This window comes from Hevea brasiliensis, chromosome 6 (genome assembly GCF_030052815.1).
Source record: "Hevea brasiliensis isolate MT/VB/25A 57/8 chromosome 6, ASM3005281v1, whole genome shotgun sequence".
In the NCBI taxonomy this organism is placed as follows: Eukaryota; Viridiplantae; Streptophyta; class Magnoliopsida; order Malpighiales; family Euphorbiaceae; genus Hevea; species Hevea brasiliensis.
Window position 1 is genome coordinate 106,837,642 of NC_079498.1, and position 72,089 is coordinate 106,909,730.

The window sequence follows — 72,089 nt, forward strand, 5'->3', positions numbered from 1 at the left end:
AATTACACAGTAATTATTTTTCTAATCTTCTCGCCTTTCATGATTATAAAAATACTTTGACCAATTCTCATGATTCCACCATAAATAAAATAACTATAACCCAAAAAATCCAACTTAATAAAATTAAGTTCCTTTTGAATTTAAGTACATACCTCACTCCATCTAACAATTTCACATTATCACCATGCAGCTTGATATTCACTTTACCAACATATTCGACTTCTATCTTATTTGCATTGGCTAGATTCACTTCAATCACATCAAACTACTCTTTCTTTGAGCATATATGGGATGGACAAGTAGAATCTATTAATCACTCATATCTTTTGCATTTTCCTTATCATAATCTATATTTAAACATTCATTGTCAACATTATCATCAATTGTTATTCAACAGTTATTTCTTTTTCTTTCTCATGACTCTTCTTAAACTATTTAAATTTTACAAGATATTCTTTCATTTTCATACAATTGTATTAAATGTGACCATTCTCATGATAGTAGTAATATTCTCTATCTTCAAAGTCTACTCGTGGTCTCGAGTTCGATCTCTATTTCTTCTCTAATTATTTCCACGTTGATTGCTTCTGCCACAACTAGAATAAGCGACAAAAGCTCCACTTTTATTGCTACAACCTGTCTTCTTGAACTTCTCATCATCCAATATAACTACGGTAACATCCTTCATCTTTAAAATCTCCTTCATAATTGTTAGGGCCGTCACCAAACTTTTGTAAGGTTGTGAGAGAGTTTAAAATCTCCTTCCTAATTGTTAGGGCCGTCACCAAACTTTTATAAGGTTGTGAGAGATGGGTTAAAAATAAGAGAATTTTATCTTCATCATCTATTTTGACACCAACACTAGTAAATTAGGTAATTAATTTATTGAAAACATTATGGTACAAGCGATTTTTTAGTGAATTTGACATGTAGCTCTCCAATTTCTTCCACAGAAAAATTGACAAAGTTTTTAAGACATTGTACTTTACATCAGAAGGCTAACATCAATTTAATCGTACTTACTGCCATTTGTTGAAGTTCTCCAAATCATCATCTTTCATGATCATTTGTTGTTTCGTTCGAAATTTTGACTAACATCATTGCACAAGCATATTTACAGTGCTTTGTCATAGATTAAAATTATTTTTTCTATTAAAAGGCTTCACCACAAATTTTTTACTTGCCATCTTTGATATCACGCACAATAGCTATGATACCATTTATTGTAAAAAATCACCCACACAAAATTAAAAAATCACCAACCTTTTTATACTTTTTTTTTTTTTGCCACCTACGATGTTTATATAACTTAAAATAAAAATAATATAATCAAAATATGCAAATAAAATCAACTTAAAATGACTTGTATTGAGTGATTGCAGGTTCATTCACATAGGTGAATTAAGGTCAACATCATTTGGTAGTTGGTTCCACGAGGATCACGCCAAGGGTATTGTCGTGATTCTTGCTATATTTTCTCTTTATGCGTAATTGTGAGAAATACTTGATTTGATGGTTTAATTAGTGTTTACTTTTAAATTAATTAGTCTTTGTTTCTTTTGGAGATTCTTAATTAGATGTTATCCTTGTAAGGAACCAATCTTCTATTCATTTTGAATTTTTTATGCAAAAAAATTGTAACAATATAAAGTTTTGTACTTCAAATTTAAATTTTGTATCTATTTCTTTACTAGCAAAGAAAATAAAAATAATAACTACTTGATTAAAAGGTTTAAGAAGCTATTCTCTAGTTGATTATCCTAAGTTTAATTCTTGTAGTTGATGCTTAGAATATTTATATTGTTGAAGTTGGAGTTTGATTCTTTAGGTTAGCACTAAGAATAGAAGTGAATGCAGCATTTTGATCTACCTGAAGATGCAGATTAGTTGATAAGCAAAGAACAGAAAATTGGATTTTTGATACTCATTCCAGAGACTTATTTTGGGCCAGAAGGCTAAATCCATCATTCCCTAATCTACAAGAATGGACTATTTAGATTTATTTGGATAGCTTGGCCCTCATTGATGATGAAGGCTTGATAGCAGAAGCAAAAAGACTAAAATTCTCACTCTTTCATATTAGCACAAGATTATCATGCAGAGCTATGCTTATTGCACCCTATCGCATATACAATCCTATGTTAAATGTGCCACTAAGTGCACCCCTGAGTGGTACGCCTCTACATGTTACCCCTAGTTCTGAGCTAGGTGCTAACAATTCATATGGTAAGACCCCTGTGCCACATCAGTTTCTAAAGTTAAGATCCCTGTTCTTTCTGTCAATCTCCTTCTCTATCTGTCTCATCTCCGCTGATAACTCATAAAATGATTCAATTATTTCAGTATTGTCAGACCAAATCGATGGTTGCTATCGTTCATCAAGGTATTCCTCGTTCAGTGAGTGCGTCGATAAGGTATCTACTACAGCCATAAATTTTGTTGCTTGTAACGGACTAGGCAATGCTGACAGGAAATACTTTTGTGGATCAGCTACAAAACTTGCATATTCAGTGTCATTTTCTTCTGGGATTAATCTTCTCATTAGAGGTGGTCTGTTAGGCACATGTTCCCCATAAGGATACTGCCCAAAATTGAGGGCAGCATGTTGTGCAGATGCAAGCCAAATGATGGTGGTGAGGATTGAAACAAGATTATCAACATTTTTTAATGTGGGCCACCATTCTGCATGGTTGAAATCAGCATGGCCCACATTGATGGACTCAGCATACCAAGGTTGCAGCTCTTTGTCATTACAAATTAGACTTGAATTTGGGTAATACCGGTTCACATAGCTGCGGACCCAGTTCTCCATTGCAGACCAGATTAGAAGCCCATCTTGAGCATATGGATAGTCCTCGATTAGGAGCTTCAGGCCATGTGGTTGCATTGGGTCAGGTACAGCCATACCCCTGCAAGATTATATGGACCATTATTAGATTCCCTCATGATTTTCATACACCAAAATGACAAAGACATAAATTTCATACTGTAATTCTTTTGTCATTTTATTGCTTATAATTAATTTCTTCTTGCTTCTATTTTCTTTCTTTTGTTGACCGAAAAAATCCTGAAAAATTCAAGATTTTTTTATCTATTACTGGTCAAGATGGTAATGAGTAGGGTATCCATGAAAATCAATCCATCCGAACTCGATTTCAATTAATATTATCAAAATTTGAACCCGTCCCAAATTCGATTAAAATTTATTCTCAACTATCTAAATTCGATAATTATTGTCTGAAAAAAAAATCTGAACTCATTTAATTTTATATATTTTAATTAATATTTTTTCATAAAAAATTATTTTAATTAATAATTTATATTTTAAAATTTTAATAATTTCATAAAATATTTAAATTTCATTTTATATAAAATAAAAAAATATAAAAATGTATAAATATTATTATAAAAATATATATTTCATATTTAATTAAGTATTTATATAAACGGGTTCGGGTAACGGATACCCAACATGTAAAATCTAAACTCGATCCGAGCACATCATGGACATTATTTTTCAAACTTGAACCCATCTTAAAACCTATTATATAATACCCAAATCCATCCTATTAGAATTCTATCGGATCGAGTACCCATAAAAATTTGACTCATTGTCATTCTTAGTCAACACATTGATGTCGTGCTGCTTATTAAGAGTATAAACAAATCAAACAATTTGTGAGTTGTTTGGGCCTCAGTGATTCAGTTTATTTGCTGGCTCATGAGTTGATTTATGAGCAAACTTATAAGTAAACTCATTTATAAGTTTGTGAAAAAAGATTTGTAAGTTTATGATAAGGCTCATTTATAGACTTGTTTATAAATTTATAACGAAAACTTATTAAATGGACTTAGTGAAGTGGCTTAATGTAAAAGAAAATTAATTAAATATTATATATGCTCTTAAAATTTGAAAATTTATCAAATATTTTCTGCCATTACTCATGAAATATAAAATATAAAATAAGTTGATAATTTCTTGCATACTTCTCTCAAGCAAATTGCTGGAAAAGTCAAAGGTCAAATTTCTTTCGTCAAATCAATTGCGTAGAATTTGAGCCAATTGGTCTTTAATTTGTCTATGAGAAATTGCATGAAAATAATGGAGTGTTGGATGAGAATTTTGTTTTATTATCTTTGGTTTGATAGTCAATGAATGACAAGTGAAGGTGTGAGACACGTTCATGGTAGTCTGATCATAAGAATTTAAGAGCACTATAAAATGTTTTTATAATAATTATTATAAATTTTGGGTACCACATTTTAAATAAATCAAATTTAAATTTTTTAGTATTAATAATTTTAGAAGTTAAATTATTAATATAAATATATTTTTATATAAATTATTAATTAAAATATATAAAATTAAATGCATTCGAATGATATTTAAGTAATAATAATTAAATTTAAAATAATTAAAGATAATTATATAATAATTTTAAATTCGGAGTTTAAATTTTAAAATTATTAATTAAATTTAAATTCATACAAAATATTTGTTTTTCGAATGACCTTTCAATCCCTAAACTTGCCCAATATTTCTTTGCCACAAGGCTTGACTTGTAACAAATTTTTTTTTTGTTTGCTTTTATAGTATTATATAATTTTGAATTTTAACTATTAATAGCTAAATTTACTATAAATAATTTTTAAATCTAAAATTTGAAATAATTCACAAAATCTCTCTCCTTTATTAATTAATGAAAAATTGATTACACAAGTAAATTATAAAATTTATAATTTGTTACAATTTATTTAGTCACCATAAACAAAAAAAGTATGTACTTTATTTTTTATAATTCTTTTATTGTAAAAAATCTCTCACACAAAATTAAAAAAATATAAAATTTAATGTAATTCGACGTAAACTTATTCTACTAATAAATTCACTATAAAAAAATAATTACACAGTAATTATTTTTCTAGTATTCTCGCATTTCATGATTATAAAAACACTTAGACCAATTCTCATAATCCCACCATAAATAAAATAAGTATAATCCAAAAAATCCAACATACTCAATAAAATTAAGTTCCTTTTGAATTTAAGAACATACCTCACTCTATCTAACAATTTCACACTATCACCATGCAGCTTGATATTCACTTTACCAACATATTCGACTTTTATCTTATTTGCATTGGCTAAATTCATTTTCTCTCCTTTATTTTCTTCAATTACATCAAACTACTATTTCTTTGAGCATATATTGGATGGACAAGTAGAATCTATTAATTACTCGTATCTTTTGCCTTTTCCTTATTATAATATATATTTAAACATTCATTGTCAACATTATTATCAATTGTTATTCAACAGTTATTTCTTTTTCTTTCCCATGACTCTTCTTAAACTGTTTAAATTTTACAAGATCTTCCTTCATTTTCATGCAATTGTATTGAATGTGACCATTCTCATGATAGTAGTAACATTCTCTATCTTCAAAGTCTACTTGTGGTTTCGAGTTCGATCTACTATTTCTTCTCTAATTATTTCCACGTGGATTGCTTCTGCCACAACTAAAATAAGCGATAAAAGCTCCACTTTTATTGCTATTACTTATTTTCTTAAACTTCTCATCATCCAATATAACTGTAATAACATCATTCATCTTTAAAATCTCCTTCATAATTGTTAGGGCCGTAACCAAAATTTTATAAGGTTGTGAGAGAGTTTAAAATCTCCTTCCTAATTGTTAGGACCGTCACCAAACTTTTATAAGGTTATGAGAGAGAAGTTAGAAATAAAAGGATTTTATCTTTATCATCTATTTTGACACCAACACTAGTAAATTAAGTAATTAATTTATTGAAAATGTTATGGTACAAGCGATTTTTTAGTGAATTTGACATGTAGCTCTTCAATTTCTTCCACAGAAAAATTGACGAAGTTTTCAATACATTGTACTTCACATCAGAGGGATAACATCAATTTAATCGTATTTACTGTCATTTGTTGAAATTCTCCAAATCATCATATTTCATGATCATCTGTTGTTTCGTTCGAAATTTTGACTAACATCATTGCACAAGTATATTAACAGTGCTTTGTTACAGACTAAAATTAATTTTTTTATCAAAAGGCTTCACTGCAAATTTTCTACTTGCCGTCCTTGATATCACGCATATCAGCTATGATACCATTTATTGTAAAAAAAATCACCCACACAGCTATGATACCATTTATTGGACACAAGGCCAACTTGAACACTTTACGAGTTTCCCAAACCTTACCAAATTTGGTTTTACCGAATTCAGCAACTAAATTTTTTTTAATTTATTAATCTTCTTAAATTAATTATATTACTACTCTGCTCAATTACTATAAATCTTAGGCTATTGGATTCCAACCTTTTTATACTTATTTTTTTTTATGCTACCTACGATGTTTATATAACTTAAAATAAAAATAATATAATCAAAATATGCAAATATAATCAACTTAAAATGACTTGTATTGAGTGATTGCAGGTTCATTCACATAGGTGAATTAAGGTCAACATCATTTGGTAGTTGGTTCCACGAGGATTACGCCAAGGGTATTGTCGTGATTCTTGCTATATTTTCTCTTTATCCTTAGTTGTGAGAAATAATTGATTTGATGGTTTAATTAGTGTTTACTTGAAAATTAATTAGTCTTTGTTTTTTTTTGGAGATTCTTAATTAGATGTTATCCTTGTAAGGAACCAATCTTCTATTCATTTTGAATTTTCTATGCAAAAAAATTGTAACAATATAAAGTTTTGTACTTCAAATTTAAATTTTGTATCTATTTCTTTACGCTTCTTAAACCTTTTAATCAAGTAGTTATTATTTTTAAAAAAACCAAGTAGTTATTATTTTTAAAATAAAAATAATAACTACTTGGTTAAAAGGTTTAAGAAGCTATTCTCTAGTTGATTATCCTAAGTTTAATTCTTGTAGTTGATGCTTAGAATATTTATATTGTTGAAGTTGGAGTTTGATTCTCTAGGTTAGCACTCATAATAGAAGTGAATGTAGTATTTTGATCTACCTGAAGATGCAGATTAGTTGATAAGTAAATAACAGAAAATTGGATTTATGATACTCATTTCAGAGACTTATTTTAGGCCAGAAGGCTAAATCCATCATTCCCTAATCTATAAGAATGGACTATTTAGATTTATTTGGATAGCTTGGCCTTCATTGATGATGAAGGCTTGATAGCAGAAGCAAAAAGATTAAAATTATCACTCTTTCATATTAGCACAAGATTATCATATAGAGCTATGCTTATTGCACCTTATTGCATATATAATCCTATGTTAAATGTGCCACTAAGTGCACCCCAAAGTGGTATGCCTCTACATGTTACCCTTAATTCTGAGCTAGGTGCTAGCAATTCATATGGTAAGACCCCTGCGCCACATCAATTTCTAAAGTTAGGATCCCTATTCTTTATGTCAATCTCCTCTATCGGTCTCATCTCCACTGAGAACTCATAAAATGATTCAATTATTTCAGCATCGTCATACCAAATCGATGATTGCTATCGTTTACCAAGGTATTCCTCGTTCGGTGAGTGCATCGATAAGGTATCTACCACAGCCATAAATTTTGTTGCTTGTAACGGACTAGGCAATGCTGACAGGAAATACTTTTGTGGATCAGCTACAAAACTTGTATATTCAGTGTCATTTTCTTCTGGGATTAATCTTCTCATTAGAGGTGGTCTTGTTAGGCACATAGTCCCCATAAGGACACTGCCCAAAATTGAGGGCAGCATGTTGCGCAGATGCAAGCCAAATGATGGTGGCGAGGATTGAAACAAGATTATCAACATTATTTAATGTGGGCCACCATTCTGCATGTTTGAAATCAGCATGGCCCACATTGATGGACTCAGCATACCAAGCTTGCAGCTCTTTGTCATTGCAAATTAGACTTGAATTTGGGTAATACCGGTTCACATAGCTGCGGACCCAGTTCTCCATTGCAGACCAGATTAGAAGCCCATCTTGAGCATATGGATAGTCCTCGATTAGGAGTTTCAGGCTATGGGGTTGCGTTGGGTCAGGTACAGCCATACCCCTGCAAGATAATATGGACCATTATTAGATTCCCTCATGATTTTCGTACACCAAAATGACGAAGACATAAATTTCATACTGTAATTCTTTTGTCATTTTGTTGCTTAATTAATTTCTTCTTGCTTCTATTTTCTTTCTTTTGTTGACCGGAAAAATCCTGGAAAATTCAAGATTTTTTGATCTATTATTAGCTAAGATCATAATGGGTAGTGTATCTGTAAAAATCACTCTATTTGAATTTGATTTCAATTAATATTATTAAAATTTGAACCTTTCTCAAATTCGATTAAAATTTATTCTCAACTATCCAAACTCGATTATTATTATCTAAATAAAAAATCTAAACTCATTTAATTTTATATATTTTAATTAATATTTTTTATAAAAAATTATTTTAATTAATAATTTATATTTTAAAATTTTAATCATTTCATTAAATATTTAAATTTCATTTTATATAAAATAAAAAATATAAAAATATATAAATATTATTATAAAAATATGTATTTTATATTTAATTAAATATTTATATAAACGAGTTCGGGTAACGAATACCTAACATGTAAAATTTAAACTCGATCTGAACACATTATGAACATTATTTTTCAAACTTGAACCCATTTCAAAACCAATTATATAATACCAAAATCTATCTTATTAGGATTCTATCCGATCGAGTAACCATAAAAATCTGACCCATTGTCATTCTTTGTCAACACATTGATGTCGTGCTGCTTATTAAGAATATAAACAAATCAAACAATTTGTGAGTTGTTTGAGCCTCAGTGATTCAGTTTATTTACTGGCTCATGAGTTGATTTATGAATAAACTCGTAAGTAGATTCATTTATAACTTTGTGAAAAAAGATTTGTAAATTTATGATAAGGCTCATTTATAGGCTCGTTTATAAATTTATAATGAAAACTTATTAAATGGACTTAGTGAAGTGGTTTAATGTAAAAGAAAATTAATTAAATATTATATATGCTCTTAAATTTTAAAATTTATCAAATATTTTCTGCCATTACGCATGAAATATAAAATATAAAATAAGTTGATAATTTCTTGCATACTTCTCTCAAGCAAATTGCTGGAAAAGTGAAAGTTCAAATTTCTTTCGTCAAATCAATTGCGTAGAATTTGAGCCAATTGGTCTTTAATTTGTCTATGAGAAATTGCAGGAAAATAATGGAGTGTTGGATGAGAATTTTGTTTTATTATCTTTGGTTTGATAGTCAATGAATGACAAGTGAAGGTGTGAGACACGTTCATGGTGTCTGATCATAAGAATTTAAGAGCACTATAAAATGTTTTTATAATAATTATTATAAATTTTGGGTACTATATTTTAAATAAATCAAATTTAAATTTTTTAATATTAATAATTTTAAAAGTTAAATTATTAATATAAATATATAAATTAAATACATTCAAATAATATTTAAGTAATAAAAATTAAATTTAAAATAATTAAAGATAATTATATAATAATTTTAAATTCAGAGTTTAAATTTTAAAATTATTAATTGAATTTAAATTCATATAAAATATTTGTTTTTCGAATGACTATTTCAATCCCTAAACTTGCCCAATATTTCTTTAAAAAAATTGCCACAAGGCTTGACTTTTAACAATTTTTTTTTTGTTTGCTTTTATATTATTATATAATTTTGAATTTTAACTATTAATAGCTAAATTTACTATAAATAATTTTTAAATCTAAAATTTGAAATATTTCACAAAATCTCTCTCCTTTATTAATTAATGAAAAATTGATTACATAAGTAAATTATAAAATTTATAATTTGTTACAATTTATTTAGTCACCATGAATAAAAAAATTATGAACTTTATTTTTTATAATTCTTTTATTGTAAAAAATTTCTCACACAATTTAAAAAATATAAAATTTAATATAACTCATAGAAATTTATTCTACTAATAAATTAACTATAAAAAAAAATTACGCACTAATTTTTTTTTTCAACTACAAAATACTTAATTCCCTCATAATTTTTTAGCTAGTTGACTTAGGGCCTGTTTGAATTAACTGTTGAATATAACTGATAGCTGTTAGTTGATAGCTGTTACTGTTAGCTGATAGCTGATAACTGATAGCTGATGATAGCTGTTTTATATTAAGTGTTTGGTAAAATTATATTTAGTTGTTGCTGTTAATATGTGAAATGACTAATAAGGGTATATATCATATAATTTATTTTATTATTTAAATAAATATAAAATTATAAATTTATTATATTATATTATTTATTTTATTATTAAATTAAATATATAATTATTAAATTAATATATTATATTATTTAAATAAATATATAATTATTAATCTTTTATATTATATCATTTATTTTATTATTGAAATAAGAAAATAATTATTTTTTAAGATAATTAAATAATTTTAAAAATATAGGTAAAATAATAAAATAATTATTATGATTAATAGAAAAATTTATAATTAATTTTAAGTTTTTTGATATAAATAAATATTTTATATTTTATGTTATTAATAAAAAATATTTAAACAAAGTTGAAATACATTAATTAAAATATTAAAATTATAAATAAAAAAATAAAAATATTAATAATATTAATTTTCAAGTTAAATAAAAAAGGATAATATGGTCAAAATAAAAAATAAAATCAGATCAGCTATCAGCTGATAAGAAACAGCTCTAAAAATAGAACTGATACAAACTGCAACTGATGGGTATCATATCAGTTGCCCATCAGCTATCAGCTCTATTTTTTTAAGCTTGCCAAACACCACAGTTTACCTGTTTGAATGTCTATCAGCTATGAGCTGAACCCAACAGGTAAACCAAACACCCCCTTACTCTCTCTGTATTTTAGCCGCTCAAAAATCGCCCTTCTCTAAGCCACGAATGCGAGTCTGACACGAGTCCAACTTGGACACGTCACAAGTTTCCCAAACCTTATCAAATTCGGTTTTGTCCACTGAAAAAAAAAAATCGGTTTTACCCAATTCGGCAACAATTTTTTTTTTAATTTATTAATCTTTCTAAATTAATTTTATTACTACACTTCTAATTTAACTTTAAATCCTAGTTGCACTTTAATTTGGATTCCAATAATTTCTACCTCAAAGTCAAATGAAATTTGTTTTTACAAATTTTGCAAATGTTAATTTTTTAATAGGTGCTTATTTGCACTCTTAATTAATTATTGATAATACCATTGTTTCAACTTTATTCTTTCAATCAATATGCTTTTTTTCAAATTGTAAAGATTCTTTACATCAATGTTCTTGCATTTCATGATTACGAAAACACTTTGATCAATTCTCATGATTCCACCATAAATAAATTACCTATAACTCAAAGAATATAACTTACTCAATAAAATTAATTTTTTTTTTTGAATTTAAGAACATACCTCACTCCATGTGAAAATTTCACATTATCACCATGCAACTTGATATTCACTTTACAAACATATCTGATTACTATCTTATTTGCATTGGCTATATTCACTTTGTCTTCTTTATTTTCTTCAATCATATGAAACTATTCTTTCTTTGAGCATATATGGGATGAATAAGTAGAATCTATTAATCACTCATATCTTTTGCCTTTTCCTTATCATAATCCATATTCAAACATTTATTGTCAACATTATCATAAATTGTTATTCAACAGTTATTTCTTTTTATTTCCCATAACTCTTCTTAAACTGTTTAAATTTTGCAAGATCTTCCTTCATTTTCATACAATTGTATTGAATGTAGTCATTCTCATGACAGTAGTAACATTTTCGATCTTCAAAGTTTACCCGTGGTCTCGAGTTCGATCTATTATTTTTTCTCTAATTGTTTCCATGTGATTGCTTTTGCCACAACTAGAATAAGCAACAAAAGCTCAATTTTTATTGCTACTAACTATTTTCTGGAACTTGTCATCATCAAAGATAATTGCGATAACCTCTCCACCTTTAAAATCTCCTTCTTAATAGTTAGGGCAGTCACCAAACTTTTATAAGGTTGTGAGAGAGTTTAAAATCTCCTTCCCAATAGTTAGGGTTGTCATTAAACTTTTATAAGGTTGTGAGAAAGAGGTTAGAAATGAGAGGGTTTTATCTTCATTATCTATTTTCACACAAATATTAGTAAATTGGGCAATTAATTTATTGAAAATATTATGGTACAAGTGATTTTTGAGTGATTTTGACATATAGCTCTCCAATTTATTCCACAGAAAAATTGACGAAGTTTTCAAGACATTGTACTTCACAGCAGAGGGCTAACATCAATTTAATCGTACTTACTACCATTTGTTAAAATTTTTCCAAATAATCATATTTCATGATCATCCGTTGTTTCGTTTGAAACTTTGACTAACATCGTTGCACAAGTACATATACAGTGCTTTGTCACAAACTAAAATTAATTTTTTTTATCAAAAGGCTTCACCTCAAATTTTGTACTTACCTTATTTGATATCACGCATGGTAGCTATGATACCATTTATTGTAAAAAATTATCCACACAAAATTTAATATGATTTTGATATAAATCCACTCTATCAATAAATTCACTATAAAAAAATTTAATTATACACACTAATTATTTTTTTCACTTTCAAAAGGTCACTAACAATTCCCTCAAAATTTTTTGGTGGCCAACTGACTTCTTTTCTCTCTATTATAGCCACTCAAAATTCACCCTTCTCTAACCCACAAATGCAAGCCTATTTATGGGCTATTGGACACAAGGCCAACTTGAACACTTCACAAGTTTCCCAAACCTTACCAAATTTGGTTTTACCGAATTCAGCAACCAAATTCCTTTTTTTTTTTTTTTTTTTTTAATTTATTAATCTTCTTAAATTAATTATATTACTACTCTTCTAATTTAAATACAAATCTTATGCTATTGGATTCCAACCTCTTTGTACTTTTTTTTTTATGCTACCTACGATGTTTGTATAACTTAAAATAAAAATAATATATTTAAAATATGCAAATATAATTAACTTAAAATGAGTTGTATTGAGTGATTGCAGGTTCATTCACATAGATGAATTAAGGTCAACATCATTTGGTAGTTGGCTCCACGAGGATTACGCCAAGGGCATTGTCGTGATTCTTGCTACATTTTCTCTTTATGCTTAATTGTGAGAAATACTTGATTTGATGGCTTAATTAGTGTTTACTTGAAAATTAATTAGTCTTTGTTTCTTTTGGAGATTCTTAATTAGATGTTATCCTTATAAGGAACCAATCTTCTATTCATTTTGAATTTTTTATGCAAAAAAATTGTAACAATATAATGTTTTGTACTTCAAATTTAAATTTTGTATCTATTTCTTTACTAGCAAAGAAAATAAAAATAATAATTATTTGATTAAAAGGTTTAAGAAGCTATTCTCTAGTTGATTATCCTAAGTTTAATTCTTGTATTGTTGAAGTTGGAGTTTGATTCTTTAGGTTAGCGCTCAGAACAGAAAATTGGATTTATGTTATCCATTTAAGAGACTTATTTTAGGCCAGAACTCTAAATCCATCGTTCCCTAATCTACAAGAATGGACTATTTAGATTTATTTGGATAGCTTGACCCTCATTGATGATGAAGGCTTGATAGCAGAAGCACAAAGATTAAAATTCTCTCTTTCATATTAGCATAAGATTATCATATAGAGCTATGCTTATTGCACCCTATTGCATATACAATCCTATGTTAAATGTGCCACTAAGTGCACCCTACAGTGACACAATATGCAGATACAATTATAGAAGAATGGTCTTATACCTAGAACTAACTGTAATTTTCAACCAATTCAAAGGCATATTTAACTACAGAGGCAACTGAATGCATGAAATTTAGGTGTCATTTTGACTCATATTGACACGCTATTTGGTACGCCTCTACATGTTACCCCTGGTTCTGAGCTAGGTGCTAGTAATTCATATGGTAAGACCCCTGCGCCACATCGGTTCCTAAAGTTAGGATCCCTATTCCTTCTGTCAATCTCCTTCTCTATCTGTCTTATCTTCGCTGAGAACTCATAAAATGATTCAACTATTTCAGCATCACCGGACCATATCGATGGTTGTTGTCGTTCACCAAGGTATTCTTCGTCCGGTGAGTGCGTCGACAAGGTGTCTACCACAGCCATATACTTTGTTGCTTGTAACAGACTAGGCAATGCTGACAGGAAATACTTTTGTGGATCAGCTACAAAACTTGCATATTCAGTGTCATTTTCTTCTGGGACTAATCTTCTCATTAGAGGTGGTCTGTTAGGCACATAGCCCCCATAAGGATACTGCCCAAAATTGAGGGCAGCATGTTGCGCAGATGCAAGCCAAATGATGGTGGTGAGGATTGAAACAAGATTATCAACATTGTTTAATGTGGGCCACCATTCTGCATGTTTGAAATCAGCATGGCCCACATTGATGGACTTGGCATACCAATCTTGCAGCTCTTTGTCATTACAAATTAGACTTGAATTTGGGTAATACCGGTTCACATAGCTGCGGACCCAGTTCTCTATTGCAGACCAGATTAGAAGCCCATCTTGAGCATATGGATAGTCCTCGATCAGAAGCTTCAGGCCATGAGGTTGTGTTGGGTCAGGTACAGCCATACCCCTGCAAGATAATATGGACCATTATTAGATTCCCTCAAGATTTTCATACACCAAAATGATAAAGACATAAATTTCACACTGTAATTCTTTTGTTTTCTCGTCCCCTGTTTCCCATTTTAACAAAATTTTCAAAACATGGCTTGATAATATTTTTTCCAGTTCAAGAAAACGGGGGTAGAAATCAGGCTACAAGCTACCTGCGAATGAGATCAGCAGGAAGGCCTTCCATGTCGAATCGCCAGTTTTTATATGCAGCAGCACTAATCTCCATGCAGTAGCGGCCAGGAGTGAAGCAGGATTCAATAACACCATCAGCATTGATTAAACTTTGGCGGGCTAAGGCATTGATCTCTAGGGTGTATCTCATATGTGGATCCAAAAGCTTAAATATGGGGTGCATTGCACTCATTTGCCTATGTGCTGCTAGTATAAATGGCTCCATGCTGGCATGTGTACGTAGCCTGTAGTCACCATAATATTTCAGTTGACTAATTATCTAAATCAAGAACTAAAAATTTGAGGCTTCAAAAACTGTAGCAACCAACTGAAACTTCATTCTTACCAGTGATTAACTAGCTGATGAACCCCGGCATCATTGGAGCAAACATGAGCCTTGGCAAGTTGCCATATCCAGTTTGTAGTCGCATCTACCGGAGGTGTAACTACTCGCTTTGACTGGGAATTTGGTCTGACTGATGGGAGACTAAGCTCCATAGCAATGGGCTTGAGTGTACCAAGAGGGGTCAAGAAGAATATGGTACGAGTTGCATATGCTTTTCTACCATCAAGGGCGTTAATGCGGTCCAAAAATGGGAGATAAACATCATGATAATCCAATACAAACAGTTTGTTTTCCTCGAGGGCCTGCAATAATAATCACAGAATATTCAGTTATGTTTGGGCTTAACTTGTAAATCATTTTCAGATTTTATAGTTTTTAACCTGGCATAAGAAAAAATATGATAATTACCTCTTGAACAGACATGCCATTCAGATGGCCAATAATGTGCTTTTCTTTAAGAGCAGATTCCTGTGGACCGTAGATTTCAGGATCAAGATTGCTTTTTGGTGGAAAAATCTTCAACCTCTCAATGTTGACAGGGTTAACCCCTGAGAGTGCTTGACGGGCAAATTCATCATCTCGCAGCCAGGCAAACTTGTCTTCTGCATGTGGGAAACACATCTAGATTAGCAAAAGTAATACTGGGTTTTGATTAAATACCATGTAACCCACATGAGAAATGTGTTAGTAAAAATATGTAGTTGCTGACAAGTGGAAAATGACAAAAGCACAAGTTATTGGAATCTAATCCCCAGCACATTACTAAAACCATCAAAGTTTGGCTCCCAATAGGCAACCAATAAGGGAAAGAGACAAGAAATGGTGGATATTTTTTCCCTGTTGCTAGCAACAAATGTTAGACATGCGCATTCTTCTTCACAAGAGATGTAAAAGTAGCATAGATCTTTGTCCTAAAATTTATACATGTGACTTGGAACCCACTAAATGATACATGGGCAGTGGGCCAACAAAGAAAATGCACCATGACTCACTTTTTACCCAGTCCCACCACTTGTTTTGATGCTAAAGTGGCAGGTGAGAATTTGATGGTACCCGACCAAAGTAATATAATAATATTGACACAGAAAATTGGTGATAATGAAAAATGGTACTCACTCGAAATAATCTTTGGTGTGTCATATCTGAGAAGTCCCTCACTAGATTCTTGAATCTTGGTAACTGCCTTTGGCAATGGTAGACTTCTCCAGATTTCATCTTGAAGCCCTACTTTAAGAAGCAGCCCCTCTTTGTAGAGAATATCAATGTCTGAAAACGCATTAAAGTCGCGGTTCTCAGAAGAAATGGTGGCCTTTAAGGATGGTATTAGACTGTGAAGCACTGCCTTAAGCCTCCCAGCTGAGAATGTTTTTTGCTTAGACTCCTCAAATTGTTCATCTCTAGGTACATACATTGGCAAGGGCTTCTCTACACGACTCTCTGCATTTATATCTGGTGCATAGATAATAAAAAATTAGGACATTCACATTATATAGAAAATTTAAAGCTATGAAGTATCAAAGAACTGGGGATAGAAACTTACCTGTATCAGTGGGACGACGGCCAGTGCGACACCGTCTTGGATATGGAATGTTTTTACCTCCCAGTTTTGGCCTGGTAAGCTCAACACCCCTGTCAGGATTTCCCAAATCATTGTAGACATCAAAGTCATAAATCCTGTCTGATAATTTTCTCTCTCCTTTGCCATCACCCCTGATATCTTTTAGTTCTTTTTCTCTTAATGCTTTTAGTCCAGCAGGCGTCTCGCTTGGTAAATATGGCTGCTCAAACAAAAACATCACAAATTAAACTTTAGAATTTTGACACCCAAATCATACAGGGAACGTAACAGTTGTTTCTTTGAATTACTGTTACGCAACCTCATTTATGATAGACTTAATAATCACAACAGGAAACACACACTTCTTGACAGCATTCATATTCTAGTTGCTTCAACTTCATGGGTCCATGGTGCCTTCTGGAGAAGTGTCCCATCCAATTATAGGGGAATCTCAATAAAGACAGTGTACATTGCCAATGAATAGTGATTTGCTTTTTCTTTTTCTTTTTCTTTTCCATTTACTTATTAAAGTGGGTATTCCATTACAGCCTTTAAATTGTCACATGATGCATGCAATTCAACTTTATTTCAGTGAATATGAACTTCCAGCCATAAAATCTAAATTACCAAGTCAAATTCATTAATCAAATACCACCATGGAAAAGCAATTGAAACCGAGTGTCAATAAGAACAGGCTTTGAATTGTTCCAACTTTTCTGGTTTTTTTTTTTTTGGTCATTTGCAAAAATTCAAAACCTAATGGTAGCAAGTTTGACCTTATAAAAATGTTCTGTTCAAAAATAACATAGAAAAATAATCTGACTGGCATTTTTTGAAAAGTCTTAAAGTTGACAAAAAAAAAATGTAGAAAAATCAATTATAAGTACCTTGTTAGAGAAAAATATCCTTTTTGCAGGCTGATCTTTCTTGGATTGTACCCAGGAGTTGCAAGGGAAATGAACTGGATCGCAAGCAAAACCTTCGAGGGTGATAGTCTCCAAGAAAAACTCCTTCTGGTGCTTGTTGCTCACTGTGATTGCTCCAGGCTCCCCAAAATTGGAATCCACTAGAAATTCAGCTGCATAATGGACCCTCTCAGCCTTAACATTTGTTTTCTTGGACCAGTCCTTTAACACAGCTTCCTTGCTTCTCTTTGGTTCCTTGGTTTCTACAACAATCGATTTTCAAAATCATTATTAACTTTGATCCATATAAGCAAGGCTCAACTATGCTAAACAAGCATTGATTGTACATGAATCAATATATGGATTTTTTTCCCCTCATTTTTGGACATAATTTTGAGGACCCAAAAGAAGAAAGCTGAAATCCACCAGACAATTAGGATCTTTACCTCAAACCAGCCATAAAAAGCTGAAAAGGGAAGAACCCAAAAGCATGATAAAATACTCAACTACTTAACAAAACAGCCAAACATTAGCATTTACTATCCCCAATTCCCACTACCGAGAAAGCGAAATAGAAGTGCTTACTTGGATCAACTTCAGAACTAATGAGCTCCAAAACAACATTTCGCCCAATCTTATCAGCAAAAGCATCCCAGTGCTTGGCAATGGTCTCCTTCAAATCCTCCTTGTGCTTGTTTCTCACGGTGACAACAGCTCTCACCTTAAACTTCACTGCGTTTTCAGGCACAGTATTACTACTACTATTAGCCTTGATCAAATCTTCACTGATAGCTGCAACAGGACCTCTCACAGCTCTTTTTACACTAAGCTTTCCGTATTGCAGAGGCACCAAAACTGGTTTCACTAAGAACTGATTCTCTTGATGAAAACTATGGTTAAAGAGCACTTTAGATGACATTGATACAAATGATGATTTATCTATCAAAGAACTCCCCATGATTTCTTTAGCAAGTGCCATCTTGATTTCCTCTCCTTCCTTCTCTGTGCAATTAAAGTATTAAATAATCAGCACTGCGGAGAAAGATGAGAAGAAAATACAAATTATCTGTAATAGTGCCCAGTTCTAATACTGGTCTCAGTTGATGATGATCGTGAGTAAGGTGACCATGTGTCCATGTACTTCTCCCTATATATAAAGAGAGGGAACAGACGAAAGATTACACACCGTCCACACGTTTTTCAAATTCAGCTGCGTTTTTCTGTTTATTTTTTGAGTTTTTAGTTTGATTTTACTACTTGATTTTGTTTTCTTGAAAATTAATTTTTTTAAAAAAGAAAAGTCTGCCGTGTCAAAGCGAGTTTCCGGCTTTCCGAGTCAACGACGCGGTTGTGGAGGATGGGCGTGGGAAAGCCCCTGCCCTGTGCCGAAATGACAATCATGTCCCTGCGCATTAAAAGTGTAGAATTGTTTTGAATATGTTAATATTACTCTCTTGAGTTAACTAATTTTTAAATTAAAGTAAGTCTGATTTATTTTTTTAAAATAATATTAAGTCTCTTAATTAATATTTGAGTCTCTCGTAAGTATTATATACTTTAAATATTTAATCTTAGACTTAAAAGAATTTATTAATATTTAATATTAATTAAAATAAGGGTCATGTAATCTTTATTAAGGTTTAAGTAATCTGTCTTTCTTAAATTAACTTTTAAGAATAAATTAAATTTAGCTCATTTTTTTTAGGAATCTCACACTAAAATTATATCACATATTACTACAGGTTTGGAAATATATTGGGAATTTCATATTTGGCATTTAATTTATCATTTTTGAATTGCTAATTATGATAAAAACAATCTAATAATCTGGAAAATATTCAATAGCAATAACTAAAATTTAATTTTTTTTTTGTATTATTAGTAAGTGTAATAGCATTACCAACTAAATAATAACTAAAAAATAAATAAAATTACAATAAAAAATAACACAAATTTTTAAAAATTAATAACAAATACGGATCTACATAAAAAAAATAAATCTCACTATTATTGATATAAAATTAAATAAATTAAAAAAAAAAAGATAATTGTGAGATTAGGCTAATCCAAAGGTAAAAATATAAAATTAAAATAAAAATCATATATTACTGCAAATAATCATACGTATAATCAATTAATCACATCATGCTCAATTGATGTTTGTGTTGCTCACTCCACTAGGATTTTGTAGACGTCACTGGAGGGCAAATCAGTGAATTTAAAACCTCATGGAAAACTAAGAAAAGCAGAAATTTCACGGCGTGGTGAGATTCTGTTTGCACGTGTAAGCACAGAAAATTATTATCCTCTGTGACTCCTCTTATTGTATCTCACGTGCAGCCACTTTGTGTTACACTATTTATCTACATATAATTTTTTTTTTCAAATTTAAAAAATAAAGATTCGAATTTAAATTTGCTGATTTTAATTTAAAAAAAATATATTTACATTAAGCTTATCAATTAATTGGTCATATTTAGATATTAATTATATATTTTTTAATCTATTTCTTATTTTTATTTAAATAGTATAGGATTTTTAATTTATAAGAAATAGAAAAAAAATAATACATGAATTAAAACAAAAATAAATAAATAAAAAAAATTATAGAATATGAGATAATAATTAATATTAAATAATTGTTAATTTAATGATAAAATGAAACTTTAAACACATTTTTCTCTCAAGATATAAATGCTATTTTAAAAATAAAATTGGTGAAGTAGGTTTCTCCAAGTATAGATATTTCATTCAATCTCAACAACAACCACCCACACATATAAAAGAAATTTTTATTTAAATTTAATTTATTATAAATTTAAAATATTATATAAGACTCATATATTTAATAAATAAGTATATACTTATTTATTAAATATATAAGTCTTATATAATATTTTAAATTAATTATAAATTAAATTTAAATAAAAAAAATCTCATATTAGCCCTCCTGAATTAATGAAGGTATATATTCAATGAAAATATATACATGGGCTTATGCCATGAATTTACTAGCATGAATATATCAAATTAAAGATAATTTTTTAAAATAAATAAAAAAAATTAAAATGATTGTACGAAAATCTTATTACCCATATATTGATTCTTATAATATTATAAAATGAAAAAAAAAAATTGATCAATTTGGAGATTAATTAATTAATTAATTAATGTGAAAATTAAATAAAGTTGGAGGGCAGCATGCATCAGCAAGGCTTTTAAAGCAGAGAGTCGTTTTGGTCGTCGAATATGGAGAAAATTCAACACCTCTTTAACTACTTCTTCACATGTCTCTTAATTAGGTAACTGTCTCCTTTGTAATGTTATTATGAATTCCAGCATCCACACCTCTCCTACCAAAGACACCTTCTTCCCCATTTCTTTACACGTCTAATATATTGACCCTTTTTTTTTTCCCAATACACGTATTTGATTGCCCAATTTCTATTAACATTAAAATAATTAATTATATTATTCATTCTCACCATTCAAACAATATTTGAATTTTTTTAATATTATTTTTTATAAAATTTTAGAAGTTTTATATTTGAATTTGACTCCTTGATTTACCACTAATTAAGCTGAAAGTTTTAAATTTATATGAAAATTATTTTTTATTGCGTGGCTCATATTATATTAGGTACAACTCCTTCAACTCTCTCTTTAACTCTATTTTCTTTTATTTATATTTTTTTTTCATTATGAATATTTTTCTTAATGATTATATTTATTTTAAAAAAATTAATATATTTAAATTCATCCCACCAAAATTGAATATAAAAAAATTAACTCGACAGCTAATCCTCCGATTGTGAAAAAAAATTTCCCTTACCTGTGAAATATTCCAAGTCTTATTCTACGTATTTGACGTGGACTGTTTCAATTGGATTGACCAGAAAAGGTCAAATATATGTATCAAACTTAGCATCGTCATTTTAAAAAGGTTGGTGGGATGTAAGCGACTCCAATTACAGCTGCACATTTTTCATACCAAAACTAGCCCTATCGCTCAGAAAAGAATATGCTGGTGTGGGTGCGGTAAGCTCCAACGCAACCTAAATTGTACCCAAGCTATCACCGGCCTACTATTCATCTCCAAATGAAAAATGATCCCACCAACAATTTGATGGGACCCTCCCGAGATTATGATCTCAAATCTATTGGTTGACAGAACCTTACTCCGTCATATTGGTTGCTTTCATCAACATTAAGTTGTAATTTGGTATAATTGTAATTATTAAAAAATAAAAATATAAATAACATAACGTAACAATAATTTTAATTTTTAATTTATTTATAATATTAATAATAAATAATAATAATTAAAGAAATTAATAATCGAATGATAATAGTAATAATAATTATAAAGTAATTAAAAAGTGATAATAGTGATAAGATAAGGTGATAATAAATTAAATAATGATAGATAATAATTACATAATAATTATCAAATAATGATAACAGTGATAATATTAATAATAATAATAAAATATTAATAATAATTATAATAAACTAGAAATTATGATGATAATAATAATATAACTATTGATAATAATAATAAAAAATTAAAATAAATAATTATAATTATATTTATATTATTTTTATATGTAATTATTATATAATTTTTAATATAAATAATTATATTATATAATTATTATTTCCTTTACAAAAAAGTGAGCAATGAGCGGCCGCAACATCCAAATCAATTCACAACGCTTGAAACAATTCCAATTTGGATTTCATTTTTTTCCCATAAAAAATAAATGGGTTTCATTTTCCGTTGAAAATTAAGAGATTTGCCGGTTGACTTTAACCTCTGCAAGAGTGCAAACCCCATCAGTAGCAAAAATAACTTATTATTCTAACGCTAGAATACAAGTTACATTCTTTAACGATCCATTTTTGGATGAAAATCTTGTGCAACTCTAAGAAATATATTATATAATTAGCTTTTTGAAAATTTTTCGATCTTTTGAAGTTTTTGTTTTGTCTCTTACAATTCCCCATTGTGCAAAGCGTTACTTTTCATCAACAATGATTTTTTATATGTTACACTTCATACACAATCATATTAATCTTTTATTTATAGTTGTCAAAATACCCAACTTCAATTGAATGATAAAACTAACTCCAACTATTATTTTGGACTTCAAATATAGTTTTCTAAATATTAATTTTCATCTTAATTTCTTGATCTAATGGTTTATATAACTCCTCATTAATCATCACATGTGTACCTATTTTAATTCAGAGGCACACATTAATTTTTAATATCTTACCTATTTTAATCATACGTCTTAGGTTACGTTCCACAATATTAATTATTTTAGTAATTATTAGCTATTTTAATAATTGTCAGCTATTTTAACTAGATATTAGCGGTTAAATATTAACAGTTAATGGTTACCTATTTATCTAGTGATTTAAAGTAAAAGTGTTCAGTAAATATAGCTATTGAGTTAACTGTTAAATATAAAACTAGTAATATCATTTTGTTGATCATAATGCTCCCTCAACTTTTTCAAAAGTCGGGAGGGATAACTTTTCATGAATTACTCATTTAATTTCTAAAAGCTAGTACAAATACTAAATTACTGAATAATATAAATCAGAGAGATAATATTTTAATTAGAGTCAAAATACTAAATGTTACTTTAAAATATTTTATCAAACATGGTCTTAAAATTTATCTTAATTTTACAAGTTTTGAGATGAATACTAACAATATGATCATATGCAATATAAATTTATATTAATTAATTTAATTAACAAAAAAAAGATAGTTACTCATTATTTTTCTTTTAATTTTTGAGTGCCAAGAAACTAAATTTAAAGAAGAAAATGATGTCTCAACCAATTAATAATTCTAATTTTCTGATATATATTAAAGTAATATTTTTAAGAATTTGAAATAAAATTTAAGTGGAGTCAAATTAATAAGAAGAATGAAAGCATGATTCACTTTGGATATTCAATATATTGTGAAAGCTAGAACGCTTGAATTTTGGTTCTTGATTGACAATATATATGCTTAATTATATAAGTTGATTCTTGAAATGAAAATTTTGTTCTAGCAGTCGTGTAAAATGTGATTCGTTGGGCTGCTGCCCTGTAAAAGGGACGACAATTACAGGTTTTGATTAGGGAGACTTTGAAACATTTCCAGCATCATTAATATGTTCTTTTGAAACATTGCCCTGCAAATTAACTTACCTGGATCAACAACCTTCCTTGCTACATCATGCATGCTGACCCTCCAATTTCATAATAAATAACTTCTCCCATCAACCCTCAAGGCCTAAACTTTATATATTTTTTTTTGAGATAATTAAGCAAAGATTGAGAAATCAAGTTTCAATATTTTTGCCCGAACAAACAAGCATGGCCTCCACTGAAATTAATTAAGATCATTTGTAAGCTGTTTGGATTATGTGGGTTTTCTGTGGGCGTAAACAGTTAATACAAAACTCTTAGTTGTATCAAAAAATCATTAATTATTTAGTGAAAGAAACATTAAAAATTATTAATTGCATGGGTGTTATAATTATTTACTTGCTCTCAATGGAACCACGTTTTTAATGTTTGATTCCTAATTACATATAAAATTAATTAGCTTTTTGCTTTTGGTTTCAATGCTGGATTACCAATGGAAATGTTTATATGTATTGATGGGATGGATCATAACATTAGTTACAAATTAGATTTCACAACCTGGGCAAGAACTACCATTGTTTGATTGAAAAGCAAAACCATATTGGCAATACCATGTGCTAGGAAAAAAAAGTGGATAATTGCTAGTTCAGTTCAGGATTTTTTTTTTTTTGATATGGCCAAACTATTTTTTTATCAGACTGAAATGAATCATATATTATTTGATTGCATATTAAAAAATTAAAAAAATCTTGGAATGTTATATCAGGAATCCATTTGTAGAATTATGTGAAATTTTCTCAGCAAGTGGTGGCCTATTTAGAATTTAAATTTTTTTTATTAGCTCAAGATTCACCTGGGTCTGAATCGCTGTGGCCCAATTTACCATACTTTTTTCGGGTCTTGGATTGTGGTTTACCTAATGCTATGTAAAATTATTTGAACTCAGGGTTATTTCTACTGAAATGTCTTAAACTAATTTGATTTAGCTCTCTTTATTATTTATTCATTTTTAATTTTTTGTTATTTTTCAATGTGAGACTCCAACAATTACAACAAGTAACAATATAAGACAATAAATCTAACCTAAAACTTAAGATAATATATTTATGATTTCTTTTTAAATTCACTTATATGTCTTTTATTTATTTATTTATTTTATTGACGTGGGAATTCTAACACTCAAATATACTTAACACTATGCTAAGTATCAAAGCCCAGCCCAACTCAGCTCAATGCATTAGAAGATTAAGAGATATGCATATTGATGGAAAAAGTTTCTAGCTTGCGTTGATCCAGCACAAAACTCCTTGTCCAAAACCATATGAGCTATCATAGTTTTGGACAAGGAGTTTCGTGTCTGATCATGCAAGCTATAGAAGCTTTTTCTACCAATATAATATAATTGACCTCCAACTCTACGCCTGGAATTCATATGGTCCACAACCTCAAAAGATTTTGCCAAGCACTATGATGGAGATCGTTAGTCTTTGGTGGATAAATTTGTATCTTGCATTTGTTATGCTGAGGCCATTTTTCAACCATAAATGGATGCTAAAGTCTGAGGTCCCATAGCCACGCAAATGCAATGCAAGTTATTTAACTATTCAATCATGGCCGCAACTTTTGTTGATTAGTGGAGGATAGTTTCATTACCAGCAAAAAAACAACAAAGTTAAAAATCTCATGGTTTCACTTTATCCAAGCATACAAGCATGCCCTCCACTTGATCTCCACCAAAGAGATTTCCAAGTTGATGGGTTTTCATCCGCTAGTTGATGGAAGAAAAATTAGAAAAATGCTTGATATACTTATCTATATTCAATAAATAATCTCCATGGATCCACGTTTTTAATATTTGATTCCTATTTATATATAAACTTAATAATCTCCATCGAACCACTTTACTTGTGTATTAAGTCCATTAAATCACCAGTAAGCTCCACACCTTGTTGATCAACAACTCAATTTTGGAGGAATTTAGGGTTTACTTTTCACCATTAAAGAATTGCATATATTGTTTTCTGTTTTCATTCCTTGAAGAAAGTTATCACTAAGGTAAGTAATAAAAGATTATAAATATAATATACAAGAATTGTGATTAGACTATGTCAATCGAGTATATTAATTACTTAATAATTTAGTTATGGAATGTTAAGATGTAGCAATCAAGCACATAATCTCAGCTATTTTGTTTTCTTTTACAATATTACCAAACCAATTAAATATATAATCTTACACATCATTTAGCTTAGAGCTGTCCTTAAGCCTTCATAATACAATTAATTAATCCATCAAATTCTCTAATAATCTTGTCTTTATGTGACATAGATCTCAAGCTCATGACAAGGCATCTCTGCTTGTGATAAATCTCAATATCTTTACATGAGATTTTCTATCTCGTTAGCATATTTGTTAAATGTCTTTATTGCTAGCTGTTCTTCTAAATTTTCTGAGCATCGTTTGCCAATATAATTTCTTAATTATTTCATTATTTAAATATTAAACTAAGGTGCGTATAGATGATCATGGCTAGCAATTCTTGAGAAATATAATTAATTAGATAAAGATAAAAAAGAAATACAAATCAGGAATGTAACATTCCAACGAAAAAGGGTTGAATTTGTTAAACACGTTCTGCTCATATATATATATATATATATATATATATATATATATATATATATATATATATAATTCCGTTTGACTGATTAAAATAAATTAAATATAAATTAAATGAGGTATTGATTTCATATTTTAATGCAAAGATAAGCACGAGTGATGTTGGATTATTTACCTAATCCTGTTGGTCAACTATAACCTCCAAAAGCAAGTAATTAATTATTCAGCTTAATTGTGTTTAATTAGTAGTAACAAAAAAACCAGTAATATAATTAACCAGCTTGAACAATCCCAGTAAGTAGCTTAATTTTATTAAGTTATTAATATTAAGATAACACATATAATTATTGAGATTTATTTCAGTAATATTAAATTTACTTTCAAAATTATGTGATTTTGTATTTAATTGATAAGAAAATGCAAATTGAGATTTGCACTCTAGGTATCATATAGAAAACCATTAATTTCAAACTTCATTTGATTTTCAAGAAGTTGTAAGAGAGATCTGAAAGAAATTAGATTTTGGGGTTTTCACTATATTTTCTTACCACAAAAAAATTTTCTTGACCATCAAACAGAACTAGAAGACATGTTCGAAGAGTATCCAAGACAACCTATTATAAAAGAAGAACATTAAAAAAAAAAAAAAGACGAGAGTTTTTTTATTTATTTAATTCACATTTTTGTTTCAGCTTCTTATAATTGACAACTAGATAGAAGACAACAAGAAATAAAACGGTAGATTATGAAAAATAAAAACTTCTAAATGAAAATGGATCGAGTACGGTCTGATCCAACCATGGAAGGATAGCCAGAAATACCCATAACAGGAACAGCAAAACTAGCCTCCATTACAAGCCTTTGTTGATAAGCCTCTATGGTAGCTCCAGCTTCAACAAGATCCTTAATCAAATTCCTATAATATACCTTAAGCCTCCTTAACATGCATGAGTAATGCAATTTCAGCCACCTTAGTCTCATCTTTCTTAGCATTCTCATAAAGAATTCTCGACGAGGCTTCTTTCCACCTAGGCGCACCAAAGGTAGTCTACGCCTACGCAGCCAGATTCTTCGATGAGTAGGCCGCCGGAAGGCGGTGGTGAGATGGGTTTGGGAAGTGTTTTGGTTAGTGGTTTCATCATGGAGAGCCATGGAAGTGTGGGGGAGATGTGTTGAGAGGAAAGCTAAGAGCAGAAAAGGTTATAACGAGAGGTGAAGTTGACCATGTGGAGACAAAGGCATCTTGTGTTGAGAATTTATTTTGAAACAGATCCGAATGGACATATGGGGAAGTTTTAATTTTTGTTTCTTAGCGTTACAAGAAACCAGTATATATATCAATTGTTGATAATCCTCGGTAACAAACGATGACATCATATTTTGCATTTTTTTAATTTACTAAAACTTAATAACTTTTTTTCTTAAACATAAATATACACATAAATTTAAAAAAAAAGTATAATTCTTTTAATAAAATCATAATAATTTTATCATTTATCAAGGCACATTAATTTTTATATGTTCATATATATATCTGTCTATAATTGATATAAAATCTCAAATGACCAGTTGAATAACGAGGGTATTTTTATCATAGAATAGCAATGGTTATTATTAATATTTCGTTTTATATTTATTTTCTTAATTATATTTGTTTTCTTCTTAATCCAAAGTTAATTATGATAATCACAGAGTGGTGTCAAAATCAGTTCTCAAATGTTCTTCTATTTTATTTTTTTTTTTATGGTGAGAAACTCTTCTCTATTTCATGAAAAAAGATATTGTATCATCCTTTCAATTTTTCTAATGGCAGATCGAATATTTTACAAGAATACATTGATGTGATCTATGTTTAAGCTCTTAGTAAGTCTATAAAATAAATATATTTGATTATTCATACTATTATATCTGCTCCATAATTCAGCAATTTTAATTATAATTTTTTTTATTTTAATAATATTTAAAATAATAATTTTAAAAAGAACATATTGTTACACGATCTAAACATACTCTTAATCCATGATTAATCGAAAAATATTATCATTATCATTATCTGTTACTATACATCATATAAGAATCATAATTTACTATAATTAGGTGGGTACTATTCAATTTGAATTAAATAAATCGAATTGAATCGTTTAATTAGATAATTTAGTTTAATTTTTAAAATAATTAAAAATTTTAATTATTTTAATTTGATTTAGTTTTGAAGAGAAAAAATTAATTCAACTCAATTGAATCGAATTGCGTTATTTTTATAGAGAATTTATGTAGTATATATATTTTCACATATACATATTATTTAATTTCATTGATTATTGATTATTATGTTTAAATTAATATTGAAATCAGATTAAATAATTTAGAAATTAAGTATAAATAAAAAATATCAAAACTCAAAAATCTATTAGTTTAAACCGAATCAAATTGAAATGATTTGATTATATACGATTTCTAAAATATGATAATTCGATTTTATGGATTTTAAGTCAATTTAACTAAATACTCAGACCTAATTGTAATGGGTCAATAGAAAAATTAAAATAATTTTATGATTTTGCCATAATTAGAGGGTCCTTTATTATCATTATCATTATCTACCACTTTTTTTTCATGTTTTTACATTTTTTTTTATCTCAAAGTATTGAATTATAGGAGCACTTTCATCCTCTATATGAAATTATTATATGAATATGTATTTCTTTTTATTGTTTTTAATTTAATTTTATTTTTTTACTGAACTTTTATTAAACATTTATAAAAAAAACTATTAGTTAGGTATCTTAATAACAAAATTTGATTGTTATAAAAGTTATCATCGTATAAAATAAACTTTATTAATTTTTTAAAAATAAACATTTAAGTAATAAAAATTTAAAAAACAATGTAATTGAGATATATTATAAATAATAATTATATAAATATTATAATAATACATATATAAATATTTTTTATTAATAATTTATATATCATTTACTGAGGTAAAAAAAAAAAAATAATGTAAGGCCATTGCAAAGCGCGACTACATTTGCTTGTTATATACTGATAGGGATTATTAGCAGAAACCATTCAAATTAATGATAAATAATTTTTATTCTTATGATTATTGTACATGTATTTTTTTAATTTATTTATGAATATGTTACATTAAATCATAAATTTTAAAATTTTAAAATAACAAAAAAAATTAAATTAAAAGTGTAATATAATTTTTCTAATTAGTTGCCATAAAAAAATTTCTAATTAGTTGAGTGGTAAATGTATGTATCAGGGACTTCTTTATCCAATTATATAGACGTCATTGCAGGAATTTCAAAGTGAAAAATTATTTTAACCGCCGTTAAAAATTAAAAAAAAATCAATTTTTAACTTTTTACTTTTTATCTTACAAAAATGTAAAAACAAAATATCCTTTCCTCACACGCGTTCTGTCTCTATGCTCTAGCGGCCTCGTATTGTCTTTCAGCTCCACTCGCTCAAATCAGAAGATCCCTAAAAATACCCCAATTCTCCCTTTACCAAACTAGTAGAGAGATGGACACGGATGTGACCATGGTCCCAGCCGGTGAGGCCAGCTCGAGCGGCGCCGGACCCTCATCCTCTACCAAGAAACCCAAACGATTCGAAATCAAGAAATGGAATGCCGTCGCTCTTTGGGCATGGGGTCTGTTCTTATACCTCCAAAAACCTAATCCTAATAATTCATACATATAATTGCGGTGTTGTGTTTTTGGATTTTTTTCCCATTTATCTACCTGATTTCGTTTGTGGCATTTGATGTTTTCCAGATATTGTGGTGGATAACTGCGCAATCTGTAGGAACCATATTATGGATCTCTGTGAGTTCGAATTTCTCGTTTGATCTTTCATCCCTATGGATTTTTTTTTTTTTTTTAATTTAAGCTTTATTTATGTATCTGTGTAAATATATGAATGGATTTCTATAGTTGTTATGATTATTCGGTGTGATTTTGACCGCGTTTTTTATTTGGAATGGCTAGGCATCGAGTGCCAAGCGAATCAAGCAAGTGCTACAAGCGAGGAGTGCACTGTTGCCTGGGGTATGACCTCGCTTCTTTAAACCCTAACCCTAGCTCCTTGAATTTTTTTTTTCCCTTTATGTTGTTTGTGAACTGATGCATTTGAATCCTGACTCTTTGATTTTGTATTGGTTGGTTGTTGAATTATTTATTATTGCCAAATATGTTATGGCCAATTTTGTTCACTGGGTACTCTTTTGCATTATGCATTCCTTCATGATTTTTGTGTAAGGATATATATATATTTTAAGTTTTTTAAAATGGTGCATGTAGTTGAAGAAGAATTTAATATATTTGTCCAGACAGTGCTTTTGCCTTGTTTGTCAGTGACAATGTAATTAGACATAGGAAACCCAGTCATTGAGACAAAGAATGTGCTGTTCATTCTCAGAATCACCGTTGTTCTAATTGGCTTAAGCTTTTTTTTATTTAAACTGCCTCTGGCATCTTAGCTTTTGTTCTCTCCCTAAGTAGCGGGATTCAAGAAAATGGCTTGAGGGTTATACTTGGGTGGTAGTATTGATTTTGGACATAATTAATCCACCATTCTTAGTAAATCAGAGTGCAGTATCAAATCAACAATCAGTTTATTGCTAAATGAGAGAATAAAAGTTTCTTATTTTGTGAGTGGTGTTAGGTTCACTACGGAATACTGCTTGAGAGAGAGAGGGAGAGAGAGAGAGAGAGAGAGAGGGGGAGAGAGAGAGAGACCCAAATGGATTTAGGAGTTTTGACTTCAATTTTGATCAGCCTCTTGGGTCCCTGTTTCAGTTTTCTTAGATGGTGATTTAGGAGGAAAATCCTTGGATTTCTGCTTCACCCAGGAAATTTACTCATAGAGCACAGGGCAAATGATATAAACATTGGGGCGTCCTCTACTAACGATGCGCTAATCGGAGCCCGGGTGTAGTGAGAAATATGCAAGGGTGTAGGGCGTTCACCGAAAGCGACGCGCCATGTCGGCGCCCGGGTGTGGTGTTAAGTGAGCAAGGGTTCCTACATCATGGACGGGTGTGGGTAAAGAAGTTAGTCCATAGGACAGATAGTAAAACAGATAGTGGAACAGAACACAAGATAGACATAGAAAACAATATTATAGAAAGAGACCAATTAGGAAGGAGCAGGATAGGAGAAGGATCAGGGTTGGCACTTGGAATGTTGGATCACTTACAGGAAAATTAATGGAGCTTGTGGATACCTTGGAAAGGAGAAGGGTGAATATTGCTTGCATTCAGGAGACTAAATGGGTAGGAGAGAAAAGTAAGGAAGTGGGTAATTCAGGATACAAACTGTGGTTTACCGGAAAGGAGAGAAATAAGAACAGAGTGGGCATAATCATATACAGGACATTGAAAGACGCAGTAATAGCTGTGAAAAGAGTAGGAGATAGAATTATACTAGTAAAGCTAGTACTAGAAGGAGAAACAATAAATATAGTTAGTGCTTATGCCCCATAAATAGGACTAGACAGTGAGAGTAAACAAAAGTATTGGGAAGATATGGATGATTTAATGTAAAGCATACCGAATGAAGAGAATGTTTTCATTGGTGGAGATTTGAAAGGACACGTAGGAAGTGATAGACAAAGTTATGAGAATGTTCATGGAGGTTTGGGTTTTGGCAGTTGAAATGAGGAGGGAAAAAGCGTCCTGGATTTTGCTATGGCATACGACCTAATACTAGCAAATACATACTTTATAAAAAGAGAGTCACATTTATTGACTTTCAAAAGTGGGCAACATAGAAGCCAAATCGACTTCCTCTTAACCAGGAAGACAAATAGAGTTCTATGCAAGGATTGCAAGGTCATCTCAAGAGAGGCTTTAACAAGTCAACATCGGTTGGTGGTCTTGGATGTCAAACTTAGGAACATTTCAAGTAAGGTCAGAAGAAATAGTGTAGCTCGAACAAAGTGGTGGGAGTTCAAAGGAGTAAAGCAAGTGAAGTTAAAAAATGAGCTTCTCGAGTCTGAAGTATGGAAGCTGGGTATGGAAGCCAATGATATGTGGATACAGATGGCATCAAAGATTAGAGAAGTAGCTAGAAAAGTACTTGGAGAGTCTAAAGGACATGGACCACCCTCAAAAGAGAGATGGTGGTGGAATGAGTAAGTACAAAAGGCAGTGAAGAGAGAAAGGGAATGGTATAAGAAATTACCTAAATGTGATAATAATGAGGCATATGAACAGTACAAGATAGCAAAGAAAGAGGCAAAAAAGGCAGTTAGTGAAGCAAGAGCACAGGCCTTTGAAAAGTTATATGAGAAATTTAGAACTAAAAAAGGGGAGAAAGATATTTATAGATTAGTAAGGAGGAGAGAAAGGAAATGTTAAGATCTTAATCAAGTTAGGTGCATTAAGGATAAAGAAGGAAAAATGTTGGTGAAAGATAAGGACATTAAAGAAAGATGGAGAAATTATTTTAATGATCTCTTTAATAATAGTCAAAATGGTAATAGCGTGAATATAGACTATAGAACAACAGAAAAGAATGTGAATTATACTAGAAGGATTAGATCTTTAGAAGTAAAGGAAGCACTTAAGAGAATGAAAATGAGTAAAGCTTGTGGACTCGATAAAATACCAATTGAAGTGTGGAAGTATTTGGGAGATATGGGAGTGGCATGGTTAACTAAATTATTTAATAAGATTCTAAACTTAAAGAAAATGCCTGATGAATGGAGGAGGAGTATTTTAGTACCTATTTTTAAAAATAAGGGAGACATACAGAGTTGCTCAAACTATAGGGGAATTAAACTCATGAGTCATACTATGAAGTTGTGGGAGAGAGTTGTGGAGCATCGACTACGTCATGATACTTTTATCTCTCTCAATCAATTTGGTTTAATGCCCGATCGTTCAACTATGGAAGCGATCTTTCTCATTAGAAGCTTGATGGAGAAATATAGAGACGTGAAGAAAGATCTACACATGGTTTTTATTGATTTGGAGAAGGCTTATGATAGTGTTCCAAGAGATGTCTTATAGAATGTGTTAGAACAAAAGAGGGTATCTATTAGGTGCATACAAGTGTTGAAAGATATGTATGATGGAGCAACTACTATTGTGCGTACAGTGGGAGGGGACACAAGAGATTTTCCGATCTTAATTGGATTACACCAAGGATCAGCTATAAGCCCTTACCTTTTTACATTAATTTTAGATGAATTGACGAAACATATACAAGAGAGTATTCTTTGGTGCATGATGTTTGCGGATGATATTGTTCTGATAGATGAGACAAGAGAAGTAGTCAATAGAAAGCTAGAGCTTTGAAGAAGTACTCTAGAGTCAAAGGGTTTTAAGTTTGAAACTTTTATTCAATGATTTGATTTAAGTTTGGTCAACTTTTTTGTATTTGTAATGCTGATAAAAGGCTATTTGATCTTTTAGGTAAGTATTTTTATTTGTTCCATCAATCTTCTTTCATGACTGAATAAACTTGGTTTCTGCTCACCCAGGTGTGTGCAATCATGCATTCCACTTCCATTGCATCAGCCGATGGCTCAAAACCCGCCAAGTGTGCCCTCTTGGTATGCTTTCACCTATTCAAATGCCTATTTTGCACTTTATGGTATTATGTGACAAATTACTCAACTAATATGTTACTTACGCATTCTTTCAGATAATAGTGAGTGGGAATTCCAAAAGTATGGCCACTAGAATCTATGGCAGCAAGGAGGGTAGCTGGTTAATTCAAATCAGCACCTGAAAGGAGAGGGGCAGCCAATGATGTGTCTCCAGTAACGCAACAATGTAATAGATCATTTTAAGTATGGTATCGGATAGTGTTTGCCGATGATGCGTCTCCGGTAACTCAACATTGTAATAGATCATTTTAGTATGGTATCAGATAGTGATTGTTTCTGAATTTTCCCAGCAGTCTTTGGACCCAATTTGTAGGGTCGGGTACAGTTTCCTCATGACAATTATATCATTTTGTGACGCAATGTTATGATCTTGGATTATGTTTGCTTAAGCTCGTAAGAGTTATGACCTCCATGATCACCAACTCTCCAAGTATCTGGTAGCTAACTGCGAGGTTTGTACTTGTTGTATCTGCTTGTTTGGGATCACAGATTATATGTTGGTTTTGTGATATTTTTTTTCGATCAGGTTGTGACTTGTGATTCAAAGTTGAAAGTTGGCTTAAAACCCCCTTAAAAGGCGAAAAGGATGCCATGGCGACATGCTAAGCCAAGTATATGAACGTTAATATATTGGCATCGAGAAACATTTGAAAGTGTTATCAGAGCTTAATAACTCATATGATCATTACAGAGCGAATGTAGGCTCTGTTTGGGGTTGAGGTTGAGTTTAAATGTTCAAATAATATAGCTTCTTACCGTAATACATGGACTGAAGGTTTAGAAAATGGAAAATTAAAATGGAGAACTTGACCTCAAAGTTCGAAGAATAAACTTAAAAATGAGTAAAAGTAAAAATATAAATACTAGGAGTTCTCAATCTCATCACCTATATATGAGTGCTTTACCTCTGGAATGAAATTCGTCATCTATACATGATATGAGAAAAGAATATAAATACTTGTGTTGAGTCTGCATATAAATGGAAATTTTCGTCCTCATATTCCATGATGAATTCGGTTCACCTTAAAATTTATGTAGGTGACACATAAGGCCTCTCATGATGGGAACTAACTCTGATAGATTTCAAGTTCTAGTGCATCACTGCGTCCAATTTTAACAAGGAAATTTCCAACACACTGTGTACCAGAAACAAATTTTATTGCATTTCAATACATCAACTGGAACTCTTCCTACATCAAATGCTCCATAGTTAAGAAAAACTAAACTGAAACCAGGATAATTTAATTTTGTACAATAGCCTGACAGATTGCATACATGAATGGAACCACACAAATTGAAGACATTGCAAATTCTTATATCCAAATGCTCATTCCTCTCTGTTTTGAGACAATCATGCAATCCCCACTCTGCAATTCAAATGGAAGCTTTGGATAATTTAATTTTGTACAATAGCCTGACAGATTGCATACACGAATAGAACCACACAAATTGAAGACATTGCAAATTCTTATATCCAAATGCTCATTCCTCTCTGTTTTGAGACAATCATGCAATCCCCACTCTGCAATTCAAATGGAAGATTTGGATGATCCTTGATGCCACTTAACAGCTATGGGACTCCTAACTAGGTGAGTTCCATCACTCCACTCAATTGATCCAAAACTTTGTGAGCTAATGCTAGACCAACCCAAGCTAGCACTAGAGAATGTGACATCATAGGACAATGTCTGATTTTCTGCACTGAACACAAGCTTACTTGGCGAAACCTTCACCTCTATATTTGCAGGAGCATTCACCTTAGCCTTATAAACTGCATCAACAGAACTTCCAACATTCTTCATCACCCTCTTATATGTAACCACATCTGTCTTAGGCTCAAAAACAACAGAAAATGACGGATAGTTGAGATTGCCTGGACTACCCAATTTTCGCTCACATACATCCAAAGTTGCAGTCTCTCCAACAAATACTGCAATTCGCTTGGAATCGTACCCAATTGTGCAAAGAAATGCAATATAGTCACTGGTGTCCATGTCATATACCAGTCCAGGATCAAGGGCTCTATTGGGATCCACATGACCAGCTCCATTAACAAAGGGTGTTGATTCACTGCCAGTAGCAAGATCAATAATGCTTTTGCCAGAATTATCCAAGTTATAAGCAGTAGTCACTAGAGCAGATTTTATAGCAGCAGGTGACCAATTTGAGTATGCCTTTCGAAGCAAAGCAGCGATTCCACTGACATGGGGGCAGGACATTGAGGTCCCTGAGATTATGTTAAACACAACTCTTCTAGGATCAATGTCCAAATCTGTTGGAGCCGAAGCTCCCGTCCAGCCAGCCAGGATATTAACTCCAGGAGCTATAACATCCGGCTTCAAAATCTGTGGTGTCAAATGGTTTGGACCACGGCTGGAAAACGCTGCAACTTTAGGAGCAGGTGGTGAAGTCCCAATTACTGTTCCGCGGAAAACGATTGTCGCAGTAGGATATTGACTCAATTTGATATATTGACGAATCTGATTGCCAGCAATTTCGCCAACCATAGTAGCCGGTAGAAGATGAGAGTCAGCAATGAGCTCTTCACCACTATCTGCTGTGTTTGCCATTATCATTCCAAGCCCACCTGCAAGCTTCACTGCGCTTCCTTTCTCTACTCTTGCATTCATTCCTCGATCACATACTACAATTTTCCCCTGAACTTTTGATGAGCTTAGACTCCCCATAAAGCAATATCTACTTCCACAATCACCAGCATACACTAAAGGAAGCTTGAAATCCACTAGCGGCTCACCGGAATAGAGTGATACCCCACCAAAAATCCTCCCATCACCCAGCACTACATCAGCTGGAAACTCCCTATCAATAGTGGAAGCACCAACAGTGAGGATCCAAGGCGCAATATTAACAGCCGTAAACGGATCTGGACCCGAATTCCCAGCAGAGCAAGAGACAACAATACCATGCTTGGTTGCCCCAAATGCCCCAATCGCTATCGAATCATGATCGTATTGAGGAGCATAACCGTTGGCACCTACCGATAATGAGATCACATGGACACCATCTGCAATGGCTTGATCCATGGCTGCGAGAATGTCAGAGTCAAAGCAACCCAGACTCCAACAAATCTTATATGCAGCAATTCGAGCCTTTGAGGCCATACCACGAGCTTCTCCCCGAGCGTATTCGTAAAAGCTTGCGTTATGGACCAAGGACCCAGCTGCAGTGGATGCTGTATGGGTGCCATGACCTTCTGTATCTCTGGGAGAAGCTGAATCCGTTAATTCATCAATGGGTTTCCCTTGATAGGACACATAGCCTTTGTAGAAGGCTCTTGCACCGATGAGTTTCCTGTTACAAGCCGAAGCAGGAAAATCCGACGATATCTCGCAGATACCTTTCCAATTGTCCGGAACAGGAGAAAGACCGAAGTCCGAGAAACTAGGGTGTTCCGGCCATATTCCAGTGTCGAGAACACCAATGATCACGTCTTCACCGTAAGCACCATTAGGCCAAAGGCCAAACCCAGTAGAAAGGCCTAAAAAGTGAGGGGTGCGAGTGGTGTGGAGCTGTCTAATCTGGTCTGGGATAACGGAGAGGACGCCAGGAACACGGCGGAGTATTGCTGCCTGAGCGGGGATGAGGTGGGCGGAGAAGCCGCTGATGGTACGGCCATAGGCGTAGATGATCTTGGTGGGGTGTGGAGATGGAGGGAGGGATAGGATGATGGATGCATACCAATCATGGTGAGAGCAGAAAAGGGTAGGCTTGTGAGATTTGGAGACGTGAACGATGAAGGTCTGCGGAAGGTCTGATGATGGTGAAGAGAAGATTAGAGGAGTGAAAGAAAGGAAGAAGAAGAGGAGGGGAAGGTGAGAGACAGAGGAAATAGCCATGAATTTTCTTTCTGTTTCTGAGAAACTGGAGAGACCAACGGTTCAGAAAATAAGTATCTTTATTTGGATAAAGTGACTAAAAGAAATGGGTAGTATCTTGGACCGTATTGGTCCACGTCAGAATAAGCCAAAATTGTTAAAAAAAATTAATTTTAGTGTGGAAAATTAATCATAAAATATTTTTAATTATAAATAAAAAAAATAATTTTGGTTATTCTTTTTTATACAACTTGGCACTTATTATAAAAATATCAGTAATTAAATATAAAAAAAAAATTTAGGGAGAAAATAAATAAAATTTTATTATATAGACCATAGATAAATTCTAAAAATAATGATAGTATAAAGTTAAAAAGAAAACTTATTTATAACATATAAATAACACCTTAAAAGATATAATATTAAATAATATATTAAATAAATTTATTGATAAAATAAATGAATTTATAAAAAACATAAATGAATATTTATTGTAAATATGAATTTATAACAGTAATTATCTTTTGTTTTTAAAAATTTATAATTTCATTTTTAGCTTTTATTTTATATTATACTTTAATTTCTGAAATTTAAAAAATTAATTATTTAGTGATTGAGTTTTATATTATATTATAGTTTTTAAATTTTAAAAAATAAATTATTTAATTTTTTTTTAATTTTAATATATATAATATTTAGTTCTATAATTTTAATATTTATATAATTTTATCTATTAATAAAGAATTAAATTATTTTATATATTAAAATTATAGAGACTAAAATATGATATAGTGTAAAATTTAAAGACTAAATAATTAATTTTAAAAAATTTAAAAATTAAAATAAATATAATATAAAATTTAAAAACTAAATAATTATTTTTTTAAATTTAGAGATTAAAATATATTGTAGAGCAAAATTCAATAACCAAATTGTAAATTTCCCTTTGTTTTTTTATTGTTTTCTTGTGAGACTAGAATTCTTAAGATGGATGGATGGATGTATGCTGGAACCACCATGCCCATGCTGAATAATAGGAGATGTTCTTGATATTTTTCATGGTAATGTAAGGTGGCTACTGAAGTTTTATTCTATTTTTGAATTTAGTTAAAATTAAATATTTTATTTTTTATAAAAAAATAGAAATATAAATTGAAAATATTGATAATCCATCTTTATACATCACATTTGTGTGTTTTATTCACAAAACGACAGAAAAAAAGCTTGAAATTTATATGTAATCTTTACAAAACGACAGAAAAAAAGCTTCAAATATATATGTAATCTCCTTTAGTCTATCTTTATAATCACCGACTGTTTTTTTTTTATATACTAAATTTACCACATCGTCAAGGTTATGATCGCAATACGCTTTAATAGAAGTTGTTGTCAAGCTCTAAAAAATCAAGGTTGCACCACGGCTATATCTTGCGGGCAAAAGGCAAGATAGAGAAAATTTACATAAGCTACAATTAAGGCTATGTACATTTGAGAAGGACATAAAGCTGTCCCTGTTTTGCAAACCAATACTGTGGGGACGTCCCCTCAGTCCTCCCATCTTATTTTGGCTTATACGTAAGAAGACAAAACTGTACAACAGTTGCATAACCCATGGCGAATTCTAGTTCCTCTTTGGTTTTAGTGCATAAACTATATGACATCAGTCCAACGATCAAGTGACTGATATCAAAACTGAATTTTTTTTTTAAAAAAAAGAAAATTTTTAAAAAATTTGACAATTGGATTTAATCAAAATCGGATTAAATGGACCAGCTAAATAATCTCAATTCAAGTAAAGCAAATTAATGAGATTAATTAAGGAGGCTGAAGAAAGTTACAGTTCAAGAAAAGCAAAAATAATTGCATGATTATAGACAACATGACTTGTGAAGTGTTTTTGAGCAACATAGATTCACCTTTGTACGATTACAAAGGGATGAATTGAAACAGCAGAAACTGAAGCGTGGACATGAAGGTCTGGTAATTTTGCAACAACTTTGACAAGCCATATTCTCCAAGCAGCTGCATGAATGCCTGTGGGAGTTACTCGATGGACAGCAGGCACAAGAAGTTGGCTTTTGACATTCACTTGAGCAGTAAATCCATGAAAGACTGGGGGAAAAAAAAATACTTCAGCTAGTTAGCATTACTACATCATATCAAACTTGAAGTTCTTTATTGACACTCCATGTCTTGAAGACCATGAATTAGCAAAGAATTTATGGGTTAAGGCTTTCAGCAAACCCTGGGGTTTTGGGGTTGAGGATTGTCAATGTAATTGAAAATCAAACAAACAGGAACAAGAATGAGTTTCCATTATTGAACAAGAATTTGTTTACAAATTACAAATGAAACTGATCATGTCAAGTGTACTTTGAGTAATAGAAAAGAGAAGGGAACCGAAAAAGAGTACCAGATCCACTTCCAGCGGCAACTAGATTTATGGGGCTTCTCATTTCTGCTTCAAGAAAATAATCAAGCAATTTTAATGAACTAACTTAGCATAAGAAATCATATTTTAAAAATAACAAATTGATGAACAACAGATACCTTGACACAAAAGGATCTGGTTTAGCCCCAATGAAGTCATCAAGCCTGTCAATTAAATGTTAATGGTCAGAGAGGAACGTACAAATGCTGAAAAGCATACCTTGAAAGTGTGGAATAAGCATGTTATGACGGTCAGGCAAACTAAACGCTATGAAATTGAATCAATGAAGAAACCATACTCTTTGCAGCATCTGGAAGCAGGTTGAAGGCCTTCAACAGTTTTTAACTCTTCCTGTTCACAATGAAATCTTCCATAAGCACATCATCATCTATGTCAATCTTCTAATAGGAAACTGGCCATCACATTTTCCTTCATAGATTAGGTACAGCAGAAGGAAAATAGGAAATAACAGGTAACTAGTTGGATATCATTGTTACCAGCTCCTCAACATCCAACTTAAGGAGGGAAAGTATAGAAATGCAGCAATTTTATCAATATGAACGAGGATAAGTGCTAACTCAAAGCCATTCCATCGCACCATCATACTCAGCAAAACAGATGGTGCAAGGTAAATGTGATCTGTGAGTCATTCAGCATTTGAATAACAGATTTGGAACATATGAGTCAGGAATCATAATTAATTACTGTGTCTTGCAAGTTTTTAGAAGACTCAACTGAAAAAGTGCAATTTGAATCACTAAAATTTGGGCAAAATGACATTGACTGACCTAAAATAATTCAAATCAAAACTATTAAATAACCCAAGAGAACAGTTGTTATTCTAGCTATTTAACTGAATATTTCTGTTCATCCTACAAATCAAAAGAACATTGTCCACTGGACATAACAAACTACTTGAACTTCTCTGTTTCTCCAGTGGTGAACATTTCCTTTGTCAGAGAATCATACCAAGAATAGAAGCAGTAAAGCAATTCTAGTTACTGAAATGCAATTGCATTATTCACATTATGGCAAATCAAAGTGGGTTGGTCATAAAAATAAGTAATGGCACTGTGATTTCAACTCAATATACAACAAAAATATGCACGGATTCCAATTTTCTTTAGAACAATGCCTTAGAAACATGAACTTTCTATATGAAGAATCTCTCAGACGGTCAGACCATCACCCAGAACTTTCATATATTCTTCAAGCTTTCACCCATTTGTTAGTTATGAAAATTTTAAACCATCCCTATCAAGAATCTCTAAAAGGGAAAAATCTTCATTGCCAAAGTGAAGTAACCAACCTGAAGCAAACCAATCTCTCTCTCCAAGATTTGTACCTTGACCAACTGCCTTCCCTTCCCAAACAAATCTAAACCTCCAGGTGGTGACTTTGGGCACCATGGAGGTGGCGCGGCCAAAGAAGAAGACCCACGTGAGGAAGATGAAGAACAAGAGTTGGAGCAGCCACCCATCATCTAAACAAGAAGAAGAAATGCAGCAAAAACCATTGAAGACAATGCGGTTAATGTGGTTAGGTACGTGAAAGGCATTGCTTGTGTTTTTGTGTGTGTGTGAGAGAGAGAGAGACAGAGAAGGGCTCAAAAAAAGTAATAAAAAAGTTTTTTCAAGACTAGACGAGTGTTTGATTTCTTGGGTTCTCTGTGAAAACTGGAACGTGCGGTTGAGAGAGAGGTCATAAAAGTGCGAGGCTGCCATTGTTGCAGACCACACGTGACTGGAAATGGTTCTGTTTAGCTTCGTTTGGACTTTTTCACCCAATAGCCATTAGCCAGTACTGTACACTAGCATTTTTGTTAGTACAAAATGGATAATGTATTTGGCAAATTTGGAGGAAAAAAAAAACAAAAGCCCTTAAATGTAGACTAATATATATTAACTATTTTGCCTTTTATGGATAAATTATTTTGAATTTGCGGATAAAAAAGAACAACTTTTTTCCATTTGAATCCAATGCAATGAAAAATGACAATGCATAATTACTTAGGTCTTTGAGGTATACTATTTGAAGAATTAATATTTGATCCATTGCATTTTATACATTATTTTCATACAAATTTTAAAAGAATTATTATTTTATGTATTGTATAATTACAATTAATCTTATTTTTATAAGAAAATTAAAGTACCTAAATACAGATGGTAACGAGTAAAGTATTTGTGAAAATTATCCTACCACAATCTAAACGCAATTAATATTTTTAAAATTTAAACCATCTCAAACTCGAGATAAAATTTATTCTCAATTACCTGAACTTTTTACAAGCTCGATTATTATTGCCCGATAAATATCTGAATCTGTTTAATTTTATATAGTTTAATTAATAATTTATATAAAAATAATTTTTATTAATAATTTGTATTTTAAAATTTTGATAATTTCATAAAATATTTTAATTTTATTTATATAAAATAAAGTATATAAAATTTTATAAATATTATTATAAAAAATATATATTTTATATTTTTTTGATAATTTCATAAAATATTTTAATTTATTTATATAAAATAAAGTATATAAAATTTTATAATATATATTTTATATTTAATTAAATATTTATATAAATAAATTGGATACCTAATATGTAAAATCTGAATATGATCCAAACTCGTCATGAGTATTAAATTTTAAACCTGAATTCATCTCAAATTCGATTATATACTACTTAAATTTATTCTTTAGGATTCTATTAGTTCAAATACCGTAAAAATCCAACTTATTTGTATTTTAAAATTTTGATAATTTCATAAAATATTTTAATTTTATTTATATAAAATAAAGTATATAAAATTTTATAAATATTATTATAAAAAATATATATTTTATATTTAATTAAATATTTATATAAATAAATTGGATACCTAATATGTAAAATCTGAATATGATTCAAACTCGTCATGAGTATTAAATTTTAAATCTGAATTCATCTCAAATTCGATTATATACTACTTAAATTTATTCTTTAGGATTCTATTAGTTCAAATACCGTAAAAATCTAACTTATTATTATCCCTTATAATTATTAATTTTTTTTAAAAAAGGAAAAACCTTCTCTTGCACCTCTTGGATATCGATCAATCATTTACCACAAAATTCAACATCCGCTCCATTGATTTATGAGCCAAATGATTTGGGTTTAGATCGAATGAAATTAAAAGGAGAGGCATAAACAGAGGAACCTATAAATTGAAACAAATTAGAAGCTCTGTGATCGAAAATTTCCACGAAATTCCGTTTTGCAGAAAATTGCAAATTACATCTACAGTTGATAAAAGCATTCGGCTGATGAACTATTGACCTCGCTTCCTAGAGTTTAAGCCTTGAGAATGAAAAATTATTAGGTGTACTCGGTGTACATATATTATTTTTCATAATCATATGAGACCAACTCTTTATATTATACGGAGGGTTTATTTTTCTGTGAAAAAAGAAATACTAATTTTTTTTTAATGTTTCGAATGTATCTAATAATTAGCCCTTAAGAACACTTCTCCCTTTGGAAATGGTTAGGTTGCGGTTTTGATTTGGAATTTATTTCTTTCTCCAAATGGTTAGCTCAGCATTATTTATTGGGGAATTTTTCTGGGCAATGAAATTTGATAAGTAAAATTTACTCTTTAAGTAGGCTGTGGAAATAGCCTCTCCCTTTGATAGTATCCATATAATTTCCATTTGAATATGGAAAAGGGAAGTCAATATATTGAAGAATAAAATTTCCATTTTCATTTCTTAGCCTCAAATAAAATCATCAAAATAAAACGATTTGAAATAAAATTAAATTTTCAATTTTAACCTTTATTTATTTAAAAAAATAATTTATATATGAAAAATATTTTTCATAAAAATATTTTTTATTATTTAATTGTAACATTAAACTAATAACAAATGTTTGTATTATAGTGTTTTCACATTTTTAATAAAATTATAAAAATCTTAAAAAAATGACTTTCTTTGGAAAAAATAAATTCATTTTCTTTAAAAATGTCTTAATTTTCTCATTAATAAAAAAAAATATTTCCATTAATTATATTTTTAGTGCCCAAACACTAAAAAATAAATTTTTTATAACAAATGGAGCCTTAATATTATCTAAAAATAAAAAATTTTATTTTATTTATTTAATTGAGATATAGTAGACCGAATAATAATTAATAAATAAAAAAAATAGAGCTCTCTTCATCCTCATAAAGGTTATTAATCTTAAAAAGAAAGCTAAAACTAGAAAGAAAGGCTCAAAATTAAAATCCCCCAACTCCTTAGTCCTTACACCTCAAATGCGGAGCAATATTATTTGTTTAATTAGATTAATGAAAAATTATTTAATTCATTAATATGATTAAAAATCCATTTGAAACATATATCACATAACACATATTTTTTGCAAACCATTTCAGGTTGACTGAAAAATTCTCTTTCATATTTATGAACTTAGTCGAAATCCATGCCAGGTTAATATTTATGCCTTGCAAGGTAGAAAGAGTGAACAACGACATGGAAAGCGCGAACAAAGACATGGACCAGAAGCGAGAAGGTGAAAACTGGCAATAGCTTTGAAACTATTCGAGGAAATACAAATGATGATTGAAGACCACATAAGCGATGCCTTAAGAGCAGACTCGCAAACGGCCAAATGTGGTGGCATCGTTTCACATTGCAATTCTGAAGTCCGCAGTCTACACCACCCAGCCAAGATGCATAAATCATCCCTATATTAATATTTCAACCAAACAAAGAAAGATGAACATGAACCTCGTGAAACCATCCTATTCAAAAAAAAAGTTTTCCCCACAGATTCATGTCATATTTGAAGTTTGAAACTACATATACATCTTAACATTCTCAAATTCAAACAGCTGAAATATTACTATATAATTTTTTTTGATTTATTTGTAAGCTACAATACAGAAAAACTCTCAAGAATCCACTTCCTAAAAAATTCTCTGAACTTTATGATGTTTCATTAAACCATCAGCAGAAGTGCAATGAGTAAGAACCCGGAAAGTTTCACTTTGAAATTTGTATGCTTGTTTCTTCCAGTAAGTGTTGTATCTTCGAAGCCACTAACTGCAACATAGTTTATGTGGTTTTCTAACAAAAATTCACCAGCTTCAATTAGAAAAAAGAAAATTCCCTTAAATATTGAACATCTACCCGGTACTAGGAATGAGTGCCCTGAAAATCCATGTAATGTTGGACAAGCAAGGATTACTAGCAGCCAACATCATTCCAGAACCCAGGTTAACTAAATTATCGTTTCTAGCAGCCCCATCTTAAAAAAAAGCACCAAGCACAACACACGGATGCCTTGTTATGAACCTGTTTATCAGTCCACAAGCCCATGAAGGAAAAGATATTGAAAAAAGGAAACCAAAGTTGCAAAATTCTATCATCACAAAGTCAACAATCATATATAACTTTCTAGTAAGAATTATAGCATAACATTGAAAGAACTCAAACTAATTTATATAAACAACTGATGATAGGAGTGACCTAGTATGATCATATTTTCATTACTTCATTATAAGTGTATGGTAGAGACTGCTCAAATTCTACCAGCAAGTACTAAAAAGATTCCGACAAATATAAATGATGTAAAACATTCATCAGACTACCATTTCACAAATGAAATCGTGATGAGGAGAACAACAGTTTGCAGAGACTAGCTTCACAGATCCATCCAATAATACCAAAAATCAAGTAGTCAACTTGCCATATATCCCATGGAAATATTCACCCTTATTAAAAGAAAAATCAGATATAAAGTTATAAGTCCCACCCCTAATGTCTTAGTGGGACGCATGTCATGTTTAGGTAAAACTACAAGTGCCCAGATTAGCCCTGACATGAGAAAACCAATAGTGTAAAACAAGCTGCTGTCTTGAGGAATCACATAAATGCCAGTACTCTGTGACCAGGCTCCTAGCAGCATTGAGATCCCCAAGCCAAAAAGGGTATTGAACATGGGACCTGCATAGCATCCAGACACAGCAATCTGCACACTGTCACCACCATTCATTGCCAGGGCAATGTTAGACACTAAATCGCCCATTGAGTTGCCCCACGCTAATACAGTCAACCCAAGAATTGATGGATTAATCCCAAAGATCAAGCCAAATGCCACCAATAAAGCAACGAGCTCATTAGCTATCATGTAGAACCAAACAATACTCATAAAAAATCCTCCTAAAACCCACACAAGCAACAATCTTTGAGGTGGATGGTTGGGCAAGGTGCATTGGTATGCAAGAAAACCAAGTAAGCAACCAACCACAACTCCAAAAAAATACATTAGAATTCTACTTTGAGGACCCACGTCATCTTGGGCATTCCACAGAAATGCCAGAAGAATAGGAGCCAATGTAACACTGGCTACAGCATAGGGTTTTGACCATGTTCCTTCATCAACCAATGGTATTGTTAACCGTCTAGGCACTGTCAATGGCATCTCAATCAGCGAAAATAACTTAGAACATGAAAATGAGGAGTTTTTGATCTCCGTTCCCTCATCAGTCCAGCCCCATGGAGGTCTTTCTTCATCCAGCATATTGCCCTTTGGTGAGTGATTGGAATATATTGCCACATTAGAGGCCCACATCCATGATGGTAGGGAAGGTGGTAGATGGGGTACAGTGCTGTCAGTCTCAATGTCTAGCAAAGAACTATACATACTTGAATCATCTTCATAAGTTCCTTGAGACAATATACTTCCTTGCACAGGAATCAATGGTGTAATAACATCCAGTTTCAACATCCGAGCATGTTTCCTGAAAATCTCACCAGCAGCAACAGAAATACCATAAACTACATAGATCAATACAAAAGCAATTGCTGCTCCAACGCTTACCTTGCCAATCATCAACATCATCAACAAAGACAATAGTGTAAACAGGAAGAAGCAGATATCCCTAATGAAGCATCTACGATCAATCTGAACTTCCTTCTCTGCTACACATAATGAAACAGTCCCAACAACAATACAAGTGACAAACACTGCACCGCCCAACACGCTATTAAGACCCACATCTCCTGCATCCTTACCCACAAAGGCAGCAATACTTGCAAACACATCTGGCGCTCCATTCCCAAGTGGAAGGAGGGTAACACCAGCCACAGTAGGAGGCAACTTCAAAAGACTAGACAACTTCTCCAACGAACAACAAAAGTAGTCTGCTGCAGTATTCCCCAACATATAAAACAAAGCAGCAAGCCAAATACCCAAAAACACATAACCTAACTCTCTAAAATCACCACAATCACAATACAGAAATTTGATATAATCAACGAACCCACCAGATGAACAATCTGGGTTCGCTTTCAAGTACTCGCATTCATTAGCATAACCCTTATGATCAATCAATCCACCACATAAAACTGGATCCTGTACACTCACATTGTTTTGATTATTAGACCCATCGATTATGGTTTTCGAATAGGCATCGACTTCAATCATTTGCCTACGAATTATACCATTATGACTCGACCCACTGCCCAAAACAGCTCCCGGAGTTGGATATGGACGACTAAAGGGGTTTTTAGGTACATCTACCCGCTTGTAGAATAAAAATAACAGGATAATACTACAGACACCATTGAAAGCCCCTCTGAATTTGGGGTTTCTAACACTATACAAGCTATCAAACACTTTCATCTCTGATATTCGACTCTATAAATCTCAAGGGAGAATGAATAAACACCACCAAGCTTCAAAATAATAGTTAAAGCCCACATGTCATACGAGCCTAGGGTTTCATTTCGCAAGCAATGAAACCCTAGATTTCAAGCAAAGACCTTTAGCTATAAATGGAACCTGGCAGTGAAACCAAATAGAAATTGGAGACTTACCGGCAAAGTTTGGAGTTTCAGCAAACGATCACTCGGCTGTGAGATTGATACCTCAATCGTGTAAAAAATTGAAGATAATTTTTAGGTGAATTTGGATTTGCCGTTATTTTGATCTGGTTTTTCTTCAGCTTTATGAGTTGTCGTTTTTGCTACGTCTCTTCTTTATTGGAAGGGTAAATTGTTATAAGGTACCTGTATTTTATCAATATTAATTAATTGGTCCCTAAAAGTTTTAAAACCAATTAAAATATTCCTTGGTTATTTCAGTGCCACTCTCAAGTCCTATTAAGCCTTTTCTTGACGGATTCCGTTTAAAAAGTCATAAATGCCCTTTAGCGTCCTCTCCCTCAGTTGAAAAACACAATCCTCCTCTCATCCGCTAGACTATGACTTCTCCACCTTCACAGCCCAATGCCAATCCAACAGAACAACGCCCCCCCTCTCTCCCTCCCTCCCTTCAAGTCCATCCCCGCCTCCACGGTCCCCTCTTGTTATTGCAACTTCTCCGCCTTCTACACCATCAACCTCACCACCTCCAAATTCACCTCCTCCAACTTCGATCTACAAATGAACAGGTCGAAGAGAAAAGGCCAAAAAATAAAAAAAAAAATGAATTATAATTGAATTGGAGAATTGAATGTGAATAGGCATTTTCGCTCTCCGACTTCGATGAAGTAAGCCAGCCTTTATTATGAGTGTTTCGAAGAGCTAAATATATTGTTCATTAGCAACATAACACAGCTTCTCATTGCTATGGTTAGACAGCAATTTAAAAAGAACATGCATGAGATAGATTCGGAGAAAATTCAGAAATTGAAGGATGACGCTGCAAGAGGTCTTTTCAACTGCATACACCCATGAGTCTGAGAAGAATGTGGAGTAGGGTTACTGTGCAACACTACAAAATGAGTGTGGAGTTAAAGCGGAGGCTTGTTCTGGTTCTTGGAGGCCAATTCAAACAGGGAGAAAGACACAAAGAAGAGGAATATTTTGCATTGATGGAACCATCATCCTTTGCAATCTTCATTGTCATTATAGATTAAGCATCGATAGCACTCAGTAAGTAGCTAAATAACATTGCAAATTAAAGAGATCGCAAATATTTACGGGCTATTTTTGTAACATCCCTATTTGCATAGCCTGGTATATTTCACTGTTCTCGTAATCGGTGTCAGTTCCACAATTAAGAGAATTAGAACCACTTTTAAGACACCTAGATAAGTCATGAATAAAAAAAATTAGTGATTACTAGATAGTTAAGTATAAATAAGAAAAACATAACATAAAAAGTTAAATGAAATTGGAGTCACAAATGATGGGTGATTTTCTCTGAAATGATCATGGTCATTTTAACTGAATTTTGAATCGTAAAATATGACGTCGCGGTCTTAAGGACTACTGCAAACATAGTGGAAAAGAGAAAATCACAGAAAAGAGTTGTTAAGCAGGTCAAATAATTAGGTCAGAGATCCAGAAAAAATATTGAATAACTAACAAATCGGATCAGACTGGCGAGGGGCAATTTGATCAATTCACCCCTAAAGGTGATTTCTGACCTAACTGTCCAATAAAATCGAAAAAATGAAAATTTCAGAATCTAGAATTAAATTAAAGAACTATTGAAAAATTTAAGAAAAAGAAAAAGTAATGAAAAGTTGATTTATTACATTATGTGATGACATCAACAATGATGTCAAAAATTAAAATTAATTTGCGCCCAATAATTGACCAAGTCAAATACATAAAATGACATATAAAATACATAAAAATTAAAAAGCAAATCACTCTCTTCTGCTTCCTTATTTTCGGCCGCCCCATGCTCCACTCCCACCTCCATTAACAAACCTCCATTAAAGCATGCTCTAAGCTTGATTTCCCTTACTTAACCCTAATTTCCCCCACAATTACCTTATAAAAGCTTGTTATCTTCACTTGAGAAGAAGTTTGAGGAAGGAAAGAAAGGAAGAAAAAGGAAGAAATTGAAGAAGTAGAAATCAAAAAAAGGTTAGTGTCACGACCCAACCTATGGGCCGGACCGGCACTAGGACCTGGGCCAGCCTAAAGCCCCCGAGGCCCGTAGTAAGCCTAACTATTCTCCAACCCAACTCTAAGGCCCACTTGGGCCCAATTTCAAGAATTCAATCGGACAGAGTCCGGCCATAAAATGGACTTTCCAACGGGAGTTTTTAACTCACCCGACCAGAAACACAATATATAGTCAATTGGGAGCTCGGCTCACCCTCCATATAATCGATCAACATAAAATAAATTAGAGCTCGGCTCCCTCATCCAGTCCAACATGGCAATTATATTACATACCCAAATCAAATAAATATTTTTAACACATGCGGAGTCTAAGAATTTTAACCCAATAAAACAAACACATTTAAAACTATCAATAGACCTGCGAAGAAAAAGAGCAGGTTAGGCACAACAAAAATTCTCCTGTAACCTAAAAAAATAAATGAACAGGAGTGAGCGTTCGACTGAGAGAGTAAAATATCAATTTTAACCATAATCTCTATAGCTATCTAAAGCTAATGCACCCTGTAGAGTGAAATGCAACATCATTAAAAATTTCATACAAATCACATCAAAAAGGCAATTTGGAGTACTCACACACCCAACACTGTCAAACAATACATATATGGGAGCTGATCCCCTATATAGCCCTCTTAATCCAACCTATGCCAGCGAAGATCTCAAGCCGAACTTTAGCTTAATAAACCAAATACAGGGTCCCAGCGAAGAACTCAAGCTGTGTCTACCCCGAAGGACTTGGTCCCAGTGAAGATCTCAAGCCGTGTCCACCCGTCCTATCCATATCCAACACTATATCACACGCACGCCAACGAACGCACACTGCTCTAAATTACCACAACAACATCCATGGCACTTCAACATTTATAAATGCAATGTAAAACGTGCCTAGTGTTTAATTACATAGATACATACATATAAGTGATGCATGGGCATGCTGAAACATATAATAATATCGAAATTACAATTAAAATTAATATTTTACTCACAGACTCAACCGAAGTCACTATGGCGGCTGGGCGGAGGAGGAAGGCTGTCCCGGCTCACCTGATAATTTTTATTACAATTATTTAGTACATTTGACTCAATACAAGCTAAGAAAAAGACCAAAGATGTCCTAAGCCGTGCTGAAAATCCAACAGAGTCTCCCCTATACCTAGGACCTATCCAACTTGCAAATGGGTTTAAAATGCACTTCTATATCCACAAACCATACATCCACAACTCAATCACATCACACAGCCCCTCCTGGGCCCATCCAAACAGTCATCAATCATAATATGTAAACTTACAGTTTAGTCCTTATAATTGACCCTTTTTGCAAAAACTACTCAAATGAGCTCTAAAAATTCTAAAACTTTGCCCCGCGGTCCTTAGCAACATTAATAAGCTAATGCAAAAGGAATCATAATTTTCTGAGCTACCACGAATATTTTATGAATTTTTAATCTCATTCAAGCACTAGAAAATTATGAAAAAACAAGGTTCGGGTTTACCTATGCCGATTTCGACAACTAAAACGCATCCAGAACGTCTGAAAATAGTGGGATAGCCTATAATTTTGACTCGATTCTGAAATGGTGGGATAGCCATAATACTAGGGTTAGAATAAAATATGTCTATAAAATAATTATTTGAAAATTAGGGATGTTACATTATTCCCCCCTTATAGAAAATTCATCCTCGAATTTTACACAAGGCAGAACAATGACACATAATTGCATATCAAACTTATGAGTACTTGCTACGTATATCCCACTCTAACTTCCAAGTGCATTCCTCCATAGATTAACTCCACAGGACTAATCATAGGAATTTGCCTTGACCAAAATTGTCTCATCTGATAATCTACTATGGCTACTAGTTGCTCCTCAAATGTCAGGTTTTCTTTCAGCTCTACTACATCTGGCTGTAACACGTGAGAAGGATCAGGTATGTATTTCCTGAGCATGGAGATGTGAAATACAAGATGAACATGAGAAAGGTTGGGTGGTAACTCCAACCGGTAGGCAACTGCTCCAACTCTATCAGTAACCTCAAAAGGTCCAATATACCGAGGTGCTAACTTGCCCTTCTTCCCAAATCTCATGACTCTCTTCATCGAATAAACCTTCAGGAATATGTAGTCGCCTACTGCAAACTCTACATCCCTCCATCTGGGATCTGCATAACTCTTCTGCCTGCTGAAAGCTATTTTCAATCGTTCCCTAATTAAAGGAACTATCTCTGAAGTGTACTGCACTAGGTCTACATCATGTATCTTTGCTTCTCCCATCTTTGTCCAACACAGAGGAGACCTACACTTTCTTCCATACAGTGCCTCATAGGGTGCCATCCCTATGCTTGAATGATAACTGTTGCTGTAGGCAAACTCCACCAAAGGTAGCTGATCATCCCATTGACCTCCAAAATCTAAAACACACATGTGGAGCATGTCTTCTAGTGTTTGGATTGTCCTTTCGAACTGCCCGTCTGTCTGAGGGTGGAAAGCGGTACTAAAGTTCAACTTTGTGCCAAGTGCCTCCTGTAACTTCCTCCAAAATCGAGAAGTGAACTGGGGCCCTCTGTCAGATATTATGAAAGTAGGAACCCCATGCAATCTGACTATTTCTCGAATGTAGAGCCAGGCGTACTGTGCAATAGAATATGTGGTCTTCACAGGCAAGAAATGAGCTGATTTAGTCAGACGATCTACAATCACCCATATCAAATCATATCCCTGCGTGGTACGAGGCAATCTAGTCACAAAATCCATAGTGATCATTTCCCACTTCCATTCTGGGATAGGGAGCTCTTGCAGCTTCCCTGACAGCCTCTGGTGTTCAAACTTCACGTTCTGATAAGTCAAGCACTTAGACACAAAATCTGCTATGTCTCTCTTCATGCCATTCCACCAGTAACTATCTTTCACATCATGGTACATCTTGGTGGAGCTTGGGTAGATATTGTACAGTGTATAGTGTGCCTCTTGCATGATTTCATTTCTGAAATTATCCACGTCGAGCACACATATCCTAGAACCTTGCATAAGAGCGCCATTATTAGCAAATCCAAACTCACCACCTTCACCCTGCTGTACTCTTTCTATGATCTTCATCAATTGTTGGTCTCTGTGCTGGGAAATTTTGACTCTATCTAGCAGGTTTGGTCTCACTGAAAAATGGGCCAACAACACCCCCTCATCTAAAAGATCTAAGATTAGACCTTGATCCATCAACTCATGTACTTTATGAATCAACTGTCTCTTTTCCGCTGATATGTGCGCCAAGCTGCCAGAAGATTTTATGCTCAAAGCATCTGCTACTACATTGGCCTTTCCAGGGTGGTACTGGATGGTACAGTTATAGTCCTTTAGAAGCTCCATCCATCTCCTCTGTCTCAAATTTAAATCCCCCTGTTGGAAGATGTATTCCAACTCTTGTGGTCAGTGTATATCTCGCACACTTAACCATACAGGTAGTATCTCCAAATCTTTAGTGCAAAGACTATAGCCGCCATTTCCAAATCATGGGTGGGGTAGTTCTGCTCATGCCTCTTTAGCTGCTTTAAAGCATAAGCCACTATTTTTCCATTCTGCATCAAAACACACCCTAAGCCAACTTCGGAGGCATCACAGTACATGGTATATCCTTCACCACTTGTAGGTAATGTCAACACAGGGGCGGTGGTTAGACACTCCTTAGCTTCTAGAAACTTTCTTCACAGTCATCTATCCAAATGAATAGAACATTCTTTTGAGTTAACTTGGATAAGGGAGCTGATATCCTGGAAAAATCCTGCACAAAACACCTATAGTAGCCAGCTAGGCCCAGAAAACTTCACACCTCAGTGACTGTTGTAGGCCTAAGCCAATCAGTTATAGCCTCAATTTTCTTGGGATCCACTTGAATGCCTTCACTAGAAACCACGTGTCCCAAGAATGAGATGCTTTCTAGCCAAAATTCACATTTTAAAAATTTGGCATAGAGCTAGTGCTCCCTCAAAGTCTGCAACACCATCCTCAAATGACCATATCTTGTCTTGAATGTTGTTTTGGACACATCCTCATTCCTGATTCTCAATTGATGGTAGTTTGATCGTAGGTTTATTTTGGAAAAGAATCTAGCCTCTCGGAGCTGATCAAATAGATCATCGATCCAAGAAAGTGGATACTTGTTCTTCACAGTCACCTTGTTCAGCTGTCTATAGTCAATACACAACCTCAAGGACCCATCTTTCTTTCTCACAAATAGGACAGGAGCACCCCAGGGTGAAGTGCTCGAACGTATGAAACCCTTGTCCAAAAGCTCCTGTAGTTGCTCCTTCAGCTCTTTTAATTCTGCTGGTGCCATCCTATAAGGCGGCATTGATATGGGGTTTGTAGCCGGAACAACATCAATGCAGAACTCTATTTCCCTTCCTGGTAGTAACCTTGGAAGCTCCTCAGGGAAGACATCCATGAATTCTCTAACAACATGAACATTTTCCATGTTGACACCTTCTACAGATGTATCTCTCACCAATGCCAAATACCCTTGACATCCACGCCTCATCATTTTTCTAGCACTAATTGCTGACACCAAATTATATGGAGCCACGCTCCTATCACCATCAAAGCTAAACTCTTCCACACCAGGTATGTGAAAATACACCTTTTTGTTCCTACAGTCTAACGTGGCATAATGAGTTGCCAACTAATCTATTCCCAAGATTACATCGAAATCCATTATTGGTAGAGGAACCAAGTCTGCTGGGAGGATCTTTCCATCCACTACTATTGGGCTACCCAGAAAAACCATATCTACATCTATGTTGTTACTAAGCGGGGTAGCTACAAACAAAGGACATTCTAAAGTTGTAGGGTTCCTACCCAATCTCATGGCAAACACTGGGGAGATAAATGAGTGCGTAGCACCCGGATCTATCAAAACACGAGCCTCATAGGAACAGACTAGAAGAATACCTACCACAACTGCATTGGAAGCCTGAGCATCCTGATGGGTTAGGGTGAAAACCCGTGCTTGACCCCTACCCTGCATTGCAGAACCCTGATACTGACTTCTACCTCCTGATCTACCTCCAAATCCAAGTCCTCTTTGTCTTCGGCCCTATTGGCCACTGAACTGACTGCTTGGCATGTTGGAAGCACCAGGATAAAACTGATGAGGAACATTTGCAACAGAACCCTGTGACCCTATCTGTGGCTCGCTCAACACTGGGCATTCCCTAGCAAAGTGACCTGGCTGGCTACACCTGAAACATACTCCTAAACCCATCATACAATGCCCTGAATGTCCTCTTCCACACTGTGCCCAAGGTGCAAAGGAGGATCCTAAACCAGACCCAGAACTGCTGTACCCCGAACTGTGACCACTGCTAGATCCGTACCCTGGTCTGAATCCTCAAGACTTGCATCTAAAACCACTCTTCTTATTCCTACTTCTTCCTCTGTAATAACTTTGGCCTCCGCTATCCGTAGTGCCTATGTGGGGAATACCTGAAGAACCCTCTACTCTATTTTTCTTTGCCCTTCCACTGTCATCTCCAGTATAGCTAATCTCAATCTGTTGGCTCGATCAACTAACACATCAAAAGACTGATCAGACATCATGGCCAGGTTTGCATACCTCCTGTCCAGTCCCTTTAGGAATCTTTTTACCTTCATACTTTATGTAGCCACTGCTGTAGGGGCATATCTGCTCTGTTCCAGAAATTCTGTAGCATATTCATCTACAGACCTGCCATTCTGCCTTAGGGCCTCAAAAGGCCACTGCTTTTGGTCTCTGAAATTTTTTGCACAATCCTGTTGATACACAGTTCCACAAACTGGGTCCATGACAAACCTTCTATCCGAGGTAATATGTAGTCATTCATCCATTGTCTAGGCATAGGCCCCATAACATGCTGCACACACTCTATGAGCCTCCTATTAGTCAACTGCAACTCCATCCCTGCTTGTTTGCAGGTTCAAAAACCGATAGGCATCGTCTGACACATCATAAGTACCAGGCACCAATTTCTTGAAATTAATTATTTGTTTATAAGGTTCCCCTCTTGGTGCGGTGGACTGCTGCTGTTGGGGAGGGTGGACCATATACTGTTCCATCATATCGATGGTTCTCTGCAAAATAGCTAGAGTAGCTGCCATTGGGTCCATGGGACCCTGTGCCATAAAAGACTGATCCTGAACTGGTGGCAGCTGCTCTTCTACTTGAGTAGCTCTAGGCCTTCTACCCCGCCTCCTCGAGGCAGGTGCCTCATCCTGTGCCCACACCTTGTCAGGCATATCGGGTTCTGGTGCAGTGGCAGCTCTCTTGCTTTTACGCATTTACCTGAAAATCAGCAGCATTAACCCACAAAATTTCAAAACTGCATATTATACAGCTCTATAGACTCATATTTACACACAATATATGAAGCAGAAACTAGAAGCAAAGAAGACAATGCAAGACGAATATGGACCCTATTTTCCGCATGTGACTCCTATTAGACTCCTCCCAACACTTTAGACAATTTTTCCATATGAATCTAGAACCAGGCTCTGATACCACATTTGTCATAACCCAACCTATGGGCCGGACAGGCACTAGGACCTGGCCAGCCTAAAGCCCCTGAGGCCCGTAATAAGCCTAACTATTCCTCAATCCAACTCTAAGGCCCATTTGGGCCTAGTTTCAAGAATTCAATCGGATAGAGTCCGGCCATAAAATGGACCATTTAACGGGGAGTTTTTAACTCGCCCGACCTGTAAACACAATATATAATCATCTGGGGAGCTCAGCTCACCCTCCATATAATCCTGATGCCATAAAAATAAATGGGAGCTCGGCTTTCTCATCCAGTCCAACATGACAATTATATTACGGACCCAAATCAAATAAATATTTCTAACACATGCGGAGTCTAAGAATTTTAACCCAATAGAACAAACACATTTAAAACTATCAATAAACCTGCGAAGAAGAAGAGCAGGTTAGGCACAACAAAAATCTTCCTGTAGCCTGAAAAAATAAATGAACAGGAGTGAGCGTTCGACTCAGAGAGTAAAATATCAATTTTAACCGTAGTCTCTATAACTATATAAAACTAATGCACCCTATAGAATGAAATGCAACATCGTCAAAAATTTCATACAAATCACATCAAAAAGGCAATTTGGAGCACTCACACACCCAACACTGTCAAACAATACATATATGGGAGCTGATCCCTTATACAACCCTCTTAATTCAACCTCTGTCAGCGAAGATCTCAAGCCGGACTTTCGCTTAATAAACCAAATATGGGGTCCCAGCAAAGAACTCAAGCCGTGTCTACCCCGAAGGACTGGGTCCCAGCGAAGATCTCAAGTTGTGTCCACCCGTCCTGTCCATATCCAACACTATACCACATGCACGCCAACGCACGCACACTGCTCTAAATTACCAAAATAACATCCATGGCACTTTAACATTTATAAATGCAATGTAAAATGTGCCTAGTGTTTAACTACATAGATACATATATATAAGTGATGCATGGGCATACTGGAACATATAATAGTATTAAAATTACAATTAAAATTAACATTTTACTCACAAACTCAACCGAAGTCACTGTGGCGGCTGGGCGGAGGAGAAAGGCTATCCCGGCTCACCTGATAATTTTTATTATAATTATTTAGTACATTTGACTCAATACAAGCTAAGAAAAAGATCAAAGATGTCCTAAGCCATGCCGAAAATTCAGCAGAGTCTCCCCTATACCTAGGACCTACCCAACCTGCAAATGGGTTTAAAATGCACTTCTATATCCACAAACCATACATCCACTACTCAATCACATCACAAAGCCCCTCCTGGGTCCATCCAAACAGTCATCAATCATAATATGTAAAATTACAGTTTAGTCCTTATAATTGACCCTTTTTGCAAAAACTACTCAAATAAGCTCTAAAAATTCTAAAATTTTGCCCCGCGGTCCTTAGCAAGATTACTAAGCTAATGCAAAAGGAATCATAATTTTTTGAGCTACCACGAATATTTTATGAATTTTTAATCCCATTCAAGCACTAGAAAATTATGAAAAAGCAAGGTTTGGATTTACCTATGCCGATTCCGACAATTGGAATGCATCCAGAACGCCTGAAAACGATGGGATAGCTTATAATTTTGACTCGGTTCTGAAATGGTGGGATAGCCACAATACCAGGTTAGAATAAAATATATGTATATAAAATAATTATTTGAAAATTAGGGATGTTACAGTGATTTATTTTTATTGCAAATTTTTGAATGAAATGAATATTATGCTTTTGACTTAAATTGTTGGAAATTTAATTGTATGTGTTTGAATTGTTAATAAATTTTTAGTAAAATGTTAAGATAGTTTTGAAACCACAATGTCATGATCATATATCTGAATGCCTCCCTAGCATGCCTAGTGGGAGGAATTAGTTTTGAATTTTGAATTTCCTCTCTGATTGAAGTGTTGAGGTGTGTGCCAGTAGAGGAAGAAATTGAATGGGTACCCATAGTTTGAGCTAGCTAGCCTTGAGATTCCTCATAAGCCTCCGGCTATTGAGATGAACATTGTACTGATGGTATGATATAACTGTGTGTTTTTATGAAATCTGTTTTGGGACTTCCGAAATGAGACTGTTTTGATTAAAATTATAAATTGTGTTTTGTATTTGTTTTCATTTTCAGTACCATATTTGAATAAATGTGATTTGATTTATGCATAAAATTTTATTTTAGTATGTTGTGCACCACTGAGTCATAGTACTCAGTGATGCTGTTTATTGCTGTTGCAGATAGAGAGACTAGTAGAGCAGCAGAGTGAGCTGCTGAGGATTTCAGAGCTAATTCTGGACCTTTTGTCGGGTATAATTTTATACCCTGATTGTACATGTTTATTTTAATGTAATTGATTACATGTACATTTGTAAATTGGTCATGAGCAGTTGTACAGATTTTGTAATAATATTATTTTGAATTTTCTAATGTAAATTTTGGACTGATAAATGTAAATTAATTTTTCTTTAATGCAATGTGTATGAAATTAATTATTACTATTTTTGAAAATAATTAAATTGAAATTTTGAGTTATGAAATATTGATTGAATTGTGGAGTTTGGAGAAAATTGTGTTGATTTGAGTTGTAATGGTGGTTGTGAGTTGATGAAGTGTTATATTGGAAGTATTTTCTATAGGTAAAATTTTCAGTTTTCTCAAATACAGCCGGCACTCTGCCAAAATTTTTTCAAAATTTGCGGAAAAATCAAAATAGATAAAAATTTTATCAAATCTTTAAACTTCAAGTAAATGTTTTTAATACCTGCTAAAAAAGCTCACCACTTTCAAAAAGTAATAAAATTGTTTTAAAATCGCTTGTAGTATATTTAATAGGTTATCGGTAGACGGAGTCGATAATTCATTAGGTATACTACGGGATCATATTATGTCTTATAGTGGGGTAAGGTGTGACATGTTTTAGTGGTATCAGAGTAAATTTTTAAAGTATGTTTTTGCTTATGAATTTGTATATTTTCTTTAATAAGTACAACTGCTCAATGTCCTTATTTGATACATATAGTGCATTACATTATAAATATGAACTAACAGAGAGAAATCTCCTTGTGTTATTTATCTAGGAGATATCCTACCCCTGATTTGAAATGGAAGAAGGGGACTGCTCAATTGAGCTATCTGTAGAGGCTGAGGCATAAGAGAAAGCCCCAGCTCTCCAAAATGTCAGTGGTTCAGTGGCACCATTTCACAAATGCCGCAGATTTCACTGACACCCGCCCAGATAGGTCGCAATGTTCCAACAGATGGCTGAAAGTATGCCTACTCAAGCTCCACTCCAGACACCGGTGGTGCAACCTCAGGCTCCAGCCAGGCAGTATGATAAACTAGTAAAATATGGGTCTATAGAATTCAAGGGTACAGTAGATCCTCTAGAGGCAGAGTAGTGGTTGGAGAGAATGGACAGAATATTCAAGAAACTGCACTGCCCGAATGAATTGAAATTTAAATATTCAGTGTCACTACTTCAAGGGGATACATATGACTAGTGGAATACCATCCCCCACAGCTTGGTGGAACCTCCAGTATTGACTTGGGATGACTTTATCAGAGGGTTCAGACAAAAATATGTCCCAAATGCATATGTGAACCAGAAGCTACAAGAATTTTTAAGTTTGAAGCAAGGGAATCGGTCTGTGGCAGAGTATGAAAGGGAGTTCTCCCGCTTAAGCCACTATGTAAGGAGTCTCCTATCTACCGGCAAAGAAAGATATAAGAGGTTTGAAATCGGCTTGAAACCCAGTTTGATGATGCAAGTCGTTGAATTCAGACATAATAACTTCTATGAGCTCATCTTTCAAGCACTTGAGTTAGAAAGAATAGAGTCAAAAGGGGCACCAGTGAAAGAGAAGACAGAGAAATTAGAAAAAGAGAAAACTGAAAAGTCAGCGAATCAAAGTTCCAGGGGCAATACTGGAAAAAGAAAGAAATTTGGGGGATCAGACAGAGGTGGAAGGTATGGTAAAGGTAGATTTTCTGGGCAGAGACCCCCTTGGTCTGGTCAGCAAACATCTAGGAATTCTCACCCTCCCCGCCCTTATGAGACATGTGGCAAGACCCATGGTGGTGTATGCTATTGGGCTTCAGGAACTTGTTTTAACTATGGAGGCATGGGCCATCTGGCCAAGGACTGCACCAGTGCCCATAGATTTGGGCCAGCTCCTACTACTGCAAAAGGATCTATCCAGAGTTTTGCTACCAGAGGTTCATAATCGGTTAGCAGAGGAAGAGACAGAGGTAGAGGCAGGTACCGTTAACCAATCAGAACAAGGGAGTGCTTCGGCCAGAGTTTACATGATGAGACAGCAAGAAGAGGTAGAGACTTTGGATATTGTGGCTGATACATTTTCTATCTCTGATCAATAAGTATTTATCTTGTTTGATCCGGGTTCTACCCACTCATATGTTAGTGCTAGCATAGTCAGGTCCCTTGCTGTTCCGTGTGTTAAAATGGGGTTTGAGGTGCTAGTAACTAGTTCATTAGGACAAGAGGTCCGGGTCAATAGAATCTATAGAGATTGTCCTTTGGTGATCCAAGGACATGTTTTTCTGTCAGATTTGATCGAAATGCCCTTCAGAGATTATGATATCATCTTAGGCATAGATTGGTTAGCCAGGCATCATGCAATGATTGACTGTACACTGAAGATAATCACTTTTGGTCTCCCTCAATATGATGATGTGATAATACACGGGGAGAGGCAGTTACTGCCATCAAATATCATTTCGGCTGCACTAGCCAGAAAGATGATCAGAAAGGGCTGTGAAGCATACTTGGCACATGTGATAGACACCCAAGTGAGAAGTCCAGCATTGAGGGACATCCCTACAGTATGTAATTTTCAGGATGTATTTCCTGATGAGTTGCCAGGATTACCTTCGGAAAGAGAGGTGCAGTTTGAGATTGATGTTATGCTTGGTCTGGACCCAATCTCTATAACACCATACAGAATGGCACTAGTAGAACTGAAAGAATTGAAAGTGAAGTTGCAAGACCTGCTTGACAAGGGTTTTATTCGCCCTAGTATGTCACCTTGGGGAGCGCCAGTGATGTTTGTTAAGAAGAAAGATGACACCTTTCGCTTATGTATTAACTACCGGCAGTTGAATAAGGTGACAATAAAGAATAGATATCCATTGCTCCGCATTGATGACCTGTTTGATCAGTTAAGGGGTGTAGCTGTGTTATCCAAGATTGACCTGAGATCGGGTTATTATCAGCTGAAGGTGCAAGAGCAGAGTATTCCAAAAACTGCTTTTAAAACTCGATATGGTCATTATGAGTTCTTGGTCATGCCATTCGGGTTGACTAATGCTCTAGCTGCATTTATTGATCTGATGAACATTATTTTTAGATCATACTTAGATCAGTTTGTGGTGGTGTTTATTGATGACATCTTGGTGTATTCGAGGAGTGCAGAAGAGCATGATAGGCACCTAGAGATTGTGCTACAGACTTTAAGGGAGAAACAACTATATGCCAAATTGTTGAAATGTGAGTTTTGGCTAACAGAAATTGCTTTCTTGGGGCACATAGTATCAGCTGAGGGCATTAAAGTAGATCTCAGCAAGATAGAAGCTAGCCTTAATTGGAAGCCACCCAAGAATGTCATAGAAATTCGTAATTTTTTGGGTTTAGCTGGATGCTACCGCCGATTTGTGAAGGGGTTCTCTATGTTAGCTTCTCCACTGACCAAGCTGTTTCAGAAAGATGTGAAATTTCAGTGGACGGATAAATGCCAGCAGAGTTTTGATGAGTTGAAGAGATGTTTGGCAGAAGCTCCAATCCTGACTTTACCTACCCCAGGTAAAGAATACACAGTTTATAGTGATGCTTCTCACAATGGGTTAGGCTGTGTACTAATGCAAGATCGAAATGTCATTGCATATGCATCACGCCAGCTGAAATCGCATGAGAGAAACTATCCGACACATTACTTGGAGCTTGCAGCTATTATATTTGCTCTTAAGATCTGGAGACACTACTTATATGGGGAGAAGTATTATATCTACACAGATTATAAGAGTTTGAAGTATTTGGGCACTCAGAAAGAATTGAATTTGAGATAGAAGAGATGGTTAGAGTTTATAAAAGATTATGATTGTCTGATAGACTATCAGCCAGGGAAAGCTAATGTGATGGCTGACGCCTTAAGTCACAAGACTATGGCAAGTCTACAAGTTTCTTCTTTGTCCATGGTATATGAATTGAGAGCATTACATGCCAGCTTAGAAATTAATGATGAGGGGCAGACAGTAGTTGCATGGCATGTACAGCCAGTGTTGATTGATCAGATCAAAATGGCTGCACAGAATGATGAGAAATATCAGAAGCTATTAAAAGAAGTCCGGCAAGGCAAGAAATCAGAATTCTCAGTGAGAGATGATGATCTCCTACTAAACCAGGGCAGAATGTGCATTCCTAATGACGTTGACTTGAGACAGATCATTATGAAGGAAGCACATAAGTCTCCTTTTGCTATGTACCCTGGTGACACTAAAATGTACAGAGGGCTAAAGGAGCATTATTGGTGGATGGGTATGAAAAGGGATGTAGCTGATTTTGTCTCCAAATGCCTAACTTGTCAGCAAGTGAAGGTAGAGCATCAAGTACTAGCTGGTTTATTACATCCATTACCAATGCCTGAATGGAAATGGGAACGGATAACTATGGATTTTGTGATGGGACTTTCGAGGACACAAAAGAGTCATAATGCAGTATGGGTTATAGTTGATAGACTGACCAAGTCTGCTCACTTTCTGCCTGTCTGGATGGACTGTAGCCCAGAAAGATTGGCCAAGTTGTACATAGATGAGATTATAAGGCTGCATGGAGTGCTAGTATCGATTGTATCTGACAAAGATCCTAGGTTCACTTTTAGATTTTGGGGTAGTCTTTAGAGAGCCCTAAGAACTAGATTGAACTTCAGCATGACATTCCACCCATAGACAGATGGCCAATATGAGAGGGTAATACAAATATTGAAGGATATGCTACGGGCTTATGTGATTGAGTTTGAGGACAATTGGGACACACACTTGCCTCTGAATGAGTTTGCTTATAACAATAACTACCAATCAAGCATTGGGATGCCTCCATATGTAACTTTGTATGGCAGGAAGTGCAGAACTCCCCTGTGTTGGGATGAAGTGGGTGAAAGAAAGATGATTGAGCCCGAAATTGTTCAGCAGACTGAGGAGAAAATCAGATTAATCAGAAATCGACTCAAAGCTGCATCAAACCGTTAGAAGTCTTATATTAATATGAAGATAAGGGATATTGAGTATATAGTGGGTGAGAAAGTATTCCTCAAGGTTTCCCCTTGGAAGAAAATTATGAGATTTGGCAGAAAGGGAAACTGAGTCCTCGTTTCATCGGGCCATATGAGATTTTGGAAAGAGTGGGTCCTTTGGCATACCGTTTGGCAGTACCTCCAGAGTTGGAGAAGATACATAACGTCTTCCATATGTCTATGTTGAGAAGGTACAGATCTGACCCATCTCATGTGTTACCAGTGAAAGAAATTGAAGTAAATCCAAACCTCACATATGAAGAAGAACCCATAAAGATTCTGGCTTATGAGGTGAAGCAGCTGGGGAAAAAGCAAATACCGTTGGTAAAGGTGCTGTGGAACCATCATTCAGGCCAGGAGGCTACTTGGGAACGTGAGGAGGACATGAGGAGGAAGCACCCACAGCTGTTCAGAGACTAATACCAGGTAAAATTTCGAAACAAAATTTATTTTAATTGGGGGGGGGGGGGGAGAATTGTAACACCCCTATTTGCATAGCCTGGTATATTTTACTGTTCCGGTGATCGGTGTCAGTCCACACAATTAAGGAAATTAGAACCACATATAAGACACCTAGATAAGCCCTAAATGCAAATAATTAGTGATTACTAGATAGTTAAGTATAAATAAGAAAAACAGAACATAAAAAGTTAAATGAGCCAGGAGTCACAGCGATGGGTGACCTTCCCGGGAAATGACTGTGAGGTCAGTCTTTCCCCGAATTTTGAAACGAAAAATGTGATGCCGCGGTCCTAAAGACTACTACGAACATAGTGGAAAAGAGAAAATCAGAAAAGAGTTGTTAAGAAGGTCAAATAATTAGGTCAGGGATCCGGAAGAAATATTGAATAACTAACAAATTGGATCAAACCGGCGAGAGGCAATTTGGTTAATTCACTCCTAGAGGTGATTTCTGACCTAACCGTCCAATAAAATTGAAGAAATGAAAATTTCAGAATCTAGAATTAAATTAAAAAACTATTTAAAAATTTAAGAAAAAGAAAAAGTAATGAAAAGTTGATTTATTACATCATGTGATGACATCAATAATGATGTCAAAAATTAAAATTAATTTGCCCCCAATAATTGACCAAGTCAAATAAATAAAATGACACAAAAAATACATAAAAATTAAAAAGCAAATCACTTTCTTCTCCTTCCTTATTTTCGGCCGCCCCATGCTCCACTCCCACCTCCATTAACAAACCTCCATTAAAGCATGCTCTAAGCTTGATTTCCCTTACTTAACCCTAATTTCCCCCACAATTACCTCATAAAAGCTTGTTATCTTCACTTAAGAAGAAGTTTGAGGAAGGAAAGAAAGGAAGAAAAAGGAAGAAATTGAAGAAGTAGAAATCAAACAAAGGTTAGTACTTAAACTTGACATCTTTTGTTAAATTTTCATGTTCTTAGTTAAGTTAACCTAGAATTGAACTTAAATTCAAACAAAAACTATCATGGAAGGACCAAATAGAAATTTTGGCCAGCTATAGGGGGGGACTTGATTTGCAAGATTTTGATGAACTTCAATGGTTAATTAGGTTGAATTAAGCATGTAGATAATGATTATAAACTTTAATTGCATTAGATTGCACAATTGTGTAATTAGGGTTCTTAAGCATCTTGAAGATTGGGGAAAAATTGGAGAAATAGTCAATTGGTGCAAATGACCCTAATTGAAGTGAGAAATGGTCAATTGGTACCATTTGTGGTATGTTTGAATTGGTAGAAATAAAGTGCAACTCGGATTAGTTAGGGGTCCTAATCTGACAGCTTGACCTAGGTTCTTTTCAGGGGCCAAAACTAAAATTTTACCAACCCATTGGTGTGAGGCCAATTGAGAATGAAAATAGACACATAATGACACATTTTTTATGTAGAAACCATGCCCAGAAAATGACATTAACATAGTGAACAATTAGGTCAAACCCGGGTGGAGTGCACTGCCACTGTACCAAAATGACCAAATATTCATTTGGCCATAACTTGGGCTATACAGGTCCAAATGACCTGATTTTTGTGACATTGGAAAGTTATGACATAGCACTACAACTTTCATGAAGAACACCAACCCAAATTCTGCCCATAACCCAGTCATTTTGCCACTTAAAATTAGTGCTCCAAAACTGCCAGAACCAAATTAGGTGCCCAGAAATCTAGGTTAAACCAATTCGGCCAGCTATGTTCAAATAGTCATATCTTGGGCTACAAAACTCTGAATGGAGTGATTCAAAAAGAGGATTAAAGCTAAGACAATAAGGAACAAATTCTATGAAGAACACTTACTAAATTCCCACAGCAACATGACCAATAAAATAGTACAAAATAGGACATCAAAACTGAAAATTTGAAATTGTGCTTAGGAGACCTAAAAATTGAACGGGCAACCAAAATCAACTAATTAAGCAACCAAAATATGGTATGTGGATAAAATTGAAATTCCCATACCTATTAAGCATAAGAAAGTCAACAATTTGACTTGAATAGTATCATGAATAGTAACCCCGAAATGCAAAATTCAAAAAATATTAAATTAAGCATATTAGAGCTAGACATAAGTAATTGTGAATTTATTATACATTATGATACTGAAACACTGTAAAATTGTGTGTTTCAGTTGAAAAGAATACCGAGAAAGAACCCGAGACATCGAGTCAAGGCCTAGAGGTGACTTGCACAAGGTTTGTGCACAACATAAAATTTTTTTGTAAATTCTCTTGACAATTTATTTTGATGAATAAATTGTGATTTATTTTTATTGCAAATTTGTGAATGAAATGAATATTATGCTTTTGACTTAAATTGTTGGAAATTTAATTGTATGTATTTGAATTGTCAGTAAATGTTTAGTAAAATGTTAAGATAGTTTTAAAATCACAGTGTCATAACCATATATCTGAATGCCTCCCTAGCATGCCTAATGGGAGGAATTAGTTTTGAATTTTGAATTTTCTCTCTGGCTGAAGTGTTGAGGTGTGTGCCAGTAGAGGAAGAAATTGAATGGGTACCCATAGTTTGAGCTAGCTAGCTTTGAGATTCCTCATAAGCCTCCGGCTATTGAGATGAACATTGTACTAATGGTATGATATAACTGTGTGTTTTTATGAAATCTGTTTTGGGACTTCCGAAATGAGACTGTTTTGATTAAAATTATAAATTGTGTTTTGTATTTGTTTTCATTTTCAGTACCATATTTGAATAAATGTGATTTGATTTATGTATAAAATTTTATTTTAGTATGTTGTGCACCACTGAGTCATAGTACTCAGCGATGTTGTTTAGTACTGTTGCAAATAGAGAGACTAATAGAGCAACAGAGTGAGCTGCTGAGGATTTCATAGCTAATTCTGGACCTTTTGTCGGGTATAATTTTATAACCTGATTGTACATGTTTATTTTGATGTAATTGATTGTATGTACATTTGTAAATTGGTCATGAGCAGTTGCACAGATTTTGTAATAATATTATTTTGAATTTTCTAATGTAATTTTTGGACTGATAAATGTAAATTAATTTTTCTTTAATGCAATGTGTATGAAATTAATTATTACTATTTTTGATAATAATTGTATTAAAATTTTGAGTTGTGAAATATTGATTGAATTGTGGAGTTTGGAGGAAATTGTACTGAATTGAGTTATAATGGTGGTTGTGAGTTGATGAAGTGTTATATTGGAAGTGTTTTCTATAGGTAAAATTTTTTGTTTTCTCAAATACAGCCGACACTCTGCCAAAATTTTTTCAAAATTTGAGGAAAAATCAAAATGGACAAAAATTTTATCAAATCTTTAAACTTCAAGTAAATGTTTTTAATACCTGCTAGAAAAGTTCACCACTTTCAAAAAGTAATAAAATTATTTTAAAATCCCTTGTAGTGTATTTAATGGGTTATCGGTATACGGAGTCGGTAATTCATTAGGTATACTACGGGATCATGTTATGCCTTATAAAGGGGTTAGGTGTAACAACTTTTATTCTTAAAATTACTAGAGGTAACTCTTTTCTTTACAACACCAGATTGCTTCATCAAACATCACATCTAGCCCATGCTTGAATTCAAGACTACAGTCCTGTAGTTTCTTTGAAGACTGTCCATGGTTTTTTTTTTACCTTCAATATCTTTCAAGGTTTCCACTTTTGATATTGGGAATGATGGATACATGGCAGAAAGAAATTTAGACCGAGTATCAATGCTGAAAAAGCCTTATAATCAACTATGAAGCTGCGAATCCAATACCTCTTGTGGCACATACTTTACTTTTATCCGCTTCCATCAAACTCAACGAAGATGAAGCACACGGCACAAATTGCTCTCAATCCTTTCAATTTGCTCAAGAATGTGGATCTTTCGAAACGCAAGGAAAGATAGTTTCTTTGCTCTTCATGGGAGTCAGAGAGCAAAAAGGCAGATAGTTTCTTTGCTCTTCATGGGAGTCGGAGAGGAAAAAGGCCTATTCACATTCAATTGCGTTTCGAAGGATCCACATTCTTGAGCCAATTGAAAGGATTAAGAGCAATTTGTGCCGCGTGCTTAATCTTCGTCAAGTTTAATGGAAGCAGATAAAAGTAAAGTATGTGCTATAGGAGGTATTGGATTCGTAGCTTCATTGTTGATTATAAGGCTTTTTTAGCATTGATATTCTGTCTAAATTTCTTTCTGCCATGTATCCATCATTCCAATATCAAAAGTGGAAACCCTAAAAGATATTGAAGGTAAAAAAAAAATCATGGAGAGTCTTCAAAGAAACTACTGGACTGTAGTTTTGAATTCAAGCATGAGCTAGATGTGATGTTTGATGAAGCAATCCGGTGCTGCAAAGAAAAGAGTTACCTGTACCTCTAGTAATTTTAGGAATAAAAGTAGCATGTGCATATTTGCTATCTCTTTAATTTGCAATGTTATTTAGCTACTTACTGAATGCTATCGATGCTTAATCTATAATAACAATGAAGATTGCAAAGGATGATGGTTCCATCAATGTAAAACATTCCTCTTCTTTATCTCTTTCTCTCTGTTTGAATTGGCCTCTAAGAATCAGAACAAGCCTCCACTTTAACTCCACACTCATTTTGTAGTGTTGCACAGTAACCCTACTCCACATTTTTCTTTGTCGTATGCCAAAAAATTCAAATTAAACTCAAGACTCAGAAATTCAACCATAACCCTTTGATTGAACTAAACTTCTTCTTTTTCTTCCTCTTGTTTTTCTTCTGATGATGAGTGTATGTGTTGAATTGGAGAGTACAAACGAAAGGTAGAGATTCAGTCTAGGGGAAGGAGGAGTCGTGGGTCTATTAAGGGAAAAGAGAAGTTATGGGTCTTTAAGGGGAAGGAGAGGGGTATTTTTGAAATTTAAAAATGTTTCCAAAATGCAAAGAGTTGTATTTTAAATAAACAAGGGATATTTTAAATGCTTTTAAGGAACAGATAATTAATTTTTATGAAATACAGGGATTTCATTGTCATTTTTTTGGAAATATGCTTAAAATGAAAACATTACAAACTGCTGTTTTACCCACGCGCATAAGCGGTGCGATTATTATTATTATTTTCCATAAAAATCAATTCAATCCATATCTGACTAAAAAAAAGGAAAAAACCAATAACGCATTAAGTGAGCAAAATTTAAAAAATTTAAATAAAAATTAATTTATTAATAAAAATAAAATATAAAGACTAAGTTATATAATTTTTAAATTATAAACTGATTTATTAGTTATAATAAATTTTAAATATTAAATAGTAATATTTATTATTATTAAAAAGCTTCTCAAATCTATTATGACATGTATTTTAACTTTTTACTATATCAAAATAAAGAATTTTACTTTATTATAATGGGCATAAGTATAATTTATAAAATCTTAAAAATTAAAAATTTGACAGATATTTAAATGTAAATAATACTTTAATTTTCAAAATATGATTTATTTTTAATATTAAAATTAAAAATTAGACAGTCTCATAATCAGCTGTTAAATACATTGAAAACTCCAAAATTAAACAACATTCAACTGATATGAGATTTTAATAATAACTCAATAATGTTATATAAGCTAACCCCTTTAATTCTTTTAAATTGAATCCTTAATCATTTAAGAACAGGCAGTGTGGCTCACCGCATGTGAGTGGCACGTGGTGACAAGGACATCGAAAAAATAAGATAAAATGATACGCTAATAAAATGAAATAAATAAAATAAAAAGAGTTAATGAGTTTCTCATCCCAATCCGAACACTTCGCTTGTAACTCCACGTCTCTGTGTCTGTTAGGCTCTTGCTCGCTCTCCTTTCATTTAACTCTTTCTGATCAAACCAGGAATTCATGCCTATTTAACGTTACATGTCCTCCTTAGTTTACTCTGCCTTTCCAGTTCAGAATTCAGAAGCAGAAAAATCCAATTCGCGTAACTTTTAGCTCCTGATCATCACTCTCTCTTTGTTGATTTTCTTCTAATCTGAATTTTTTATTCATTAAACACTTGCCGAATCTGTTTGGTCGCCAGGAAAACATCGCCACAGAAAAGATTTTATAATTTTCTGCTCTTTCTGATTTGCTGTCTTTTTGTTATTGTGGTGCTGTTTTTTTTTTCGTCTTTGAGTTGCTGGGGAATGAAAATGTAGAGGATACTGTTGTTGATTTTGGTCCTGTTTTATTTTATCTTACCTCTTTTTCTCTTGTGGCGTGTTTGATTTATGAGAAAATCGTGGAAAAAGTTTTTTCTTTAGCTTAAAATTTCTCTTTCAGAATACTGATTTTTGGCTTGTTTTTGGTTTCTGAAGAAGTGTGAAGAGTTTTGGAGTGATAATTGAATTTCAGATTTAAAATTTGATGTACCGTGCTTAAATATGTAAATCTCTCTTTTTTTTTTGGGGGTGAATGAATTAACATTTTTAATTCTTTTGTTTATTTGTATGTAGAGATGGGTTTTGCAAGGAAAGAATATGAATTTTTGACCGAGATCGGATTAAGTGAGCGCAACTTGGGTTGTTACGTGAATGGCACGTGGAAAGCACGTGGCCCAGTGATCACCACTTTGAATCCTGCAAAAAACCAGGTCGGTTTTCTGTTTTGGTATATGATTATTTTTTGTTTTTGTTAATCCGGGTATAATTCCATTCTGAATTTCATTTGATAATAATTATCCTTTTATGATGATATATTTATTTATTTATTCGCTTTTATGTATGTATCATTTCCATGGTTAGAGGATTAAATATGAGTATTTTTTGTTTTTTTGGCTTGGTATGATTTGCAGGCTAGCATTAATTAGTTTATTATCTTCTTTCGATGATCAATTAGATTTAATTAAATGTGCTCCAAATTACTTCGGCAGTCACTACTCTATGATTGAATAGTCAGTTACGTATTGCTAACAGAAATACATTTCGTGAACTTCAGCTGGCGTCTCTAAGCTTCAAGCACTAGTTGTCGTATAACTGACTACTGACTGCTTATAGTCAAAGCGAAATTTTCTTTCAGATTGCACCATTTTTTTTTTTTCCTTTTTCCTTTTCAAAAATTTTGCTAGAGTTGCTTCCATATACATCCATCAGAACTGCACTCGTTTCCAATCATTGTACCTGTCTTAAGAAATTTTTGTTTGGAAATAGAACTTTCTTGCTTCTTTGCTTGTGTGTTTGACTGGATGATGAGGTCCCTTTTGAATTACAATGCAAAGTTAGTTTTTGTGCATGTTGAGGTCATGTGGTGGTTTGGTGTTTCTTGACATGATTGCATTGTGGCAATACATTATCAAGTTAATGATTTATCCTCAACGTTGACTCAAGGCAATAGCTGAGGTTGTGGAGGGTTCCATTGAAGATTATGAAGAAGGCATGAAGGCTTGCAGTGAAGCAGCTAAGATATGGATGCAGGTGTGATAAGTAATACTTAAAATTTTTATCACCATTATTGATTTCTTTTAGATTTTTGGAGGTAGGGGGAAATGTTGTAAGAGTGT

At 33.3% G+C, this 72,089-nt stretch overlaps 6 protein-coding genes, 1 long non-coding RNA gene and 2 pseudogenes across 8 annotated transcripts in view; 2 read left to right on the top strand and 7 right to left on the bottom strand.

Annotated features, from left to right (window-relative positions):
- Positions 1-2,119: 2,119 nt before the first annotated feature.
- On the bottom strand, positions 2,120-5,155 carry LOC110664113 (linoleate 13S-lipoxygenase 3-1, chloroplastic-like; annotated as a pseudogene).
- Positions 5,156-7,264: 2,109 nt separating this feature from the next.
- On the bottom strand, positions 7,265-8,048 carry LOC110664117 (lipoxygenase 4, chloroplastic-like; annotated as a pseudogene).
- Positions 8,049-13,688: 5,640 nt separating this feature from the next.
- LOC110664582 (linoleate 13S-lipoxygenase 3-1, chloroplastic) lies at positions 13,689-18,840 on the bottom strand. Its single transcript, XM_058149132.1, has 8 exons — positions 18,290-18,840; positions 17,687-17,967; positions 16,782-17,019; positions 16,358-16,690; positions 15,650-15,843; positions 15,242-15,543; positions 14,877-15,140; positions 13,689-14,680 (listed from the first exon to the last, which is right to left on the bottom strand). Exons 1-8 carry the CDS (start codon positions 18,681-18,683, stop codon positions 13,924-13,926), a joined length of 2,763 nt encoding a protein of 920 aa, XP_058005115.1. The 5' UTR covers positions 18,684-18,840; the 3' UTR covers positions 13,689-13,923.
- An 11,049-nt stretch (positions 18,841-29,889) lies between these two features.
- On the top strand, positions 29,890-34,497 carry LOC110664598 (RING-box protein 1a). Its single transcript, XM_021824332.2, has 5 exons — positions 29,890-30,143; positions 30,268-30,318; positions 30,481-30,540; positions 33,980-34,051; positions 34,144-34,497. The coding sequence occupies exons 1-5, from the start codon at positions 30,014-30,016 to the stop codon at positions 34,179-34,181; spliced, it is 351 nt and encodes a 116-aa protein (XP_021680024.1). The 5' UTR covers positions 29,890-30,013; the 3' UTR covers positions 34,182-34,497.
- Positions 34,498-35,247: 750 nt separating this feature from the next.
- On the bottom strand, positions 35,248-38,006 carry LOC110664589 (subtilisin-like protease SBT1.4). Its single transcript, XM_058149133.1, has one exon. The coding sequence runs from the start codon at positions 37,963-37,965 to the stop codon at positions 35,638-35,640; it is 2,328 nt and encodes a 775-aa protein (XP_058005116.1). The 5' UTR covers positions 37,966-38,006; the 3' UTR covers positions 35,248-35,637.
- A 1,725-nt stretch (positions 38,007-39,731) lies between these two features.
- LOC110665189 (guanine nucleotide-binding protein subunit gamma 3) lies at positions 39,732-42,068 on the bottom strand. Of its 2 annotated transcripts, none has more exons than XM_021825202.2 (5): positions 41,685-42,068; positions 40,674-40,726; positions 40,495-40,539; positions 40,358-40,405; positions 39,732-40,056 (listed from the first exon to the last, which is right to left on the bottom strand). In XM_021825202.2, exons 1-5 carry the CDS (start codon positions 41,856-41,858, stop codon positions 39,813-39,815), a joined length of 564 nt encoding a protein of 187 aa, XP_021680894.2. In that variant the 5' UTR covers positions 41,859-42,068; the 3' UTR covers positions 39,732-39,812. The 2 variants fall into 2 exon arrangements, with proteins under 2 accessions (XP_021680894.2, XP_021680901.2); XM_021825209.2 differs by having other exon boundaries at positions 40,358-40,402; positions 41,685-42,065.
- Positions 42,069-45,094: 3,026 nt separating this feature from the next.
- Positions 45,095-48,488, bottom strand: LOC110664610 (uncharacterized). The gene is made up of 2 exons (XR_002496702.2): positions 48,245-48,488; positions 45,095-45,490 (listed from the first exon to the last, which is right to left on the bottom strand). It is a non-coding gene; the product is annotated as an uncharacterized LOC110664610 (long non-coding RNA).
- On the bottom strand, positions 45,990-48,248 carry LOC110664605 (cation/calcium exchanger 4). The gene has a single exon (XM_021824346.2). It carries the CDS (start codon positions 48,048-48,050, stop codon positions 46,104-46,106), a length of 1,947 nt encoding a protein of 648 aa, XP_021680038.2. The 5' UTR covers positions 48,051-48,248; the 3' UTR covers positions 45,990-46,103.
- A 21,840-nt stretch (positions 48,489-70,328) lies between the features above and the next one.
- The window catches only part of LOC110664616 (aldehyde dehydrogenase family 7 member B4), a 7,249-nt gene continuing 5,488 nt past the window's right edge, over positions 70,329-72,089 (top strand). The window contains exons 1-3 of the mRNA XM_021824366.2: positions 70,329-70,532; positions 71,047-71,183; positions 71,917-72,003. Coding sequence (XP_021680058.2) covers positions 70,469-70,532; positions 71,047-71,183; positions 71,917-72,003 — 288 coding nt within the window. The 5' untranslated portion in view covers positions 70,329-70,468. The remainder of the gene's footprint in view (positions 70,533-71,046; positions 71,184-71,916; positions 72,004-72,089) is intronic.

What these genes read in the sequence shown, in the direction of transcription:
- LOC110664582 (XM_058149132.1), bottom strand. Translation starts at nt 18,683, where the DNA reads ATGGCACTTGCTAAAGAAATCATGGGGAGTTCTTTGATAGATAAATCA. An exon ending in CACACCAAAGATTATTTCGA is followed by an intron (nt 15,844 to 16,357) that starts GTGAGTACCATT and finishes TCCCACATGCAG; the next exon opens with AAGACAAGTTTGCCTGGCTG. An exon ending in CCTGCTGATCTCATTCGCAG is followed by an intron (nt 14,681 to 14,876) that starts GTAGCTTGTAGC and finishes ATTATCTTGCAG; the next exon opens with GGGTATGGCTGTACCTGACC.
- LOC110664598 (XM_021824332.2), top strand. Translation starts at nt 30,014, where the DNA reads ATGGACACGGATGTGACCATGGTCCCAGCCGGTGAGGCCAGCTCGAGC. An exon ending in GAACCATATTATGGATCTCT is followed by an intron (nt 30,319 to 30,480) that starts GTGAGTTCGAAT and finishes TGGAATGGCTAG; the next exon opens with GCATCGAGTGCCAAGCGAAT. An exon ending in GGAGTGCACTGTTGCCTGGG is followed by an intron (nt 30,541 to 33,979) that starts GTATGACCTCGC and finishes CTGCTCACCCAG; the next exon opens with GTGTGTGCAATCATGCATTC.
- LOC110664589 (XM_058149133.1), bottom strand. Translation starts at nt 37,965, where the DNA reads ATGGCTATTTCCTCTGTCTCTCACCTTCCCCTCCTCTTCTTCTTCCTT.
- LOC110665189 (XM_021825202.2), bottom strand. Translation starts at nt 41,858, where the DNA reads ATGATGGGTGGCTGCTCCAACTCTTGTTCTTCATCTTCCTCACGTGGG. An exon ending in GAGAGATTGGTTTGCTTCAG is followed by an intron (nt 40,727 to 41,684) that starts GTTGGTTACTTC and finishes CATTGTGAACAG; the next exon opens with GAAGAGTTAAAAACTGTTGA. An exon ending in TGCCGCTGGAAGTGGATCTG is followed by an intron (nt 40,057 to 40,357) that starts GTACTCTTTTTC and finishes TTTTTCCCCCAG; the next exon opens with TCTTTCATGGATTTACTGCT.
- LOC110664605 (XM_021824346.2), bottom strand. Translation starts at nt 48,050, where the DNA reads ATGAAAGTGTTTGATAGCTTGTATAGTGTTAGAAACCCCAAATTCAGA.